Genomic DNA, 72,089 nt, shown 5'->3' with positions numbered 1-72,089 from the left:
CTAGTCATAACTTGGGGTGAGTTCCATAAGGGATGAGGCTAGCCCTAGGTGAATTTGGTGACATGGCTGCCCCTTAGTCCTTAGCTCTAGGCTGAGGAGAGTATGCGGGGGCTCATATCAAGGTACTAAAAAATCTATTTGGTGATCTTCACTCACATGCCTTGTGCCTTTGTTAGACTATGTCATAGATCTGAAACCTCCATCCAAAAAAAGGGACATTGATAACTTGTCCCATTTTAATTTCCAAATTATTAAATAGGATTTTTTTTTTTGCTATAATGTAAACTTTCCCAACATAAAAAAAATATTGAGTTATCCTCTATTTTTTTATTTTTCCACTAGTAGTCCTGGTCAAATTGATCTTGCTCTTCATTCATATCCTGTGTCCTTTCTTTTCAATTTTGTTATGCCAACACCCCTAATGAATTAAAAAAATATATAAATGGTTTTTTTACAAGAAACCTACCAAGTCTGGGGATCTATAGGTGCAATAGTCAGAAATATTAATACAAGTAGGTGAGTTTAAATTTTTAAAATGAGAGGGATATTTTTTGAAAATTGACAACAAGAGACAAAAAGGGGGGCAAAATTTCTTTCATTCTATAAGTTAGATTTAGACACTTTAAGAGTTAGTTGAGTTCCACAAAACAACAGAGGTAAGGAATTCTATCAGAGCCAACATCAACACATGTCGATGAATTTCTAGGTTTTTTTTTGTTAAAGTAATCTTTTGTCTTGTATGAGTAGTGACTACTTTAGGTTTATTGTATGTAGCCACACATTTCTGTAAGTTTAAGTTTGATATTTTTTTCTTCTAGGGTTTACAATTTAATCTCTAGATTTGTATCAATTTGATTCAGTTAATTGAAAGCAAGCAAGCATACTTGCCAACTCCAATCTATTATGTTTTAGATCTTGCCTCCTTTGATAGATTTTGTTGTGCATGTTAGTAAGTATTGGGAAAATGGATGAGAAATCATTAACCCTTTTATGTAGTTTCTAGAATAATGTTCTTTATCCCTATGATACTCAGCTTCTATTTGGGCCGAGTAACTTGCCTTCCATTGACTGAGTGACTCAATCTCCTCTGGCGAGCTCCCCTTTGGTGACCAGGAAACTCAATATCTATAGGTGTCAAGAAACTTGACACTACCTATGACTTGGCACTCTACCTTGCCAAGCAACTTTGCACTACTTGTCACTCGACTGCTTGAGTATTTTTTGGATATTTTGAAGTTTTTATGGTATGAGAACTATAAGGCCCCACATCCTTGTGAGTTTGGGCATAGCTTTTGGGTGTTTGACATTGGTGTGTAAGAGACATGGCTTGAGATGTAGGAAAGACTTGGAAGTGGCCACGATAATTTAATGGAAAAAATTATTACACTTGTGCAAAGAATATGAGAACCATTATGGTCACAAATGACTTGTGGGAGTTTTTGGTAAATGGGTTCAATAATGTAACTAACCTTGCACAATATGTTGCCCTTACCAACCATCAAAAGACTCAGTTGAAGGAGTCAAGAAGCAAGGATCCAAAAGCTTTAAGCTTGATTGAGGTAGCCATGATAGAAATTTTTTTTTCTAAGATAGAAACAACTAATTATTCAAAGGAAGCATGGGATATCCTTGAGATGAATTTCAAAGGGACTAATAAAGTCTTTGTAATGAAGCTATAGATGATTCAAAGGGATTTTACGAATGTTCAAATGAATGATAATGAATCTATTCAAAAATTTAGATCAAGAATCTATGGTTTGATAAACTAGTTAAAATCAAATGGACAAGATTATGATGAGTAGGGAATAGTGGAGAAGATATTCAAGTTTCTTCCTCCAAAGTATGATAATCTTGTGATTATCATTGAAGAGACAAAGGATATCACTACTTTGACAATGGGCAAGTTGATGGGTACTCTTTAAACCTATGAGCACTGGATTAATAGATCAACAAAATTTCCCATGAGCAAGCTTTCAAAGATCAGCCTAATTCAAGAGGTAGGCGGGAGGAAGAAATAGCTTTGGTAGAGGTTTTAGAGGTAGACGTCCTGGAAACTCCAGATAAAGGAATACTAGAGGAGAAATCTCAAGACAAGGAGGCAATCAAGAGTGAGCAAGAAACTCTCAAAATAATTCTAGACTAGGTAAGAAGAACTACAACTCCAACAAGAGTAATGTAGACTGTTATTATTGCCATAAATTTGGGCATTATGCAAGTGAATGTTAAAAAAATCAAGGAGAGCAATCAAGGTAGAAAGCAAACGTGGCTGATGTGAATGTGGGTGAAGTTTATTTAAGTTCAATCTCATAGCCTTCATCATGTGCAACATTGGTGAAGAAGGAAACCCTAAGTTATGGTATGAAGTGGCTACTTCTACTTAATCTAGGTTAGACCCTGATACTCCAACTCAGACACTATAATGAAAGTCTATTTTCATTTATTGATAATAATTTCAAATCTAAAATTAGAATGCGAAACAATGGAACCATTCCTATTGTGGACAAAAAATCTATAATGGTCTGCACCAAGCCAGGTGCGAAGAGAGAAATCTAAAATGTATATTTTTCCTTAAGCATGAAGTACAATTTGATGAGTGTTGGAAAACTCATTCAAAATGGTTACAAGGAACTGATGGAAAATGACAAGTGTTTCATTCATGAGAAAGATGGGAGTAAGAATGTTTTAGCATAAGTAAAAATGATAAGGAACCAAATGTTACCCTTGAGGATAGAGACTTGTCTCTCTTCTCAAATTGTTGCTGGACCTCTCAAGCATGCATGTAGAACACTACATCAACAATAAAATTTAAAGAGTGTGATTGAATACCACTCAAATTTGTGGCATCTTAGGTATGGTCATCTTGGTTTTGCTAGTTTAAATTCATTGCTCAAGAAAAGAATGGTAGATAGTTTGCCAAATATTGTAGATTCATGTGACAAGTGTGAGTCTTGTATTTTGGGTAAGCAACATAGGCTTCCCTTTAATTTTGGCAATTCTAGAAGGCCAAGGGCACCATTAGAGCTAGTGCATTCTAATTTAGTTGGCCCTATGAAAACCACTTCTATTGTGGGGAATACTTATTTTATAACATTCATAGATGATTTCAGCCATAGGACATGGGTGTGTTTTATGAAAAAAGAAGTCTAAAACATTTGATAAATTTGTTGAATTTAAAGCCTAGGCTGAAAAGGAATGTGGAAATTATGTAAATGTCCTAAGGTCAGGTAAAGTGGGTGAGTATACTTCCAATTCTTTTGTAAATATTTGCAAGAAAAATGGAATCAAGAAGGATCTTATAGCTAGTTATACTCCATAGAAAAATGGAGTGGCTAAGAGGAATAATAGGACCATTGTTGAGATGGAAAGGAGTATGATGAAAGAAAAGGGACTCCAAACTAAATATTGTGGAGAGGTTGTAGCAAGAAAAATATATCTAATAAATAGGTGCATAAAAAAGGTAGTCCATGATAAGATTCCCCTTGAGGGATGGGCAAGATATAGATGGACAATTGAGCACTTGAGAGTGTTTGGGTGTGTAGCATATGCACACATGCCAAAGAAGAAAAGGAAAAAATTGGGTGACAAGGGTTTGAAGTGAATCTTCAATGGTTATAGTGAGGAATCAAAGGCCAAAAAATTGTATAATCCAATCACCAAGGAGACCATCATTTCAAGAGATGTGGAATTTCTTGAAAATCAGTCATGAGATGGCTTTGTGGATGAATCTTGAAGAATTTAAAATAAAGTGTCAATTATTGATGAAGAAGATGAAGTTTTAGATCATAAAGATGAAAGAGGGACAAATATAGATAGCTCTAGATAGAGGCAAAAAGGAAAGCAGCCACAAACATGTAGAAAATTAGTTCCTAGTAGTTCTAGATAGCTTTGAAATGGTATGCAAAATAGTAGCAACAATAGTATTAATTTTTTTGATCCCATTATCACCTCCTTATTACCATGAAACACTAAGATTCTAAGGTAGATATACCAAGGTGAAAGGTATGATAAAGACTATGATGAGAGTGTTAATATTTCATTATTCGCTCATAGTGATCCAATCTATTTTGAAGAAGCCATGAAAGAAAAGAAATGGTGTAATGCCATGGAAGAGGAAATATATGCTATAGAGAGAAATGAAATATCAGAGTTAACTATTTTTCCTCCCAAGAAACAAGTAATTGGAGTTAAATGGGTCTATAAGACCAAGTACAATGTTGAAAGAAAAATAGATAGGCATAAGGCATGATTAGTGATCAATGGATACAAAAAACAATATGGTAGAGATTATGCCATGAGCCTTATGCCCAAGTTACAATAATGGAAACTATACATATTTTCATAGTAATTGCAACCCAACATAAATGGAATGTATATCAAATAGATGTAAAGTTTTCCTTATTGAATGGAGTGTTGAAAGAAGAGGTGTATGTGGAGCAACCACCTGGTTATAAAGTTGTAGGTGAAGAATACAAGGTGCATAGGTTGAAGATGGCACTTTATGGGCTCAAGCAAACTCAATGAACATGGTATAGTAGGATTGACCCATGCTTGAGCAATGGCTTTAGGAAACACGATGGTGAGCACACTCTTTACATCATGGTAGCAAATGGTAAGATTTTGATTGTTGTCTCGTATTTATATGACTTATTTTAATTGGAAATCATAATTTCCTAATTGGTTAGTTTAAAGAGGCCATGAAGAGTGAATTTGAGATTACAAAATTAGGTCTCTTGAATTTGAGATACAAGAACTCTTTATACCAAGGAATATCCCCCTTTAAACAAAACTTATCTGAACTAGTAGGGTCACCTTTTATTTGCTAGATGAGATTACTTGTTGCAACATCATTTTTCTACTCTTCTTAGGCTTCTACCACCCAATTTTCTTGTAATATTAAAAGGACACACAATAAGGCTTCATATTTTTCATCCTTCCTAGAAAGTTCATCAGCCACAATTTTTTTTTACTTCCTTTTCTTGTATACAATTTTAAAGTCATATCCCAACATCTTCATCACCTATTTTTGTTGCTCTTCCGAAGATATTATTTGCTCCAAAAAATATTTTAGCCTATCACACTCTTTCTTAACCTTGAAGTGTTGAACCATTAAATAAGGCCTCCATTTTTTAATGACATGAAGGATTGCTAGCATTTCCTTCTCATAAATAGGTTTGGGTTGAGTTTTACCTTTTAATTGATGACTCTCAAAAGAAATTGGTTGACCTTATGGCATGAGAATGATTCCTATGCCATTTTTAGAAGCATCAAATTCAAATATGAATTCCTTGGCAAAGTTCAGAGTGGCAAGCACTAGAGATGTATACATATCCTTCTTCAATTGCTCAAAGGCTATGTTAGTAGATTCATTTCAATGAAAAGAATTATTTCTCAATAGAGTGGTAATGGGTGCTACTATACAACCATAATTGTTCACAAATCTTCTATAGTACCCTATAAATCCCAAGAAACCTTGCAAATTCTTAATGGTTTTTGTAATAGGTCATTCCATGATGGCCTTAATTTTTTAGGGGTCCACCTTTACTCCTTCAGTGAAACTATGTGTCCCAAATAGTCCACCTCCTTAAGACCAAAAGCACACTTAGATGACTTAGCATAGAGTTGATGATCTTAAAATAATTGTAATGCTTGATCTACATTCTACAAATATTCTTCCCAAGTTGTTTTTATAAATTAAAATATCATCAAAAGACACTAACACAAACTTTCTCAAGAACTTCTTAAAAATGAAATTCATAAAACTTTGGAATGTACATGGTGCATTGGTAAGACCAAATGACATCACCAAAAATTCATAATGACTCTCATGAGTTTGAAATGCTATCTTGCAAATATCTTCCTCCTTAATCCCAATTTGGTGATAACTTGATCTAAGATCTAACTTGGTAAAACACATAGCTACATTTAATTCATCTAGAAGATCATTGATGACTAGAATAGGAAACATATTTTTAAAGGTGTACTTGTTGAGAACTCTATAATTATGACACATGTGCCAAGTTTCATCCTTCTTGCACACCATCACAATAGGTGAGGAGTAAGCACTTTGGCTATGCCTAATAATTCTTTCCTCTAGCATTTCCTCAACAATTTTTTCTATCTCACTTTTTTTTATGTGTTCATACCTAAAAGCCCCGATGTTTAGCGGTTGGGTCCCTAGAACTAGTCATATGGCATGGTCATGATCCCTCTTAGGAGGAAGTCCTTTAGGCATATCTCAAAGAATCACTAAGTGATGATCAATTATTGATTATAAATTTGGATGAATAAGAGTGCTAGATTAAGAGACTTCTAATGAACATAGTTGGGCCACAAATCTATCTACTCCTTTTTTAAGAAACTCTTGCATTTGATGAGATCTTCCCATCTGTGGGGATTTTTCCTTTAATCCCCTTAGCTCCAATACATTTCTTTTCGATTAAAATTGCATGAATAGTTCTTGGAAGTTCATCTCAATTATTCCTAATGTAGTAAGTCATTATACTCCAAAAATAATATCTTTTGCACCCATGCATATCACATGCATTGGGGTATCGAGTTGGTAATCTCCCATGGATAATTTGATCCTATGACACTTCCCTAAACAACTAACTATGTCCCTATCTGGAATCAAAACCTAAAACTTTGGTGCTAGATATATAAAACAATTTAGAAGAGTTGCCAACTTTTTGTTGATGAAATTATGAGCACTACCGTAGTCAATGAACATTGCTACTTTCTTCTTCTTTAAGAAACCCACTACCTTGAGAGTTTGTGGTGTAGTGAAACCTAAAAGTGCATGACCAAAAAATGATTGGTTGAGAATCATTTCATTCCACACTTGATTCCCTATCCTCCTTTGTTATGGGCTCACCCTCTTCTTCCTCACTTGGTCCTTCAATATAAAACAATTTCTTTTTACTACATTTATGTACTCGATTGTATTTTCTATCACAGTTGAAACACAATCCTTTTACTCTTTTCTCCTCAATTTTTTGTGGAGTCAACCTAGTAGGTTGAGAAAGATAAGGTGTTGAATAACCTTTTTATCTTGTCACATTAGCCCCTTGCTTTCTAGGAATCAAGAACTTCTCCTCTACCTTGTATGCCAATATAAAAGACTCATTTACTAAGCTAGGACTAAACATGCGTACCTCATGCTAAATGTTATCTTTGAGACCACGCAAGCATAAATCATTCAAGTTCTCCTCTATAATTATATCAACTCTTAAGGATATATTTTGAAATTTTTGAATATAATCCATAATTGATCCTATTTGTTGAAGTAAGAAAGTTGGCTAAAGAAGTTTTCTATCACACTATTGCTATATTGTGCTTGGAGTTCTTCTATAAAAATTGACCATGATACAGTGAGACCCTTTTTCCTCCTATGAGTACAAAGCCAACGATACCAAATGAATTGATTTGGTTCTAGATATAAGGAATATATCATGACCTTTTGTCCATATGGGGTTTGATGTACCTAAAAAAAAAATTGCATTTGATTTATCCATGTTAGAGGATCCTTGACATCGAATTTATGCATATCCACCTTTGAAAAAAAATTCCTAGATCCCATAGGAGTATTAAAATTTGTGTTATTATTAGTTAAATTGAAGGTTTCACCTTTATTTCTTGACAACTCCGTTCTTCTTTCATTCATATAGGTGCCTAACATGCTTCGTATATATGATATATCTCCTCATAGGTCACACATATCCCCCTTAACCTCTTCCTTGAACTTACTTATTTCCTAATTGGTATTACTATCATCCGTTGTTTCCCAATCTTGATTAGAAGATTTCCCTGGTGTGGTAGCATTATTTTTGCCTCTGATTTTAAAAAAAAAATTTACTATAATTTACTAGGGCCAAGATACCCTTAGGAAAAATCCAAAAAATATTGACAAATTTGCTGCCTTAAAAGAGAATTTTCATAATTTTGTAATAACTTGATTATTTTTGCTTCAATTTCTCCAAGCTTTAATATGTAGGCACCTTTTTTGTGTATTCAAAAACCCAATACAAGTTATACATGAATTCGGTAGGATGTGAGAGATATGTAGATCTTAATAAATTGTGTAGAAATAGTAATTCTGCAATAATTTACTCAAATTTGCTCCAATTCCTCTAAATTTTAGACTATAGCTTCTTTAATATAGTCTTCAAAAACCCTTAAAAAATATTTTAATAATTTGCTAAAATCTAAAAGCTATGCTCTTCCCAAAATTTCCCCATTTGTTGAGAAAGATCCTTGCCTCTATGGTGCCAAGATCATACTCTTATACCACTTCTAATGAAATAACTTGAAAAATAGAAGAAATAATATGAAATATTATATAAATACTTGATAATAACTACAAGTAATATGTCACTTCAAGGGGGAAACCTCCAAATATCTCCAATGAGAACACACTTCACAATATGATGTTGAAATAAGACTCACAACCTCCTATATATACCTAATTATGCTTAGGTTGAATAGACACAATCCTACATAACACCTAGGCCAACCTACCTACCTATATAATAATCACAACATGAGTTACCTAAGGGTTAAGATAACCATAAGTTGACTATTCATAACCCTATATGCACCAATATTAAGTTTATGGTTTATTCTCTAGATTTGTATTAGTTTGGTTCAGTTAAAAAAAGCAAGAAAGCATAGTTGCCATCTCCAATCTATTGTGTCTTAGATCTTTCCTCCTTCGATACATTTGATTTTGCATGTTAGTAAGTATTGGATGAATGGAGGAGAAATCATTAACCCTTTTACATGTTTTCTAGAATGTTGTTCTTTCTCCTCAATACACTCATCTTTTGTTTAAGACAAGCAACTTGACTTCCATTGACCAAGTGACTCGGTCTCCTCTGTCAAGCTCCCCTTTGGAAACTAAGCAACTCAAACCCTATAGGTGCCAAGCAACTTAGAAATACTTGTGACTTGACACTCTATGTTGCCAAGCAAGTTAGCACTACCTATCACTCGGCTATTTGAGTAGTTTGTGGATTTTCTATGTTTTTACAAGTTCGGGAAAGTTGTGGCAAGCCATGAAGATCCATACTCTTACTATGGCTTATGTGTTTTAGTTTAATAACAAAGGAATTCACCTTTCTTAACTGTGGAGGTATCTTGTGCAAGAAGTGCCCAATTTTTGTTGAAATGATAATGTGTTCAATATATGTTTCAATCTATTTAACATTCCCTTCTCAATGTGTTAATCTTTTATTTATTTTCAATGAATACAATTGTCAAGGTGTTAGGACATGTAGTATCATTTGATAAAATGGTCCACATTCTTTAGCTATGCATTCATATTTTAAATAGTAAATGTATTAGAATAGTAAATTCTATTAGACATGTCTTTGTGTCTACTAAGTTTGGCTGAGCCTTTTCCTTGGGCTTATCAATGACATAATTGTGATAATATTTCTTCTCTACTTCTCTCTAAATGTTTCCATATTGATTTCTGCCCAATCAATCTTATAGATGCCAAAACCCATAGGGCCCCTATGAATTCCTTCTTACAAACCTAAAAATTGTCCCCTTATTATTCACAAGATCTCTCATATAATTTTTTTATCATTTAAGTCCAAAATTATAACTTGAATTTTGTCTCCTTCATTGACATTTCACAAAAAAATTCAAAAAAAGCTTACCTACTTCGATTATTCAAAATATGTTATCAATTATACTTCACATTTTGTTAGACTTATCAAGATTAATCTGAATAACCAACCATGGTTGTGTTTCTAGTTTTATCTTTATCTATCTAACTCTAAAAGTAAAAACCTGTCCAAAGGCTACATGCACTAATTGTCTCTCAGCATCTCAAAACCCATTAAAACTAAAACTACAAAGAAAAATCATTGAGCCCTCAACTTGACCTACTTTTGCAAGACAAAGAAATTGTAATTACCAAAAATCACATAATTTATTATCCAAATGAAAAGCATATGATCATGGTTTCCTACATAACTTGGACAAAGATATTTTCTTCATCCTTTTGTGGATTTTATGTTGGAAGAAAGTGATGGAAAAATTTTGAGGCCTACACATAAGGTCATTCTGGTATGCTATAAATTATAAATGTTAAGAGAGTCCAAATCTTTACTTTCTGAAATACTATATTGCATATTGGCTCTATGGTAGAGAACAAAGTCCAAACTTTTCAAGACTATGCTAAGGGCAAGAATGTTCAAGTTTGTTAGCAAAAAAGTGAGAATATCAAACATGAAAGCCATAAAGAGGTGTCCATTTATTTATTTATTTTTAATAAAGAGAGAGAAAATCAAAGAAGCTTGGAATGTTATGGCATTGCACTTTACTATGTTTCTATAAGTGTGATTTGTGTCTTTGGATGGCCAGATAAGGGTGGTTATTGAAAAGTCTATGTGTCAAGTGATATCTAATAACTAATCCTTTAGGATCATCAGTTTATTTATTAATTAGGAAGTAGTTTTCTAGCAGTTTAATTAAGTAACTATTTATAGTTTTACTCAACTTCCAAAATAATTTTTGTTTTTATATATTCACTTCTTTTTTACAATAAGTTAGTATATTCTTTGGACTTGTTGCAGTGGTAGGAGAAATAGAATTTAGATTCAATAGTAATTCCAATGCATTTTTTAATTTCAATTGTTGGAATAGTTATGTCTGGTAAAGAGAATTACCATAAATGGTTTCGGAAACATAAAAAATACTCACTTTTAATGATTTATGGGATGATATTTGTGAAATCAAAGATGAAAATGAAGAGCCAAGGAAGCCTATGAGCAAAAAGGAAGTTGTCATCTAGAAGGGTAAGGAAGAAAAGGCTTATGGGAAAAAATTTGGAAAGAAAGCATCTGTTTCAAATGTTGAGACATTGTGTGCTACACAACAACAATAGGGGCAAACGTCCAAAGGTAAGTCCACAAGACATACTAGCATGGAGATTATCAATAGAATAAGAGGCAATTTATATGATATATAGATATGGAAAAATGGGTCATAGTGCCAATCTTAATTGAACTCAATGGGAGAAGATTTGTGACAAGATGGAAAAACCACTAGATTCAAGATGTAACCCTCCTCAATCTGCACATTATAATGTTGAGATTGAAGAAGTCTTTAATACTTCCAATTCTTATGTGAATGATACTTGGTTGTTAGATACTATACCCACATGTCATATGACATTTAGAAGAGATTTTTTTTAGACATTCAATAATCAAGTGGATGGGGTAGTATATTTTGCTAACAAATTGATGTAGGAGGATCTTGCATGGTAAAAAATTTTTATAAAAAAAAAAAAAAAAAAAAAATCTATTTTTGAGGTGCATAGGAGGCATAATAGAAAAATAAAATTAAAAAATGGTTGTCATTCCATTTATCAAGGTGTGTAGGTGGAGTTCTAGAAGGTTGTGGATATTGTGTAGGTGGAATCCTAGAAGGTTATGGATATTTTGTAGGTAGAATTCTAGAAGGGTGTGGATAAATCATTCATTGGGTGGTATGTGCCTAATTAAGCAAGGCATGCGAGCATTTCTAATCAAGCTTTGGAAGGTCAAGCTTCAAGGGTCAAAGCTAGAAGGTGTGAAGGGTTAAAGGTGTGAAAGCTTCAAGGTGTGATCTCTTCCTAGTAAAAGCTTGAAGAGAAGGAGGAAGAAAAGGAGTGAGTTTTCCTAACTCTATGGACAGAGTGCAAAATGTGAGGTAGTTTACAACAGGATTGTGGTGGAGTTGTGAGTGTGTAGACAGAGTGCCGAATGTAAGGTAGTTTACACTTGGATCTTGGATAGAGTTTGTCAGAGGAGCTAGTGGCTATGGTTTAGAAACAAGGAGGTTTCTTGGTGGCTTGCGAGCACAAGTTGAGATTTTGGAGGTTCTACCAAAGTGTGGATTTGGACTAGCTTGGGTTTGGATTGGATCTTGAAAGATCTTGCAACACTATTATTGTAATTACTATTGGATTTTCAAGTATAATAAAATTGCTTGGGAATAATTTTTTCTTCATATTTTTGCATCCTTGGTTGTGAGCTGGTAAGGATGGTGCTGCCCTTTATTAGAAATATGAGTTAAAACCTTTAGGCATTGGATCTATTAGAATTAAATTACTAGGTCTTATTGATTACATATTTTCTAATGTTCTTTATCTTCCACAATTGAAGAGAAATTTAATATACCTTATGCATATTAAATAGCAAGGTCATTCAATACATATGTTTGATGACATTATTGAGATTAGAAGAGTTATTGAACATGTGATTGTAATGAAAAGAGTGTCCACGATGAAAATATTTTACATTTGAAAGGTACTTCATCAAGTTCTCATAATTCTACAAAATTTTCATAGAAAATTGGTAATTTTTCTTCCTACTTGGTATGGCATGAAAGATTTGGTCACATTAACTATTATAGTCTCAAAAAGGTTACTCCTAGGTTGTAGGAGCTGATTATGGTGAAATTTTTCTCCTATTGCAAAAATGACATCCATTCAATTTTTATGTTCTATTGCAACAACTTATGATCTAGAAGTTTAGAAGATGGATGCGAACACAACTTTCCTTCATGGTGATTTGGAAGAATAAATTTCTATGAGACAACCAAAGAACCATGTGGTAAAAGGGAAAAGTCATTTGTTCTATAAGTCAAAGAAATCCTTATATGAAACATGGATTCATTCAAAATCACTACTCATGAAACCTGCAATGAGTTTGACTCAAAAACCACAAAAATAAATCCTGATAGCAATATCACAATTTGACTTGCTATGGAAATTATCTCCTACTTATCAATTGATGAGCTTAAGAGGATTTGTAATAAATAGTTCATAAGGCACAACACTTGGTGAAGGTTTTGTAAATGGGGTTGCAAGATTTGGGTTTAACCATGGAGGAAACTCTGTAGTTAAGCACGCTCAAGTTGGAGTAGTATTGGGAAGAGTGACCTCCCAGGAAATCTTGTTGCTTCACCCCTACGAGCATCATTGAGATCCAATGAGTGCTAAGTGTTCCATTTATTCTCATGAGAGATGGATTCATGTTCAATAACTCCTCATGAAACATGGGTCAATGAGTTTGACAAAATCACACATTTAAATCTTGATAACAATATCACAATTTGACTTTCTGTGGAAATTATCTCCTACTTATCAAATCCTTGTATGTTTTAAACCAAAGTCCTAAGATGTGGTACCAAAATTTTGATACATATGTGTTGATTTTGGGATTTGTGTGGCCTAAATCTGATCACTATAAAAATTTCAAGTATGATGTTGTTCATTTCTGGGATATTTCCTTGTATGCAGATGATATCTTGTTTATTGGAAAAGGAAAATGCTTGATTGTAGAGTTAAAATATCAGATCTCAACAAAGTTTGGAATGAAAGATCTTTCTGTAGCAAGGCACATTCTGGGAATTGGGATTATAAGAGACAAATAAAATAGAAAGCTTCGGCTCAACTATAGTAAGTATGTTGGTACTATTTTTGAGAAGATTCAGCATGTAGGATTCGAGACCATTGAGTGTTCTTATTACTATGGGAAAAAATATTTCTATCTCACAGTGTCCTACATCATCATTGGAGATGAATGATATTAGTATAGTACCTTACGAGATTTTTTTTTGGAGTTTTGATGTATGAAAGCATATTGGGGTGCAATAAAAAGAGTTTTCAGATACTTTTGGGGTACATCATAGTAATCTATATGTTTCCATGGAAAAAGAAATGAGTATTTATTAGATATTCAAAGTTATTAGGATTCAAACTAGGATGTTGATGATGATAGACAAAGATCCACCATTGTATATGTATTTACATTATTTGGTGGTGCAATTAGTTGGATGAGAAAGCATCGAGTTGTGGTCATTTTTTCTACTACAGAGGCAAAGTATATGGAAGATAATCATGCCTACAAGAAATCAATCTAGCTAAAGAGATTGTGTTCAGATATAGAGTTCAAATAGGGTGTATTCTAAATTTATAGTGACAGTTAGAAGGCAATCTTCCTAGCAAAGAACCCAACATTTCATACCAAGACAAAGGACATTGATATATAATATCATTTTTGAGAGATATAGTTGAGGATGGAAAGGTGAAGCTAGAGAAGGTAGAAAATTTGGCAAATTTTGTTGATGCATAAACTAAGCTCATAATCATAGAAAAGTTCAAATGGTGTTTAGAGTCTATGGGCAAGCAAATAAGTCCATGATACTTTGGATCCCCTGACTCTTGCAATCTGTTCAACAAGTGGGAGCATGTTGAGAAATGTTTCTCAACCTTGAAATCTTTTTCTAGAAAATTCTAAAATTTATTTGTGGTAGTTTTCCACATGTTTATGAAATGGAAATAGGTGTATGAGTTGTTAGAAATGTAACTTGTCCATAGTAGAATATAGGAGTGCCATTTTTAGAGCATTGCAGAATCATTATATGAATTTTATATGGGTCTAAACTAGGGGAAAATTATGGATTACTATTTTAACCTGGTTGTTTTTTTATCTTGAAAATGTAAACATAAAAAATGGGCAAATATGTGGTGTGGACATAAAAAATGGGCAAATATGTGGTGTGGTGGTTAAGCCCATGGTTTTGTAAAACCACAAGTGGTTTCCAAGTTGTAAAATCACTATAAAAGGAGGGCTTGGGGAGGATTTAATAGACCATTGAGTTTTGTTTTCAATGCTAGGTGCTAGAAGGTGTCTCCCAAGTTTGAGTTGTAGTGATGCACTCCTATAGGAACTTGCATTGCAAGTGTATTGTAGTAATCTTGATTTGATAATACATTGTGTAGGTTTTAGAGGCTAGGGTTATTCTCCTATAAGGGTTTCCCCATGGTAATCATTGTGTTATATGTTCATTGTTATTTTGATTATGCTATTGTTCTTGAGATCTCTATGATACCAAGTTGAAATTTTTGTTGTCATCCTCTCAAGATTAGCATAGCAAGCATTTCTACACACATTTGCTTCCTTACATTATGATGCAGGAGCATCTTGCATGGAAAAAAAAAAAAAAAAATTGTGGAGGAGAGAGAAAGTGACAAAAATTAGAGGAGAAATAATAAAAAAATAAAAAAAGGGAAAAAGGAGAAAAGAAAGGAAAAGGTGATTTCTATTTTTGAGGTGCATAGGTGGCATAATAGAAAAAAATAAAAAAATAAATGGTTGTCATTCCATTTATCGAGGTGAGTGGATAGAATTCTAGAAAGTTATGAATATTGTAGAAAGTTTTGGAAGTTGTAGAAGGTTGTGGAGGAACTCTAGAAGGTTGTGGATAAGTCATGCATGGGGTGGTAAGTGCCTATTTAAGCAAGGCATATGAGCATTTCTAAATCAAGCTCAAGGGGAAGCTTGAGGAGTAGAAGCTCAAGGGGGAAGCTTGAGGAGTAGAAGCTCAAGGAGAAGCTCGAGAAGTGGAAGTTTGGAAAGCTTGGAAGGCTTCAAGGTGTGAAAGAGAAGGAGAAAGTGAAGAGTGAGTTTTCTTGAGTCTGTAGACAGAGCGCCGAATGTGAGGCAGTTTACAACAGGATTATGGTGGAGTTGTGAGTGTAGACAGAGCGCCGAATGTGAGGCAGTTTACACTTGGATCTTGGATTAAGTTTGTGAGAAGAGCTAGTGGTTGCGGTTTAGAAACAAGGAGGTTGCCTGGTGGCTTGCGAGCACAAGTTGAGATCTCAGAGGTTTCTACTAGAGTGTGGATCTGGGCTAGCTTGGGTTTGGATTGGATTTTGAGAGATCTTGTTGCATTCTTTGTCATGAGTTGGTAAGGGTGGTGTGGCCCTTTGTCAGTGGTATCAGAGCATACCTTCATCAGTGGTATTAGAGTTGGCCCTCTATCAAGTGGTATCAGAGCGGGAGTTCTTGAGTGTACAAGCAGATCGCCGAAGTGTGAGGCAGTTTGTACCAGGACTTTGGTTGGACAAAGTTTATCAGAGCTAGTAGATTGCAAATCCATTGTCCTAGACTTGTGATGTGGTTCCTAATTGTTCGTGCGAGGTGGCAGGTTGCGATCTGACTTGCAAACAATTTGGTTGTCACAAGGAGCGTGGGAAGGATTTTTTGTAGAGGGTTTACGAAGATCTTGGGAGATGGCTCCAAGAGGATTGGACCCTAAGATGATTGCGAAAATCCATGATATAGTGGAGAGGAATTTTTCTAAGATGTTTGCTCGGTTGGATGCTAAAGCTAAGAAGGTCAAGGTGGAAGAGGTTGGTTTTTCTGATCAGTCTGTGGAGTCTGATGCAGAACCTGTAGAGCAAATAGAGGTTGTTGCTGAGGATATTCCTAACCTTGCTAATGTTGGGGTGGAGGTTGGTTTTCATGATCAAATGGTAGAGACTGACATGGAGATTATGGAGCAGTCGGTCGTGGATGATCTAGTTGATGTTGGTGGTGACTTGTATGTTGCAGAACACTTGGAGGTGGATGATCCAGTTGTTGGAGGTAAGTTATGTATTGCAGAGCATCTTGTTGTGAGCAATGAGGTTTCTGGTGTTGAGAGTTTGGCATGTATTGATGGTGATCTACAAGTTGGTGTTGATATGGAGTTTGTTGTTGCTGATGTGAGGTTTGTTGCTATGGGTGTGAATTCACTAGTTGCTGATGTGAATGAGGGTTTGTTGATGAAGAATTATGTTCAATTTGTTTCTGGGAGTGAGCACGATGATTGGATGGTTGAGATTCTGGTGTTTGATAGAGTGATGCAGATGTGGAAGATTTGTATGGTGGTTTTCTTGTCTCTGTTGAGGTGGAAACCTTTGGTGAAGATGAAGATGGTGGTAGATATTTCTTTTGGCATCAAAGTGTGGGACACACTTTTCTATTTACTGGGCGAGTCTGATGCAGGAGCATCTTGCATGGAAAAAAAAAAAAAAAATTGTGGAGAGAGAAAGTGACGAAAATTAGAGGAGAAATAATAAAAAAATAAAAAAAGGGAAAAAGGAGAAAAGAAAGGAAAAGGTGATTTCTATTTTTGAGGTGCATAGGTGGCATAATAGAAAAAAATAAAAAAATAAATGGTTGTCATTCCATTTATCGAGGTGAGTGGATAGAATTCTAGAAAGTTATGAATATTGTAGAAAGTTTTGGAAGTTGTAGAAGGTTGTGGAGGAACTCTAGAAGGTTGTGGATAAGTCATGCATGGGGTGGTAAGTGCCTATTTAAGCAAGGCATATGAGCATTTCTAAATCAAGCTCAAGGGGAAGCTTGAGGAGTAGAAGCTCAAGGGGGAAGCTTGAGGAGTAGAAGCTCAAGGAGAAGCTCGAGAAGTGGAAGTTTGGAAAGCTTGGAAGGCTTCAAGGTGTGAAAGAGAAGGAGAAAGTGAAGAGTGAGTTTTCTTGAGTCTGTAGACAGAGTGCCGAATGTGAGGCAGTTTACAGCAGGATTATGGTGGAGTTGTGAGTGTAGACAGAGTGCTGAATGTGAGGCAGTTTACACTTGGATCTTGGACTAAGTTTGTGAGAAGAGCTAGTGGTTGCGGTTTAGAAACAAGGAGGTTGCTTGGTGGCTTGCGAGCACAAGTTGAGATCTCAGAGGTTTCTACTAGAGTGTGGATCTGGGCTAGCTTGGGTTTGGATTGGATTTTGAGAGATCTTGTTGCATTCTTTGTCATGAGTTGGTAAGGGTGGTGTGGCCCTTTGTCAGTGGTATCAGAGCATACCTTCATCAGTGGTATTAGAGTCGGCCCTCTATCAAGTGGTATCAGAGCGGGAGTTCTTGAGTGTACAAGCAGATCGCCGAAGTGTGAGGCAGTTTGTACCAGGACTTTTGTTGGGCAAAGTTTATCAGAGCTGGTAGATTGCAAATCCATTGTCCTAGACTTGTGATGTGGTTCCTAATTGTTCGTGCGAGGTGGCAGGTTGCGATCTGACTTGCAAACAATTTGGTTGTCACAAGGAGCGTGGGAAGGATTTGTTGTAGAGGGTTTACGAAGATCTTGGGAGATGGCTCCAAGAGGATTGGACCCTAAGATGATTGCGAAAATCCATGATATAGTGGAGAGGAATTTTTCTAAGATGTTTGCTCGGTTGGATGCTAAAGCTAAGAAGGTCAAGGTGGAAGAGGTTGGTTTTTCTGATCAGTCTGTGGAGTCTGATGCAGAACCTGTAGAGCAAATAGAGGTTGTTGCTGAGGATATTCCTAACCTTGCTAATGTTGGGGTGGAGGTTGGTTTTCATGATCAAATGGTAGAGACTGACATGGAGATTATGGAGCAGTCGGTCGTGGATGATCTAGTTGATGTTGGTGGTGACTTGTATGTTGCAGAACACTTGGAGGTGGATGATCCAGTTGTTGGAGGTAAGTTATGTATTGCAGAGCATCTTGTTGTGAGCAATGAGGTTTCTGGTGTTGAGAGTTTGGCATGTATTGATGGTGATCTACAAGTTGGTGTTGATATGGAGTTTGTTGTTGCTGATGTGAGGTTTGTTGCTATGGGTGTGAATTCACTAGTTGCTGATGTGAATGAGGGTTTGTTGATGAAGAATTATGTTCAATTTGTTTCTGGGAGTGAGCACGATGATTGGATGGTTGAGATTCTGGTGTTTGATAGAGTGATGCAGATGTGGAAGATTTGTATGGTGGTTTTCTTGTCTCTGTTGAGGTGGAAACCTTTGGTGAAGATGAAGATGGTGGTAGATATTTCTTTTGGCATCAAAGTGTGGGACACACTTTTCTATTTACTGGGCGAGTCTGATGCAGGAGCATCTTGCATGGAAAAAAAAAAAAAAATTGTGGAGAGAGAAAGTGACGAAAATTAGAGGAGAAATAATAAAAAAATAAAAAAAGGGAAAAAGGAGAAAAGAAAGGAAAAGGTGATTTCTATTTTTGAGGTGCATAGGTGGCATAATAGAAAAAAATAAAAAAATAAATGGTTGTCATTCCATTTATCGAGGTGAGTGGATAGAATTCTAGAAAGTTATGAATATTGTAGAAAGTTTTGGAAGTTGTAGAAGGTTGTGGAGGAACTCTAGAAGGTTGTGGATAAGTCATGCATGGGGTGGTAAGTGCCTATTTAAGCAAGGCATATGAGCATTTCTAAATCAAGCTCAAGGGGAAGCTTGAGGAGTAGAAGCTCAAGGGGGAAGCTTGAGGAGTAGAAGCTCAAGGAGAAGCTCGAGAAGTGGAAGTTTGGAAAGCTTGGAAGGCTTCAACGTGTGAAAGAGAAGGAGAAAGTGAAGAGTGAGTTTTCTTGAGTCTGTAGATAGAGTGCCGAATGTGAGGCAGTTTACAGCAGGATTATGGTGGAGTTGTGAGTGTAGACAGAGTGCTGAATGTGAGGCAGTTTACACTTGGATCTTGGACTAAGTTTGTGAGAAGAGCTAGTGGTTGCGGTTTAGAAACAAGGAGGTTGCTTGGTGGCTTGCGAGCACAAGTTGAGATCTCAGAGGTTTCTACTAGAGTGTGGATCTGGGCTAGCTTGGGTTTGGATTGGATTTTGAGAGATCTTGTTGCATTCTTTGTCATGAGTTGGTAAGGGTGGTGTGGCCCTTTGTCAGTGGTATCAGAGCATACCTTCATCAGTGGTATTAGAGTCGGCCCTCTATCAAGTGGTATCAGAGCGGGAGTTCTTGAGTGTACAAGCAGATCGCCGAAGTGTGAGGCAGTTTGTACTAGGACTTTTGTTGGGCAAAGTTTATCAGAGCTGGTAGATTGCAAATCCATTGTCCTAGACTTGTGATGTGGTTCCTAATTGTTCGTGCGAGGTGGCAGGTTGCGATCTGACTTGCAAACAATTTGGTTGTCACAAGGAGCGTGGGAAGGATTTGTTGTAGAGGGTTTACGAAGATCTTGGGAGATGGCTCCAAGAGGATTGGACCCTAAGATGATTGCGAAAATCCATGATATAGTGGAGAGGAATTTTTCTAAGATGTTTGCTCGGTTGGATGCTAAAGCTAAGAAGGTCAAGGTGGAAGAGGTTGGTTTTTCTGATCAGTCTGTGGAGTCTGATGCAGAACCTGTAGAGCAAATAGAGGTTGTTGCTGAGGATATTCCTAACCTTGCTAATGTTGGGGTGGAGGTTGGTTTTCATGATCAAATGGTAGAGACTGACATGGAGATTATGGAGCAGTCGGTCGTGGATGATCTAGTTGATGTTGGTGGTGACTTGTATGTTGCAGAATACTTGGAGGTGGATGATCCAGTTGTTGGAGGTAAGTTATGTATTACAGAGCATCTTGTTGTGAGCAATGAGGTTTCTGGTGTTGAGAGTTTGGCATGTATTGATGGTGATCTACAAGTTGGTGTTGATATGGAGTTTGTTGTTGCTGATGTGAGGTTTGTTGCTATGGGTGTGAATTCACTAGTTGCTGATGTGAATGAGGGTTTGTTGATGAAGAATTATGTTCAATTTGTTTCTGGGAGTGAGCACGATGATTGGATGGTTGAGATTCTGGTGTTTGATAGAGTGATGCAGATGTGGAAGATTTGTATGGTGGTTTTCTTGTCTCTGTTGAGGTGGAAACCTTTGGTGAAGATGAAGATGGTGGTAGATATTTCTTTTGGCATCAAAGTGTGGGACACACTTTTCTATTTACTGGGCGAGTCTGATGCAGGAGCATCTTGCATGGAAAAAAAAAAAAAATTTTGTGGAGAGAGAAAGTGACAAAAATTAGAGGAGAAATAATAAAAAAATAAAAAAAGGGAAAAAGGAGAAAAGAAAGGAAAAGGTGATTTCTATTTTTGAGGTGCATAGGTGGCATAATAGAAAAAAATAAAAAAATAAATGGTTGTCATTCCATTTATCGAGGTGAGTGGATAGAATTCTAGAAAGTTATGAATATTGTAGAAAGTTTTGGAAGTTGTAGAAGGTTGTGGAGGAACTCTAGAAGGTTGTGGATAAGTCATGCATGGGGTGGTAAGTGCCTATTTAAGCAAGGCATATGAGCATTTCTAAATCAAGCTCAAGGGGAAGCTTGAGGAGTAGAAGCTCAAGGGGGAAGCTTGAGGAGTAGAAGCTCAAGGAGAAGCTCGAGAAGTGGAAGTTTGGAAAGCTTGGAAGGCTTCAAGGTGTGAAAGAGAAGGAGAAAGTGAAGAGTGAGTTTTCCTGAGTCTGTAGACAGAGTGCCGAATGTGAGGCAGTTTACAGCAGGATTATGGTGGAGTTGTGAGTGTAGACAGAGCGCTGAATGTGAGGCAGTTTACACTTGGATCTTGGATTAAGTTTGTGAGAAGAGCTAGTGGTTGCGGTTTAGAAACAAGGAGGTTGCTTGGTGGCTTGCGAGCACAAGTTGAGATCTCAGAGGTTTCTACTAGAGTGTGGATCTGGGCTAGCTTGGGTTTGGATTGGATTTTGAGAGATCTTGTTGCATTCTTTGTCATGAGTTGGTAAGGGTGGTGTGGCCCTTTGTCAGTGGTATCAGAGCATACCTTCATCAGTGGTATTAGAGTCGGCCCTCTATCACATTATCAAACTTTACTATTATACTTTTTCCTTGATAAAATTTTCAATAGTCCATGATGGTTTCAAATACATAGAAAGAAAATTTAATATGTTCTTTGAATATCCTTCTATCCAAGGACCCTTTTCCTAAAGGCCATCGACCAACTATAACCCTTGTGGAAGACCCATAGTTTTTGCTAGATGATTCATCTAAATGCCAAGAGGAACCAGTGTAGCTTTAATAAAATTTCCCTAATCATCCCTAATAATAGCACCACATTCATTGAGACTTGGCTTTCCCTTTACAACTTTGTCAAAATTTATTTTTATCCAACCCATAGTACGGCAATGCACTCTAACATTTTTCCTTTTGCTTTCGACCACTACTTTCAAGTCCTTCATTCTACTAGAATTACAACTAGCATCAAAGTAGACTTTGTCCTTTTACATACTATTGTAATTTTCAATGATACTCTTATTTAGACATTCTATGACAAAATTAGTAGGTTGAGAAGAGTCCCTAAACAATCTTTTGTCCCGTTCCTTCCATAGGTTCTAGACAATATGAGGAAAAGATAGTATAGAAAGACTTTTCTCTATATTTCTATTAAACTCCTTCCACACTATGCAAATGATACCATATGTTACTATGCAAGTATATACCATATTTTAATGCATAGGTAAATGCATTGATTATACTTAAGATGGATTAAAAGAGGTGGTCAATAATACTTTCATATATTCTCCATCAAAAAATGGGAAAAACTTGGCAATTAGTTAATATCCCTAAGGTTGGAAAATGCTTTTTCTGAACAACTTCTTAGAAATCAAATGAGACATAGATTATCTCATAAACTCTAGACCTTTACCAATGGATGCATCTAAATCTAGATAATGATGTATAATTATGAATAAATTATTGAGAAATTGAAACAAATTGAAAGAAGATCAAAATTAGATGCTCTAAGATATACAACATAAAATTATTGATGATAAATATTATTTAAAATTATAATTAAAAGGAATGAAAAGAGTGATATATCTTAAACAAATAATGTATCCAAAATAATAGAATGTGACAATTAAGTTATAATTTTCTAATTCCTTATCACATAATGGGGAAAGAACAACATCACCAAATCACATCAAGTTCTATAAACTACATTATGAATAATGCTAAGTTCCATACACATGAAATGTAAAGTTAAATTTTATATGAGACAAGTTTAGAATTCCAAACTCAAACTCATTTTAAAATATCTGTGTCCATTGAATTCATGAAAGGATAACACTAATCAACTTTGTAAAGATAAAAGCCAAGTAAGGTTATGCAAAATTTATAATATTGGGATATCCAAAGCTTAATAGGAAAATTTGATTTAATTTAAGATTGATAATTTATAGGTAAAAAGGGGATGGACCATTATAAATTATTTTTAAATAATTTTCTAAATTTATTTTTTCAATTAGTGTGTAATATTTAAGGATAGTCATAAAGAGAGATAAACATAGTGAATTAGATGTAAAACCTAATCTTAGTAGAAAGAATAATATTTTTGCCTTCCAGAAAAGAAAATCAATACACCACTTCCAATGTGGAAAAAGTTAAATATTAGAAACTGAATATTAAATGAATCAGATTTTAGATATAAAATTATCATCTACAAGTCAGTAGAAAATAGGAAAAAAAAAATCAGCACTTACACCTTTGAAGGGGGTGCTAGGGTTAAGCTAATAGTTTTGAATATTAAATATTCTTGTTATGTTGTTGATGTGGAAATTTTGATCATATTCTCTCTCTCTCTCTCTCTCTCTCTCTCTCCAAAATTTCAGTTTTTCAAATTGATTTGAAGAGCATAGGAATTAGAGTTCAATATGAAAACAAATACCAAAAATGAATAGTATGTTGATTGTCAATTCTAAGTCTATCCCATCTTTATCATTCTATATTTTTGTCTCCACCCTCTCCTATTGTTATTTATATTCATTCATAATTATCCCCAACTTTTATGTGTGTATATCTATTTGCACCTCTATCTTTATTTATCCATATTTCATCTTCAATATATCTCTTTTTCTCTATCATTATTTTTCTATGTTTTGAGGTGAACAAGAATAAACCTCTATATCACATTAAGTATAGGGAGAATTTATATTGAGTTCCCTATTAGGCCATAATTTGAAGCTTAGCCCCAAGTAGAAAAATTACAAAATGGAAACCATTCAAAATGACTGAAATGAGTAATTTCATTATAGAGATCACATTTATCAAAATTGAAAACTAATGATACATTGCATATTAGTTCTTTAAAACATTTATTGGTTAGATGTAGAACCACTTTTAGTCATCCACGTCATCATTGACTCAAATTGGCATTTGAACTCTTATCCTTATTGGGATGTTCATTGTGACTTTTTGCCATGTGAGCATCAATAATTGGGTGTTCATCAATAGCACTATATAGGGTTAATAGTTGAAGACATCAAATGAGATAATGCCCCTTCAACAAAATATGAAGATATGTAAAGACATGGACAAAGAAAGAAAAAAATATTATTGATTAGATCATTCAAATTGTTACTTCATAAAAGTTAATTTTAATTATAAAGGGTGTTTTATTTATTTATTTAAATCAATTGTTAAAATAAGTTTCTTTAAGAAGTACTCTAAATAATACAGTTTATTAATTTTACTTTAGATTATCTTGCCTCACAATATCTTATTTGACTGAATAAAAGTTTATAATTCTCAACAAATATGTTTAACAACACTTGTACAATACACTGAGCAATATCTTTCCTAGCATAGAAATTTACATCAACGGCTAGGAACACACTATTACATGTGTTAAAGAAGCTCCTTTATAATTATACTATATGTAATAATTATATGTAAGAATCTTTAATCAATGGAAGTTGGGGTTTCTAAGACTTCTATAAGACAGTGAGCATAGATGTTGTAATGTATTGATAGCCTTCCAACTATTTGAAATAATTAAGGATCTAATTTGTTAAATAATACTGTTATTATTTTTAACAAATCAAATTCATATTTATAATGAACACATATATAATGTTTATGGTATCTAATTAATTATGTAATAGTAAAATGTATTTATATTTTAATCTTAATTTCTATTACTATATTAAAAACTCTAAAATTATAAATTGATATCCCATTTAATTATTTTAGTAGATACACTTGTCACTTGTACATGATTTATTTTTAATATTTATTCCAAACTTAATTATAAGAGTTTTCCTTTATTTAAGACTTTGTCAATCTACTTCTTAAATGGAATTTCTTAATATTATAGTAGATTTTAATACAAACAAAATGATTTTATTCTAGTATTATACTCACATTTTACAATAATAGAAAAATATAACAAAAGTAAATCTATAATATAGAGAAAGAACATTGTAGGGGGCAACACTTAGCTTTTTTCATCTTATTTACAATTGTAAAATTAATTTTGTCATATCTAAAAGACAATTTAATTGAGTAGATAGAGGAGATTAAGTCTTGGAGGTGGCTATCCTCTGTGATGGATAACAACAAATTTTTTGAAACTTTTTTGTTGTGTTTTTGTGAATTTGAAAAAGAATCATATTTGATTTTTGTTATCTTTTATTCATATTGAATATTAATAATACTAGTAGAAAATTCTGGTTGTGAAAGACATTTCTGTATGGCCCATTCTTTTATTGATCATAACATTACTTTTTAGTAGATAGACCTATTTTGGGGGATCCATTGACTAAGATAAGCTTTTCCGTACCTTTTCTAGAATGGTATTTTATGCTTCTTTTCGCTGACTTGCTAACTTTACCTATTTCTGCAAGATCTATTACAAAAGAAGGCCATGTATGCTTCTCAAAGACCTTGTAAGCTTGCCAAAGCAGGGGACTTATTTTTTGAAGACAAATGGATCAAAAAATGAACCATGTATTTTATTAGAATTTCTGCTGCCGCCCATGATAATACAAATGAATAATGGAGTATGAGTGTCTTTCATAATCCGATCAATTTCTATGCGACACAGAGTTTGGCCACGAAAAAATCGTGATCATGAAAACTACACTGATTAATCAACGATCTGTTCGCAGGATATGAATTAATGAAGAAATTTTTCTTTTATCCACCCCGCTTTTGCAAACCTGACGAGCTGCAGATTTCGAGGAAAAGAGAGCATGAAAATGCTCACAATGATCACCGTAAAATCACATAATTTGCTATCGCGTGATATTATTTTCCTCCACTGTTTTTGCTTTTCCAGCGTGGCAGTCTAAAACTCAACGCCAATGAAAGATGGGGAATCGGGAATTCTCTTTTAAAAATCAAAGAAACTTTAAAACTTGTCTATTTATTTTTCTTACATATTTTCCCTGCATTGCAAATCTTTTTAGCGGCATATCCGGCCACTTAAGAATACCGAAATGATGTATTAAAGCCTCGCTTTATCTTTTGTGGCAGCTAGGGTCTTTTATGTGTCCCCGACGATTAGAACCCGATGATAATACCTCCACAATTTCTACTATATAATTATCAACCATTTTATTGCCGTTGATGCCGGCAAATGTATTCACTTTTTCCTTGATGAAGATTGGACGAGCACATGCAGCGAGGCAAAACAAAATGTTGAGCAGGAGTAGTACTGTCATAATATTCAAAAGTGTTGTTGATCTCGCCATTGTAATTAGCAGAATGAATGTTGAAGCTGAATAGAGAGATGTGAAGAAAGGGAAACTGAGAGAATATCTAGCTGCGTGATAGAGAGCAAAGATGAGGAATGGCTATGAAGAAGGAAAGCATATTCTATTTATAGAAAAAGCGTATTGTGTTTGAATTGGTCAAGATTGAAATTGGCATTCAAAGTAAAACAAAGGCGCGTTGAATTGCAGCATTGACTTTGTAGAGTTTTTCCTTTTTGTTTTTTTCCTTCCTCCTTCCTGTTGATAGGTGTTGCCATTTATATTCATTCTTCATGAGAGGCAGGATGTTACATATTTTACGTAGGGATATTCTAAAGTGTATGAACGCGTCGACTGTGATATTCGAAGTAAAAGTATGGTGCATAGTAGAGGAAGGAAAGCGCTTTCATGGTCTTCAATTAAAGCTGTTTATTAAGTTAACAATAATGGATCAAACATAAAATTAAACTCGCATCTGTACTATTTTTTAGATTTGACTTTTTCAAATTTGAGTTGATTTTATTAACTAATTATCATTTTGAAAAAGTATAAAGTGGGTTTTCCCGGATGTTTCATTTGATTATGTTCAAAAATCAAATAATGTTTTCAAAGAATATGAAAGTGAAAATTTGTGATTATGAGGCAAAGAAAAATTAGCTGCATTTATATAAGAAGGATCAATCTAAAAATGTTTGAAGAAATCTTGAAACTATAACTAGATATAATGAGCTTAAGGACAAAAACCAAAGAAATCTTTTTGAAAGAATCTTGATGACTTTATAATGAAGATCAAAGATTTGGAAAGTAATTAACTACAAGACTGGAGCAAAGGAGTTAGATTAAAATCTTTTGTTTTTAGATGAAGATTTATGTGTTGGTCATCATGTACACATGATGAAATTTAGCTAGGTATAATTAATACAAAAGAATAAAAAGGTAAAGTGATGGTCCTATTTCAATAAGTATTGTTTTTTATTAAATTTAGATGGTCTAGAATCAATGTTCTCATATAATATAATCAAAATGATTAAATAATAATACACTCATTTGTTTTGTATTTCTAAAATAGTCCAAATAGTATAAATGATGAGATCACAAGATATTTTTACAAGAATGAAAGGAGTAGCAATGCCGGAGCAAAGAGGAAGGTGCTTAGATAGTGGGGATGGTGGTATCAAACCAAGAGGTGTAAATCTAGGTTTAGGGTTTTGCCATCCAACAAAGTGGCAAGATGTTTTGGGCAATGGCAAGGACTATCAGACTTCAACCTTGGATAGGGTTCCTTCCCAATGGTAGAATAAAGGCACGCTGCCTGCAAATGACTTAGATCTCCCTAACATTTATTCTATTTTTTTCTAGAACACCAATAGTTTAGTCAGCACGGGACCATGATTTTACCCAGATCTTTTCTCCAACCCCAGTGGTTCAGCCAATCAAATCTGGCCAAGTTCCTCTTCTATTCAAAAATGCTCTTTTAGAAATATAAATTCTGGAGGGATGTAGATTGTCAAAGATAAATCAATTTTTAGGGGGAAGGCAATTGTTCAACTAGCCAAATCTTTCTTCCTTAACCCAAATTTTCATGATCAACGGTTGGGGTTGAAATCTCAAGCTCCAAGTAATGTAACTTCCAAGCTTTGGACAAAACCATCCACTTTTGAGAAAGTTAAGAGGTTTCAATCCAAAAGATATCATCCATCCACGACACACAGAAAACTTAATTACAAGCTTATTAATAAGCAACCCATATTTGATATCTGTGAAGGAGCTCCTTTTGATTCTTCAAATCGCTTGCAAGATAGTTTGAATCAAAACAAGATGGGTACAAACTCTAAGATTTTTTTGAATGTCAACACATGAGCCCCCTTGATTCCAAAAAAGGTTTGGCGAAAGAAAGTTCCGAGTAATGTTGATCAATGTCAGAGTAATGTCAATCAAGTTCCACAAAATCCTAAACATGATCTTAATCGATTGCATGTCAGTTTCCCTTGTCACATGTTACAACATTCAATTGATATGCTTCATCAATCAGCTCTCATCGGTAAGTTTTCTTCTTCTTCCTTGTTGTTTTTAGATATTAAGAAATGGGCATTTGATTCTTGGTCTGGTCTAAAGGATATTTTCTACATTGATCCAAAATCCAAATGTTTTATTGCCATTTTTACCACCAAAATAGAGAGAGATGTTGTTCATAAGCAAAAAGGTTGGTTTTGTCATGGAGTTGGATTATATACTATGTTTTGGGTTCCAAATTTTAATCCTCGTGATATATCTATTCAATTTTTTCCTCATTGGATTTCTTTTCCCCACTTGCCACTGGAATATCGTGACCCAGAGATCATTGAAATTATAGCTAATAAGTTGGGTATTTTCTTAAAACATGACTTTATTCCTTTTGAATGCCCACATTTGGAAGCTAGAGTTTGTTTGCTGATTGATACATGCAAATATTTTGCCTCTTCTATATCTCTCATATCTAAATGGGGAAATTGGTCATAGTAAATTAAGATCCAGGATGCAAGTGTAGTTAATAAATTTCAAGATAACCTTGGTCATTTCAACAATATGTGCCAAACAGGGCATGTGGATGTCTTAGCAGTATGTTCAAATCATTGCTCTGATCCAAACAACTGTTCTCGAAAAGTTTACAATCAAGATGTTCAATGTATGTCAAAATTTCTACCTAAGGATCATCAATTAATGCCAAGTGAACACAATTATTTGCACAATGGGATAGGTATCTAAATCCCATTTGCATTCAACCATATGAATATGACTAACTTTCAACAAATGTTTTGGATAATGGTTTTCTTCCAGTAGGCTTTTTATAGATCTAAGTTATTTTTGTTGGATGCTCCGGCTGATGATTTGGATTCTCCTATTGATGTGACCCCAAGGTTATCCATTTTTCCTAAATTTCATCATTTATTGGTTCCAAATTCATTGCAATTGTTTACCTTCCAAAATAAGAGTTTCTCCTTATTAACATGGCCTATTCGGCACTTATCTATTCAACCTTCTCCTGTAATATTGAGCTTTATTTGTGATCAAATTATTACTGAAATTGCCAATTCAATCATTTTTTATATTGCAAGAGAAGAAGGTATTCATGATGAGGAATATATCTCGCCTGTGATTTATAAATTACTGAGAAAATCTCAATTCTGGAATAAAGTGGTTCCGAGTCAGATCCCTAATAGCAAAAGAAAGTTTGTCCAAGTATCTCAGTTTAATGGTGTTGCAGGTGAATTAGTATCTCTAGAAGACTCTATGAAGCTAGAAATGATTATCTATCAACAAGTACAAAAATCTACTGATTTGATTTCTCAAGATCCCTATTATCAACATGAGCAAGTGCAACCCTTGTAGGATGATGCTACTATTATTGAAGGTCAAGAAAATTTCAAGATTCAGCGCTTATCAATTTTACAGACTCCATCCAAAGTGGTTTCCAATATAAAAACTCCTATGTCTAGAGGCAGGCCAAAGGGTTCTAAGACTAAGACTGAGATTTTTGTTGGTATCCAAACAACATTAGATAGTAGTTTTATTGTTTCTAAAAGATCGACAAGGAGAACACGATGTTCTTCTTGTCCACAATGAAAATCAACTCATGAAATGTCAGGGGTATCAATGCCTCTGACAAAAGGCATAGAATTAAACAAGTGGTTGATTCTATGCAAGTAGATATTATTTTGCTTTAGGAAACCAAGTTATCTCAAGATAATTTTGACAAAACAGTAGCAAAATGGCAAAAATGGAAATCTTTTCATGTTCATGGAATAGGAGCTTTTGGGGGTCTTTCTACACTTTGGAATCCTCTCATAGTTAATGCACAACTCATCCAGCAAGATAATAATTGGCAGATGCTGCATATATCTTCATTTGATGTATCATTTATTTTGATTAATGTCTATGGACCGTCTTCATCTCAGGATAAAGCATGTTTGTGGGAAACTATCACTCATTCTATTCAGATTCAAGAACTATAACAAGTAGTTCTAGGAGGTGATTTTAACGATTTATTATCTTAGGTAGAGAGAAAAGGAGATATCATTCGTCCTCCAAAAACTCTACAAGATTTTAATTATTTTGTGGATAATAAAAATCTGATGGATATTCACCCAAGGAATGAATCTTTTACGTGGACAAATAAAAGGGTTGGATTTGCACATATTGCTGCTCATCTTGATAGATTTCTTTTATCACTTGATTGGAAATTGAGTTGCTCAGATATTTCTTTAGATATTCTCTAATCACTAGGATCTAATCATTTCCCTATATCGTTATCTCTCAATTACAAAGACAAAAGAAGTGAAAATCAATTCCATTCATCCTTCAAATTTGAAAATATGTGGCTTCGTCATCTAACATTTTTGAAGAATGTTCAACATTGGTGGAATGAGGCTTCTCATGTGGATGGATTTAAAATGCATCAATTTTCTATGAAGTTGAAATATGTCAAGTCTCAAATCATAATTTGGAATCAGCATTTATTTAAAAATGTGTTTTCTCAAAAATCAGCAGTCAAACAACAACTAGAAGATGTATATAATCATATCATTCAAAATGTTATGAATGAAGATACATATGTTTCTTAAAAGAATCTTCAACGAGATTGGGATGAGTTATGTGCAAGAGAGGAAACTTATTGGAGACAAAAGTCTAGAGAGCTATGGCTTCAAGATGGAGATAGAAATACAAAAAAATTTCATGCTTCAGCTAAAAAAAAGAGAGCAATTCAATATTTCAAACTAAAGATGCTATTTCAGGTGATCTTATTACTAATGAAAATCTTATTCAGAATGAAGGGGTGATTTTTTTTAAGTATCTCCTTGCACGTAATAGCATGCCCTCTCCTTCTAACTCACAAATGAATGAACTTCTTGATTCAATTCCAAATATGATTTCATCTCAAGATAATGACATGTTGATGGCACCTTTCACTATTGAAGAAATTCGCAAGGTCATTTTTTCTTTTCCTCCAAATAAAACCCCAGGCTCGGATGATTTCACTGTTATTTTTTATTAAAGTTTTTGGGATATCATTGGATGGGATTTATTGGTATGTGTTGAAGAATCAAGAAGGTGCAAAACCATGATTAAATATTTTAATATGATAAATATCTCAATTATTCCAAAGATCAAGGATCCTCAAACATTTGCAAATTTTAGGCCAATTTCACTATGTAATCTATCATACGAGATTATAACTAAAGCCATATATCTTCGAATGCAACATATTATCCCTCGCATTATTTCTCCTAAACAATGTAGATTTGTTCCAGGAAGGAAAACTATGGAAGGGGCTATAGTGGCGCATGAGGTTCTACATTCTATAAATTCAAATGATTCCTCAAATTTTGTAATAAAACTTGATATGATGAAAGCTTATGACAGGGTTTGTTGGAAAATTTTGCTGCAAGTGCTTTCCAAAATGGTTTTTTCAAAGAATTGGTGCAAATGGATTAAGGCATGTATTTCGGGTGCTTGGTTTTTAGTATTAATAAATGGTAAACTGGTGGACTTCTTCTCTTCTACTCAAGGGATTAGGCAAGGAGACCCCCTATCCCAAATTCTTTTCATCATTATGGTTGAAGCCTTTAGCAAGACCATTTCACATCAACATAAGCTCGATAATTGGCATGGTGCACTTATTTCAGGTACAAATATTGCTATAACACATTCTCTATTTGCAGATGATACACTTTTATTTGGATTGTCAAATGTTCAGGAAGCTAGGCATATTCTTCATGTTTTGAATCTATATTCAGCAGTTTTAGGTCAAGCCGTTAATGCTCAGAAATCATAAATCTATTTTTTTCACACAAAAAAAGTGATTTTTGATAAAATTAAACAAATATTGGGTTTCTCAGAAGATTTATTACCTTCTATCTATTTGGGCATCCCTTTCTTTATGGGTTCAAAGAAATTTTCATACTAGGACTCTGTCATTCAACGTATTCAGAGTAGAATCACTGATTGGAAAGTTAGATGGTTATCCTTGGCCGGGAAAGTCTTGTTGATTAAATTAGTATTAGCTGCAATTCCAAATTACTTTTTTGTTGTTCTTAAAGCTCCCCCCAAAATTCTAGTTCAAATTTAGAAAATGATTAAGGGCTTCTTACGGACAAGTAATATGGATGATTCTCATAAGATCCCACTTATTTCATTAGAGGACATGTCACAGATTCCAGCAGCAGGAGGGGCACGTGTGCATGACCTTACTAAAAGAAATGAAGCATTTGGTGAGAAATTGGTTTGGCAAATGTACACTAAACCTCAATCCACTTAGTGCAAAATTATGCAAAAAAAAGTATCTAGATAATGATGATCCTTCTAGAATTCTCTCTATTTTGGATCCTCCTAAAGGTTCAGTTATATGGGATTTCATGACAGCTTCTCGAAATATTGTTGTTAATTATGTTTCTTGGGAAGTTAATGATGGTACTAAAGTCAACTTTTGGAGAGATTCTTGGAATAGTCAAATTCCACCTTCCAATAATTTGATTTCTCTGAATATTATTGAAATGTTAGAACTACACTGGGGTACTCAACTTTATTAGTATGTGGCATATGTTTGTGAACTTTCAGGGAAAGTGTTTTGGAAGGATCCAACAGTTTTACCACTTTTATCTCAGGAAATTAGACGATTCAAAGATATTTTATCTTCTAGGCAAGTCTGCTTTTCTGGATCTCAAGATAAGATTTTATGGACTCTAGCTAAGGATGGCAATTATTCAGTAAAAGAGAGTTATAAAATTTTGTAGCAAAATGTTTCAAATAAAGTTACCTGTAGGGCATTTTCATTTTGTTGGAATCATATTGTACTTCCAAAGGCAGGTTGTTTCACTTGGATTGCACTAAAACATAGGATTTTGACCAGTGATAGATTGGCTAGATTGCACATTGCCTCCTCTTTTAACTATGCTTTTTGTGATGAGTGTGAAGAATCAGTGGATCATCTTTTTGTCTCATGCACATTTTCTTATCAATGTTGGAGTTTTGTCTTGAATAAGCTGCACTATAGTACTCCTCTCAAAAATAATTTGTGGGATCTTTTTCAAGCTTGGCCAGTCCTTTATCCCAAATCATTATTTGCAAACCTTTGGAAATGTATCCTGACATTGGTTGTTTGGGCTATTTGGTGGGAACGTAATGAACGCATTTTTAGAAAAGAGAGTCATTCCTTAGAAATTTTTTTGGAGGGAATTGAAAGATCTATCTCAGAGGTGACAAATTCAAGTTTGCAAAAGACAAAATTTAATCCTATTATTACTTCTTGGGACTCTCAAATTATTCAAGGATGGAAACATTTATTCATTCCAAATGGTTGGAAAATTGGTAATTCTTCCACTTCTTCATTATCTCGTAAGCAAACAGGACGGAGGCCACCGGATGAGGGATATTGGAAATTGAATTTTGATGGTGCATCAAGAGGTAATCCTGGCCCTTCTGGTTTTGGTGCATGTATCAAAAATTCAGATGGAGATGTTGTGGCAATCATAGTATCCCATTTGCCTATTAATACAAATAACATGGCAGAGGCACAAGCTCTGTTAGCTGGTCTTATTTTAGCAAAACAAGGTAATTTTCAGTTGCTACATATTGAAGGGGACTCCTCTATCATTATTAATGCCTGTATTCATAGGACTATCTTCTCTTGGAAGTTAAAATATATTCTTATTCAAATTTGGAGGCTCCTAGATGAGTGCTTGGATGTTTGTATTTCACACACCTATAGGGAAGGAAACCATGTTATGGATTTTCTTTCGAATTTGGGTTGTGATGGGTTGTTGATTTCATCACTTCACCCTTTATCCATAATTGAGAAACATGCTGCCCTCAAAAATTTAATTTAGAAAGATAAGTTTGCTGGATTGTGCTCATGTATACCAGTTTGAAGGAAGGTGATATTCAGTTCTAGATATACTGATGGGTGGTACTTGATTCACCCTTTGAAATTATTTGTTCAAAATATTTAGAACTATGTATACATTAGGGACGATGCTGGGTTTTCTTCACTGATTCTTTTCCAGTTGACCTCGTTGAATCAGATTAATAAAATATTACAGTGGTTTGCCACTTTTGCCTAAGAAAAAATAAGATATTTTTACAAGTTTTAATGTCACTTAGAAAATATTTTTTTATAATACCATTAATTTTGATTCCTCTATGAAATGAACTAATTAGAAAATTTCACACATCCTTGACCTTACCAATAAAATTGTGATACAAATATTTAACACTTTTGATTCAAATAAGATATACAATTATTTCGAACTATGACCATTGACCTTACTGGTAAGATACGTACACGGTAACACATTCACAGTATAACAGCATAATAATTTTGACTTAAATCATGTTTCAAAACAAGCGTTTCAACAAGATATAATACACGCAATTTTGCCTATTCCAAATTTTGAATGCGTCAACCTGTGAATTACAATGTTCAACTATTCTGGTCGTTGTTTATCCGTGCTTCACACTATAAATATATTGTATTATGCATTCCAGTTTCATTCGATCTTCGCATAATACATTGGATTCCACTGAGCTTTTCTTCGTGCCCAGTTATTCAACGAACAACCTCATTTTCCAAGGACGCTCTCTAGCAATGAAAATGGCGTGCTCAAAGATTATGAGAATTATGATAGTGCTTCTTGTTATAACTCTTTTATTTGCCGTGCAAGTTTCTGCTCGATATAGCCTTAAGACGGATGTAAAAGTAAATACTAGTGCAGATGACAACTACAACAAAGCAAGCTTTAATAATTTGTTTCAAGTTGTGGAGAGGTTACCATCATGTATCAATTGCACAAGCCATATTACAGATCCCAAGTGCTGCAAATAATCATATGTAATGTAACACAAATATACGATGTCCCAAACACCTTATTCATTTTATTCTTTAAATGAACACTTATCGTAAATAATCTGTGAAGATTAAAGAGAAACTAAATGAATTTTCTTTCATTATTCCCTGCTATGTTTCGTTGGTCAATTTTCCAACGTTAGAACCTATGTGATAAAATTAAGTTGGAGTCTGTATTCATCTTCAAAAACAATCAACTTTCAATAAGTTGCGACTGTGAATTAAAAAAAACAAATTGTGAGTGAATTAATTTGATGAAGAATGATCGAGTAACATCTAATATTTTGATCTGCAGAAGACGAAATTCGTTTACCTCCTCTTATAGTTTATTCAAATGCGTGAATAAATCAATTTTTGTAGAAGCGTAACGCCTACGTGGCATTAAGATGCACATTCCATTTTATTTATTAATTAACTAATATTTAATTTATAATCCATTTTTTATTTATGATTGATTTGAAAATTAAATCAAAAGTACACCACTATTTATCGTCATCTATCATTTTCTAAATCTAGAAAAAATGTTTTTCAAACATAACAAGTGCCAGCTAGTAACTAGTACTATAATTTGTTTTATTTATATTCTTTTCTGAATTTTTCTTTAAATTATACTAAACGTAATAAAAACATCATTATGATTATTGTAAATGTTTTCATTTATCAATTATAAATAAAAATCTTGAGAATAGCTTCATTTGATTTGAAATACAAACAATATGGACAAAATCTAGACTAAGCTTTATACAGTTAAGTTTGAATTTTCAATAAGAAATATTATAGAAGTGATTTCTCTAAATTGTTTCCAATTAAAATCTATAATTTCTTCTAGAATTATATATATATATATATATATATATATATATATAATTTCTTCTAATTTATGTAAATTATTTGTTATCAAGTGTACAATTTCTTTTAAATTTTAAAAATAGAATGTGGGAAAAAAAATGGACAAACATTCTAACACCAAGAAATTATTGGAGACATACTTTTGATTTCACAAAATAAAATTGTAAAGTAGTTACATCAACTATGGCTGAATACTGAAGCAAAATTGTAAATAGGAAGTATCATGCATACAATTTTTTTTGATAAATAGTCCCTTTCTTATATTTAAAAAAAATACAATAAAGTTAAATATTCACAAAAAAAGGGGTCGAGGGATAGAGGATCACCTTGCGAGTCCATATGGCCACTGGCCGAAAATCAACTATTCATCAAAAGAGTATAGAAAACAATAGAAAACAAAGAAATCCTCAAGTTGTCAGCACAACACCAACTGAGGAAGGAGGATCCTTATCATGAAAACCCCACCCAAAAGTGGGGAGAGTAGATGGCTCAGGGGGAGCCCAACCATCATCAGCAAAAATAGCATTATCTTTGTCTTTCTCTCCCTTAAGCTTGGGAGGAGAAATGGCTAAATCCAACCAGGGAAACACCCTCTTGGGGTCTAGGTGAGTAGAGAGCCAACCAATAGTAGGAGCAATTGGAGGATCCATTAGGGACCACCTCAAACTAGACCTTTGGGGAGGTGACGTAGAGCGGTGCCAATTAGTAGAGCCTCGAGAAATGCAACGCCGACCAAAAGCACCACCATTGGGAGAGTGGTTCTATTGAGAGCGAGGCATGTGTGATTGAAGAGTAGAATTACTACGTCCTCAACAATGACTGCAAGGAGGGTTACAATCATTGGAGGCCAAATCTGATAGAACACAAGCAACCGTGTAGGGGGCATTTCCCCAATGAGCCAAAAGCTCCTGTAAGTGTGCCACCTCTAGAGCCACTTTATCCATCTATACTTGAATCTACAACATGACATTGTTATAAATACATGCTTTAGAGTACATAGCCACATTAATGTCAAGTGTTTTGTGAGCATAAATGATTGCATTGCGATCTTTCCAAATGGTAAATAAGATCTCCAATCTGAAAGCATGCCATATTTGGGCGTATTTGAAGGGAATCAAGGTATTATCACCCAAAAGACTTATATGCCATGAAAAAGGTTCTATGGGGAAGGGGAAAAAGAGACCATGGATTTATCACCAATAACATTGAGCCTATCTATAGAACTAAAAAATGTGCAAAAAGGACTCTGGTTGACCATGAAAAGGGTAACAGGGATCAGGAACTCCCACATGCTGCAGCCAAGAGCCCAAAGGAAAGCCTTAGAAAAGAATACACTAGGCAAAGCAATTTTGGGTTAAGTAATGGCATGCCACACAGTGGAGAACGTATGAATCCAAGTGCAATGTGAAGATTGCCAATGCCAACATTGGCTAAGAACATCAAACATGGGTAAGTGAGGAACTAGCCATCGATAACCTAGCCTAGGTTTATAGCTGGTTACCAGAGTGTCTGGATACCACTTCCAATCTTTCCACCAAGGGCGAGAAGACTGAATTCGCACTTTGTGTAACAAATGTGAAGGCACTGTAGAAACCAAAAGATCAAAAGTCTATCAATCTTGATGAGTGAGCTGAAATTGCACTCACATGTCTTCTGATGACCGCAAGCTCATAGTAACTCTAGAGAAAAGATATTTAGGGGTCCTTATGCCATGTTTAAAAAAATGCAAACCACAAGACCTATGCACCTTAGCCAAGGGAACACCTTATATAGAAAATGAAGTTGACCACTAGAGATTATGCTAGTTCAAGGAAAGCCCATCTCTGAATCCATTGCCAACCTAGCGAAGCCAGGGCTTAACTACTTCCCAAGCTTTTCAAATACTCTTGGAAGAAAAAGTACCCTGAATTTGAATAGGTTCAAGGGCAATCAGAAGGGTTTGAAACCCAATCCCCTTCTAGGCTCACCAGTGAACTAGAAAGCCTGAAGATATACAATGCCTTAACAAAATCTTCCAGGCTTCATTGCTAGAAAGAGCTCGAATCACCCATTTGGCACATAAAGCAGTACCTTGCTTTTAGGTGGATAGCAAGCCAAGGCCACCAGGCTCCTTGGGTAGACAATAGAAATCCCATGCAAATCTATGAAATCCTTGGTGAGAAGCATCTGATGCCCAAAGGAAGTCACATAAAAGGAGTTCAAGTTCGAGATATGAGACCTTGGACGGAGCCCAATAGGAAGAATAATAAACATGGGTGGCAACTAGCACTTTGGAACAAATTTAGAATTTTCATTCAAGTGAGAGAGGTTTAATGATCCAAAGATAGCTTCTTCTCTATTATGGCAAGAACCACATTCCAGAGCTCAATAGCTAAGGCTTGGAATGCAAAGGGGATACCTAGAAAATGAAAAACTTCTCCATGTTGAACCCATTTCCATTGGTACTACTCAATCCAAGCACAACAAGGAAGGTAAGATTGTCTGTAACAAAGGATTTTGTGCCATTTAATGGTAGACCCTAAAGCAAGACAAAATGTGTCAAGACATTGCAAAATGGAGGCAACATTCTCTTCATCCTCAGTGAGAGTGAGGAAAGAGTCATCTACAAAATGACCATTCACAAGCTGATCAGGGGAAACCAGAAGGGAAATACCATAGACCCTTCTTTGGGAGATAGCCTTTGATAGAAAATATCCAAAACCTTCTACTACCAAGACATATAATAAGGCTACCAGCGGGTAGCCTTGGTGAATTGAACAATAAAGCCCAAATGGTTGAGACCGATGGCCATTATTGGAGATGCAAGCAAAGGTATCTCCAAAGAGCATTTGGACTAACTAAAAAAAGGTAGGGCCAAACCCAAGAGCCAAAAGCATGGCCAAGATGAAAGGCCACTCAATCCTATCATAAGCTTTAGCAAAATCATTTTTGAGAAAAATGGCCTATTGCTAAAGCTTATGATAGGATTAAGTGGCCTTTCATCTTGGCCATGCTTTAGGATTGAGTGGCCTTTCCTTTTTGAGAAAGATGGCCTATTTCTTGGGATGATAAGCCCATTCCATCCCTTCCCACACAACAATTATATTATCCAAGATATAATAGGACTTGATAAAACCTGTTTGTTTAGGGTGAATGATATGAGGAAGAAGATGATGAATTTTGAGTGAGAGAGCATTGGCAATGATCTTATAGGAAATATTTAACAATGTGATGGGCCTCCAATTGCATATGTATTCAGGGTCACCTGCTTTAGGTATGAATTTAATATTCTCTTTGTTAATAAGATTACCCAGAGAATGGGAATTGTATGCCTTGATATAAACCTTATGTAGTTTTGGACCAATCCCATTCCAAAATGCTTTGTGAAATTCACAAGGTAAGCCATCACAACCAGGGGCCTTATCATCTACCATGGAGAAGACAACTTCCTTGAGGTCCTTTAGAGTGAGATTCTGCTCATAGAATGCATATTGCTCTAAAGTGAGCTTTCTAGGCATGACAGCCAAACAAGCTTGCAAGGCTTGGTCCTTGGCTGTTGAGGGGCCCTGAGCTATGAATTTTTTTTTATAGTGGTGAACAAAGGCTTGAAGAATATCATGAAGCTTACAAAGGGTATGTTGGCCCTCTTCAATGTGCTTGATCCCGACCATAGTGTGGCATGTCCTTAATGCATTAAAAAATTCCTTGGAAGCTTAATCACCAACCTCCAACCAGTGAAAGTAGGCTTTGAGTTGAGTTCCTCGAGCAAAATAATTGTCTGCAAGTTGTTTCTAATGGAAAAGGTTGGAAAGTCACACCTAGAGATCCATATCAAATGGATTCATGGCAAGAGCTTTAGTGGCCATACAAAGATCTTTGATAGTAGCATCATAGGATCTCTTGTGGTATGTAGCCAATTGCCTCCCATAAATGCAAAGAAACCTCGCAATATAGGTGATGACATTATTCCATACTAGATCCACCTAGAGGATGAGTGGGGCCTAGGTTCAATGTTCCAATTTTGTAAAATATGGGTTGCGATGGGCAGATGGGACAACATAGAAGTAGTAAGGTAAAATTGAGTTTTAAAATTATGAGGAGGGTCAGAATGCTAGGTAATGGAGAAGTGGATGGAAAAATGGTTTGAAAGATTCATGTCGAGGAGTGGAGTGACAAGTAGTAGACTCGTGTGAGAAAAAGAAAAAAAGGACTAAACAAAAATCATAGCACGGTCCAACCTTTTAAGGACCTTGTCAGCTCCCTCTAAAAAGTTGGGTCATGTGTACTGGACGTCATCATTCCCGCGGTGATGAACATTGGGATCAAAAAGACCCAACTTATTCTGCATGTAGACCAGGCTTCTCGCTCACCAGCTGACTATGAAAAGGCAGATGGCCCACTTTATCAATAGCCAACTCAACCATATTCAAATCCCTACAAAATAACAAGGTGGCATGTGGTAAAGAATTAGCTAGCTACCTCCACAAGTGTGAGTGCTCAATCACATCATTAGAAGCATAGATATTGACAATGCTAAAAGAATGATTTTGAAATGACAACAAAATCCAAACTACTCTTTGCATTGGATTAGAACCATTAGAAATAAAGAAAGGAGAAATCCAAGGAGAGAGGAGAGACTACATCACCTCAGCCAGCTTCATGCTGGGAAGCAAAACTAACTCCATCTAGCCATATGACACATCAAGCTAAGTTGAGAAGCAACCTAGAGATTTTAACATCTTGCAAACATAGAACATTAATATTGAAAAGCCTACACTTGGTATCATGAAAAAAATAATTTCTAGGGAGGTCTGTTAGCCCTCACATATTCCATGAGAGAAAATTCAACATAAACCAGCTTGCATATTCTCCTCATCCTCAAGCAAGGAAAAATTGTTATGCAAGAAGTAGAGGGATCAAATGAAGAGTCACCCAAAGTGATGGCTCTTTGCTTATCCCCTTCAGGATTGTGTGAGCGATGGGGAGATAGAGAAGAAATTATAGAAGCTTCTTGAGGTGTTGAACCTAGGCGACTCATACCTCTAGCTTAGCTATCCCCTGTGATGCAGGGTTTGAAATGGGTGGTGACAACACACCTAGAGGAGCCTCTACTGCTAAGGCACAAGAGGAGCCACACTGGAACTAGGTCAGCTAGGTTCTTGAGAAACATGGTTTGGCTTAGCAGTGCCCTTGTCTTTTTCAACAACCATTGTCCACTCATTTTTTTTAATAGCTAGAGATGGCTTTGGTTCTTGCACTAGAGAGTGATTATGCTAAAGAAGAGGACAATCCTTGATCTTGTGACTTGCAAATTGATAGTGAAAAGAAGTATTCAAGAGATTCAAGTAAAGAACCTTTTGAAAAAAGGTGGTAGCACCAATTTGAATTTCCATAGTCTCCTTAAGGTCCCTAGAAAAGTCAACCTTGACATAGACCCTTCGCTGAGGATGGGCATTAAAAAATTTGTCTGATTCCATGCAAATGACTTTGTCCACAGTTTGGGCAATTTCAGTGATAAACAACCAGCAAGGGATGGGTAACTCAAGGAACTCTACCCAAATTGGAACACTAAGTTTGCGATCATCCAAGATGCAAAAGTCTCGAGACCATCTTTGGAAAGAAAGTAGAGAAAAGTGAACTTTCCATGGCCCATGGCTAAAAATACTCTTAGCTTGGGAGGGGTTACCAAAACAAAACAAGAAAAAACCTTTGGTGAGGTTTTGAATTCCTTCAAGACAAATTCCCTAGGGAGAGTAGGCTTTGGATACCCATTCATGTAGCATGCTTTTAGATGGAGTGCGACTCACAAAATACCTAATAAGGGTTTGGGATTCTAGGCATTGGAAAGTAGATTCAAAAGTGAAAATATTTAGAACCACGTCAAGAGAGGAATTACCTTGTGAAATATATTTTGGACAAATTTGCGTGGGCATTTGCTTGGCAGGGCCATTATCGCATGCAATAGCAACTCCAACACTAGTAGTAATAGATGGGTTGGAGAGGGCCTAGCCCATTATAAGGTAAAATAAAATTTTGCACCAAATGTGGAATGACAGGTAGTAATGCAGAAAGGGCTCAAATGTAGATCATACAAACCCCAGCAAAGCTCATCCACATACACAAATTTTTAATCATGAGCAATCTAGAAAAAAAGTGTGTATAAGTCCCCAAAGTATTATCTGATCATTTGAGAGAAAATCACTTCAAAGTTTTAGAAAAATAAAAAAATTGTATATAAAATTTAATGTAGTAAGATATAATCTAAAAGTGTTAAAATTAATTGTCTAGATTAATCAAAAATATTTATTTTATTGAATATTTTACAAAATTCTATCAACATTTACCTACTTACGATTGAATATGAAGTTGTTTGAGGGTTAAAAAGTTAAAGATAGATAGTTTCAATATATTAAATTAAGCATATATAAAAAGGAGGGAATGAACTTAAAATAAAGTTTAGTATTTTTTGAATTATATATTTAGTATTAAAATATTTAATTGATTCTTTTTAAACTGATGTTAAATTTTAGATAACATTAAAATTTCATTGTCGAGATATGCTAGATTCATTTGAAAAATAAATAGTCTTAATGAAGGATTGGTCTACTTCTTGTTAGATGTCTTATAATAGACGATTAATCACAATGAAGTCAATTTCTACTATAGAAAATAAAAAGTAAATTTCTATTCAATTGAGCATAGTTCCCATCCCCTCACACTTTAAACTTGTTGTAATGACATTTATTTAGAAGAATTGTCAAATTTTTATATTAGAATAATTTTTAATATATTATATATGATAAACACTTTTAGTTTTAACAGATATATCTTTATATCATCTTCAATTATATATTTGTTTCGTGAGCAACCAAGTATAATATAAAATAATTCTAACATCAAATATCTCAATTATAGTATACACAATTATCTAAAATATCAGTTCTTATTAGTACTTTCTATAGGCATTTTAATTTAAATAATATTCTATAATTAATATTTTATATAGTAGACATGTACGTTTCTTACATTTATAAATCAATGAAATTAATTAAGAGCTATTTGATTGGCAAAAAGCATTGGTGTCTTATACACAAGTTTTTGGGAAGCACTATGTCCCTCCAAATTTTTAGCCGACATTTATGCATAGTGCTACTTTCCATTATTGATCATATACTAGCTTGTTTACACTCTATAATATATATAGGGAAGCTAAGACTTATCAAGGATATAATTTTTAATAATACATATATTTTTATCAATTATTAAATTAAAGTCTCGAATATATTTGTTGATAATTCTCATGTCCAATAATTCACTTTTTGTTCATTATTTAAATTAGTTTTAGAAAAAGATTTATCATATAGTTTGGTGGTAAAGTGGTGATTGTATTTTTGTGCTACCCAAGGTTCAAATCTCATTTGGGTCATTGCTTTGGATATAGATAAAAGTAAGTTTTACATGAACCCAAAACCCAATAGTAATAAATTACAAAATATAGTCATTTAGGTCAAAAATTAAAGCTATGCTAGATAAAAGATAAAATAGTAAAATCTCTAGTATCCTAAACCAAATAAACAACTCAAAACAAAAAACTAGAAACAAACTAGATACATGAAACACAAATAACAAATAGAGTACTAAGATAAGCCAAGTCCTTAAGAAGTTTAGCCACTTGGATCTTTGCTACCTTGGGTTCCTTCTCTATGTTGTTCAGTGTCATAGACACTTTATTCCTATTCATCTTGCCATGTTATCTTTCACTTGGTCCACCTCTAACTCCCTTATGTTGTCCTCTCTCCTCACAATTAAGGTTGAGCTCAATGCCCTTTGTATCCTTTTAACCTTTTCCAATAATAAGCTTCAGCACCATCCCTTGGATTTTTTTATCGGTATCCTTAATGACTTGATTCAACTCTTGCATTTAGCCTAGGATGCCATCTTCTAACACTTTTTCAGCCTCAACCACATTATGAAAACCTCTCTCTAGCTTTTGCAATGCCTCTTTGATAACATTGATTTCACTAATTACCCAACTATCAAAAGAAATCAAGGCTTTGGCTTTCACATTTTCCCTATCAATAATGTTTTAGGAACCCTCGTTGGGAGTGGATAAAAGGTCTTCCTTATCCATCACATTCTTCTTCTTTGTATCCTTTTCATAATTTACAACTAATTACCTAATAATGTTCCTTATAGGAGAATCCATGGTTTCAATTTTTTTCCCCTTTTAATCTTCCCTAGTCATATTCTTCTTGTCCTTAATTTAGGAAGTTTTCAGAAAGCCTATCCTCTTGAGAGACTATAGTTGTGGCTTCTTCCTCTTCTCCTATCTCCATCCCTAAATCTTTACTATCGACTTCTCTTTTCTTCTTACTAGAGGAATGCTTTCTTCCACTCCCTTACCCAAATTCATGTTTAGTTTTAGGGCTCAAAGTAGGGGTTCTAGATTTGCAGTACTTAGTGAAAAGAAGGATCGGGTCTTAATGAAGAATAGGGAGAAAAAATTTCTTCCTATGCCTAGCCACACTCCTATTCAAGGAGTCCAGAATAAAGTACAAAAAAAAAAAATTATTTCCCCATACCAAAAATGTTTTAAGAACACAAAATTAAAATAATGTACATGCTTCTTCCTACCATCTAGACTAAAATAAGCACTAAGATAGCTCAATGGACAACATCATAAGGGATTAATTTTCTTGTTTGAGAAAGAGCTACCAACCCTTTACTAGAGCCTTCTTCTCAACTATTTCCTTAGAATTATTTTTCAATGCCTCTTCTCTACTTTTTCGTTTCTTGATAGACTTTAGACCATCATTTGGTAAACCTAAGATTTTGGAGATGAAACTCGATGTTGAGGAGAAATGAAGCCCCAAACATGGTGACGATGTAGTCCTTCCAACCCTTAAATAAATCCATTTGCACCACGGGTTCAAAACCGTGGAGCCATTCTTGATAAATACATTTGGGTCATTGTTAAATTTTAAATAAATATATTTCATCTCATCTTAATTATTTTTTCTTTTAAGATAATTTTTATTTAAAATTAACATTATTGAAATGTGATGTATTATGAGCACAATCTTATTTAAAATTTTATAACTAATTTACTTGTCTTAAAAATATATTTATTTATATTGTACTATGACATATAATTTTATTTAGTAAATTTTAATAATTTAAGGAATAAATATTTTATCTCAAAAAAGAATTTGAGAATTTAGACACCAATTTTTTTTCATATGATGATTAGGTTTAGTAATGATATTTATATTATCTTAGTCATATAATTTAGTTTAGTTTCTTGTATGTGTTTGGTTTCATTTAGTAATATTGTAATTTTATTTCATTTTTTAACAAATTCCATCATTTATCTATCAAATGAAGGTTGAGTTTAGTATCTAGTGTTTCACTTTATTTATGATTGATCTTCATTGTGGTTTTCTATTAGGGAAAATATTTTTGGTGTTTCTAACTATCAACAAATTCAACCTAACATATTCTTATGGTTAGAGTTTAGATTGTTTCAATTCTTGAATAGTTAATGGTAAATCTGTTCTTCATACAAGAAATAAATTGGTTTAGTATTAGATCCGATATAGCTAAAATTCATTCTTCTTAATGTAATCGAGTTTAGCCAAAATTTCCTTTACTGCTTCTTCCCCTATTTACCCACTCTCTCTCCTTGCCCCTTCCCCATTTCTTCCTTTCACCCTCCACAATACACTATTTCTTCCCCCTAATTAAAATATCTCTCTCTCTCTCTCTCTCTCTCTCTCTCGCTCTCTCACACACACACACACACACACACACACACACACACTAACATGCACATGCACACACATGCATGCTCTCTCTCTCTCTCTCTCTCTCTCTCTCTCTCTCTCTCTCTCTCTCACTCTTCCTATCATATATCTTTCCCTTGATTATCCTTTTACATGTTGGTGAACATATTTGTCTTTAAAAAAAGAAATGAATCAAAAGTTCTACAACCAAATTCACAAGACAAATGTAATTCCCCAATAGTTGAGGAATCGATCAACTTCTTTAATTCCTCTTTGAATTTTAGTAAGGTTTAGCTTCCTTATTAGATATTCAATCAAAATCACCCTCTAAATGATAGGTACTTTTAACTAGAAAGTATTGAGGATTCCCATATATTCTTAGATAGTGAGATAATCTGATGAACATTAATTAAATAAATAAGAACACATACAACGAAGAGAGTGCACAATTTATCTATCAATTATTTCTTGAAGAACATAAAAAGTATTATCCAACATCAAAGGAATTTCAACAATTCAATATTGATTTAAAACTAAATCAATAACGATAAAATTCAAAACATAACATCTTTGAACATTCAAGAATTTTCCTTTCTAAAAGAACAATACTATTTAGATACAATACTGACAACTTAAAAATATTTGAATAGCTATAAAACTTAGATAACAATGGTCACAGTATGCTAGCCATCAAAAAATATGAACCCTAAATGCTACTGAGTTTCAGATTTAGGAATTTTACTCATATTTGAAAACAAAGAAACAACCATAAATATGCTTTGCTCAATAGGTAGAAGGGTTACCTGAAGAGTGATGGTCATTTCAGATATTGAAGAAGCTTGCTCTCTCTAATTTTCCTCTGACTGATTACATCAGACAAGAAAAAAAACAATTCCTTCTTTTTTAAGGTAAAACCTTCTTTATATGCATCTCAAAAATAGGAAATGATGATTAATTATGTGGAGGACAAAATTAATCTTGACATGCCACAAAGGTCAGGTGACAGGATAAATTACTGACTGACATTAAACTGAGAAACAAGTACTTCAAAAGATTTCTACCCTCTACATGTACCAAATCTTTATTTTTGCATTCCCATATCAAGATTCTAGAATGATCATTTATGATGACCTTACTTCAACCATTAATTACTTGTACTTACCCTTAAATCATCACATCACCCATGATAACTTCATACTTGATGAGACATCTAGCTATTGCATGTCCTCTACGCATGTGTATACATAACATGTTGATTGGGGCCGCCAAAAAATATTGTCTTTGGGAACTAAATGAAGTGTTGAACTTGTGAACTAGTTCAATTGGTAAAAAGGGTTCAAGGCATCTTCATCCTATCTGAACATGGGACAAGGAGTATGAAAGGTTCAAGGGGTACAAAGAAGTTTACATTTTATGCCAAGTAACTTTAAGAAATTTTGAAAGATGGTTTTGATGTAATCACTCTTGATCAGGGCTTTCTAAGGGAAAGACCTGGTCAACAATTAGCTTGAGGGAAGGATGAATCAAAGGCATGACAATGGAGAATGATAAAAAAGTTATCATACCTCATTATACATTTGACTCTTGATAGAACCAATGGTTCAAGACCCAATGCTAAAATCTAAAAGGAATTCTTCATAGGACTAGTGCCTCCTGACATCTCTTTTCATATGAGAAGGAATGTGGATACTACCCAAAGATTGGCCATTGAATTAGAAGATGAATTTATAATCATAGGAAAATGAAGAAGGGATTTTCAACCTTCAAATCCTAAGGCCTCTACAAGTGCAAATCTTGTAGTCCAAAGGTTATTTAATGATGTTATCACCCTGAAGAGACCAAAAGACTAACCTGGTATCTATCCAAACCGATAGGGTAAAAGCACAAACCTATGTCACCTTTTATAAAGGAGAAGTGATATCAAAATTTAAAGTTTTCAACTTTAACGAAATAAAAGTGGCATTTGTGCTTAGAATTTGAAGATGATGTAAACTAATGAAATGTGTAAAATTGGATGAAGTTTATGTCTATAATTTTTTTTTTAAAATTGAGTGAAATTTTTATTTATTTTTGAATTTTTAAAGTGTATTTTTGAATTTTTTAAAAATACTAAAAATATAGAGTTTTTTTCCTGTCAAAAAAATATATACAAATTTTTGTATTTTGGTTTGATTTTGGAATATGTTAGAGTTAACATGTATACCTAGTGCACCGAAAAAGAAAAATTGAAATTCGGCTAATATTTTTGAAGTTATAACTAGTCAAAGTCAAAGTTATTAGAAATAGATAGTTTTTTTCTCCCGTCAAACTTTTTCCATCAAATCTACATATTTTTTTAAAACAAATTACATATTCTTGAAGAAGACTCTCTCCTCTAGTGCACCATAAAAAAAATTAATTTTTTAACATGATTTACTATTTTTTTCTTATTTTTGAATAGACATCTTCCTGAATCTTAAGATACCTACTTGTAATATTTCCAAATTATAACATATTATTCATAATCAAAACTTTAAAAAAATTATACAGTCATAATCGTGACATTGAGAACTACAAAAGTATATCTTTAGTTTTAAAAAATACTTCAATTTAGTAGGTCAAATTGGCCTTCAAAGCGAGATGTTTACAGAAGTTTTGATTTTTGCTTGTTTGGCTACCACATATACTGTTTTGGCCGTAACCATTTCAGCCGAAATAGTTTAGGCCGAAACTCCTATCGACAAGAGAAACTGCTAGCAGTTAATGTGACTTTTTGATATTAAAAAAATATCTTTTTCCCTTTTTTTAAAAATTAAATATACAGGGACAGCGAAAATTGGAAGAAGATTTGCAAAAAATAATTAATTTTGAAGCAATTTTCAACAACTGTTTTGCGGATTTAATCAATATTGCAAAGGATCGAATATTTTGAAGGTGCTTTTTTTCTTTTCTAATTATTTTTATTTTTATGTATTATATATTGAACCATTAGTTGATATTTAGTGAAATCTAATTTTATTTTTTTCTATAGATTGAAATATTCAATGGGTAGTAAAAGGAAAAGATCAAGGAAATATGATAGAAAAAGAGATGACAAAATGAAAGGCCATACAAAACATGCTCAAAACCAACCTACTAAAATTCTTGAACATGATGAGATTCATGAAGAAAATGAAAGTAATGAAGAGAAAGAAATTGGCAGTTCTATTGATAGAGACAAATTAGAAAGCATAAAAAAATTGATGGATTTGGATGAAGAACTACTTTTTAACCAAATTCCATCTAAAGATATGATAAATGATAACACTATCAAAAAGCATTGTCAGAACATGTGGGATGAATATTTCAAGGATAAAAGTATATTTGGACAAGCACAATTATTTGTCAAGTTATTTAGGAGAAGAGATATGAGACCTGTTTTAGAGTTGTTGGGTGTTGATAACAGGAAAAGCCATGCTCATAATATTAATAAAACAATAGTTGAAAATTTTCAAAATGCTAATAACAAAATTGACAACATAACTTGAGGAGGTGATTTGAGTAATGCACGTAGAGCATTGATGACTACTATATCTAGTAGAAAATTGACACATAGAAAATAGGTACATGCAATTTCTAATGTACTACATATATCTAGAAGAACTGTCCAGAGATACATCAAGAGGAGAAATATGCTAGATGATAACATTGAGAATAACTAGCTGAATATTTGTAGAGTTCCTCGAAAAGACAAGATTTTTGAAGAAGTAAAAAGACAAGTTATTGAATTTTGGACCACACATTCTCGTGTTTCTTCCAATAGACGTGATACTATACAAATTAAAGATCAAGAAACAGGGGCCAAAATTGAACATCCAAAACATTTCATAGATATAACTCAAAGTGAACTTTTTGAAGCATTCAAACAAGAATTTTCAAATGTCAAAACATGTTAGAGAATGTTTGAGAGTTTATGTCCTTCCTTTGTATGCATAAATAATATGCGAGAAAATTGTTGTTGTAGAAATCATGTTGAATTTTGTCTACACTTGCAATCATTTAAAAAAGTTATGGCAATACTTGATCCTAATTTGGTCATCCCTAGTAGTACAACACAATTTGTGAGGTCCATATTATGTGATAAATTAGAAGATTTAGATGAATTCAAAGTGCAATGCATCAAAAATCAGTGTGAAGATTGTACAGATTTACACAAATTTTCTAAAATTATGCAAGTTGAGAATATTAATGAATCCACACCAGTTTCATGGATGAGATATGAATATGAGACATACCAAAATAATAGAGGGGATGAATCTAGAAAAATTGTATTGAAGCAGAGTGAATTGCATTATGATGAGTTCATGGCCAAGTTCTGTCCATTGATATATCCACATATCCAACATTGTCATGGTGCATGATGGCAAGCTAAATAGTTTCGTGATTCCAAAAATTGTTTTCCACCTGGTTGTATACTTTCAATTGTAGATTTTTCTGAGAATTATACATTTGCACCTCCTACAGAGCTCCAAAGCCAATATTATCATTCTAAACAAGTTGCAATATTTGTGCAAGTGACCTATAGACATGCACAATTTGAGGTGCATCAGATAGAAAGATTGGATGAAAATGAACACATCATCATCAAAGAGGTTCATTTCTATATTAGTGATGATGAATTTCATGATAGGAGTTATGTGGCTCATTGTTTTGCAATGTTCTCTGAAGATCTCAGAAATCGTAGAATAAATGTTTCAGAGCACTGGATTTGGTCTGATGGATGTGCAGGTTAGTATACATGAAATAGTTACACATTTATTTAACTTTATTTTAACTTGTATTTATTTTGACATGTCTATTTCTATTTAATATATGTACTTGGATAATTGTAGATACTTATCATGTTTCACGTTCACAGGACAATTCAAATCTGTAAAAGCATTTAATTGGTTAGCAATGCAACATGCTAGAACCAATGTTAAGTTTTTATGGAATTTCTTTGAAAGTGGACACGGAAAAGGGGAGCATGATGGAGCAAGAGCATGTATAAAATGTGTGCTTCGACAATATGAACTTGCAGGTAAATATATGCATTTTTTAAATGTACATGTTTAATACTCTAATAACATATATTTTAAATTTTATATATACAGGCATATTTTATGTACATACAGGGAATAGGATAGAGAGCGCAAATCAAATTGTTGAATGGTGCAAAGTTCAGTTTGCTACTTGAGATACTGAATAAAATATGCGTTACTTTTGGGAGGTGAAAGGTGAACTAAGTTATATTTATTTTTAATGTCTTTTTCAAATCAAGTTGAGTTTTTAATTAAATATTTATTTTGAAATATGACAATTAGTTTTTGTATTTGTAACAGATATAGATCAATCTAATCCTTACAATTGTCAAACGATTCTTGGAATTAGAAGTTTACATCAAGTGATGACTACAGGAAACCATAAACCTCCAGTACTTAAAGTAAGAGAGAAAACATGTTTTTGTGATGACTGCATTAAGGACAATGTAGTGAGTGCATGTGAAAATATTGAGAATGGACATGTTTCACATTGGGATTTGAAGGAGATAGTTAGAAAGCTTCCTTTTGAAGATGTTGACATTGAAATTGACATTCATGATCCTGTATATTCAGCTGATTATGAGTGCATTTCTGATTTAGTTGTCATAGGTTTGTGGGCATATATACATATATATAAATTAATATACATGTATATTTGTTTTAAAATTAATTTATATTTATCTTTTTATATACATGCAGGAGATATTTTTGCAGTTCAAGCCTTACCAGATAATGTAGAAAATGTGGACTATTATCTTTTAAGATGCACAAAAGCAAAACACAAGTTGCTAGAAGGAACTATAGATGCTGATGAACAGTCATATCCAATTGGATCAGTTGTTATTGAAGGAACATATTATCAACAAACAAGGGTAATTGGTAGTGGTATTGAATTTATTGAATACAAGCCTGGAGAAAAGGTTTTACACTACAGTAACCATGTTATAGCAACCAAATTACAATTTGAAGTAGTACAAAGAAAAGGACTTTGTGGAAATCAAAAGTGGAAATTGCCTGTTGAAGAACATGAAAAACTTCTAGAGATAATAAAAAGTAGAGAGGATCCTAAAAATACATTGTTTGTGGAGCTCTAGTTTACCTATGTACTTATTGTGGAGCTCTAGTTGAGTTATGCCTGTATAGCTCTTATACTTTCATATTTAATATTGATAGGATATTTTTTTTATAAATTTTTGTACATTGGATCATTTATCTTGCATATGCAAAATTAGACATGTATTGTTATTTTTATTTAAATTCTACATGGATATCTCATTTAAGACCAAGTCTCTTAGGACCTCCCCTTAAGACAACCTTTTTAGTATTTGTATGTGCATATAATCTTTATATGTTCTTATATGATACATTCTTTATGTTTGTATATAATCGTTATGTTCTTACATGTATATGTTATATGAACTATGTTACATATTACATGTACATTATATTGTATTAATTAAATACTGTTAATTATAGTTAATTAAGAATGTATATGCCATTAAATACAGTTAATTAAGCCATTAAATAGAGGTAATTATTAAGACATTAAATATAATTAGATTAAGTATAATTAATTTAAATGTTAAATATAGTTAATTATAGTTAATTAAGGCATGTCATTAAATATAGTTAATACATGATCTACATTAAATATAATTAGACTAAATATAGTTAATTATACAGTTAATTAAGACATGTCATTAAATATATGTTATATTGTTATGTACATCGACCATTAAAATTATATATTTAATTACACTTAGATTAAGGCATTAAGATGAATAACTATACATATACATGTAAACTTGAATATTGAAAATATGAATAACATATAGAAACATGTGCATAACACATACATAAGTTACATAAAAGATGAAGACATCAAAAGATCAATAAAATAGACATCTAAATTAAAAGATCAATAACATACATGTGCATATATCTGGAGAATATAATGTACCCATATCAAATGTATAAAAATAGATCATGTAGATCAAATGTCTGGAAATAACATATATAAAACATTAAAATCTCCATGTAAACATGTATCTAGAAATAACATATAAAACATCAAAGTGTCCATATAAACCATGTATTTGAAAATAACATATAAGACATCAAAGTGTCTAGATATAAAATGTATGCATATGGAAATAACATATAAAACATCAAACTGTCCATATAAATATGTATCTAGACATAACATGAGTGTAATAAAATAAAAGGCCACATATGATCTAATCAGCTACATCCCCCCTCCTGATCCTAGGCCTTGTCCTCAAAAGGGTCTATCAGCTGCATTTGAACCCTGTGTCAAATGATAACAAGTGAACCATTTAATTATATGTACAAACAAATTATATCAAGATATACATGTATATAAATTATCTATATATATATATATATATATATATATATATATATATATATATATATATATATATATATATATATATATATATATATATATATATATATATATATATATTGTAACATACCTGAGACTCACAACGTGTAGGATCTGTCGGTGTTTGCAGATCAGCAAAACGTAACATACTATCACTCAAAACCTATAACACACACGAACACACACATATACATTAATTTAAACATATAGACATAGTATTTACTATAATAAAAATGAATCTAAACATATCTAGATATATTTACCGTAGCATTATGTAATGCTCTGCCGATCTGACTGATATCTGAATCATGTAATGAAAAAATAGTATCAGCATCAAAGTCAATAGTGTGGCCCTGATCTGAAAGCATGGAAGTAAATAGACCAGGCTGTATGGTGCCACTGAGATCCTGAGTAGGGCGGGTGCTGTATGGTCCTGAGTAGCTGGGGCTAGTGTTGTAGCCTAGGCCTGTGTAGCAGTAGGAGTAATAGAAGGTGCAGGAATGTCCTCCTGCCTTTGTGAATCCTCTGGGACTACTGTACATGAAAAAATATGTCTAATCTAAGAGCTCATGTCACGAAGTGGAATCCCTAAGAGTGTAGATAATGCTCGATATGCATCTAAAAGATCAGATGCTAAATATGATGCCAAACGATGCAATGCATCCACCTCTAAGACTATAGAAATATCTATAGGAGAAGGTATGGCTGCAACTCCATAATCATCATCAACAAGTGTGCTAGATGATGCAGCTGTGGGAGCGGTACCTCAAGATCGTAGCATATATTAGCTACATCAATCAAAAGAAATCTCATGTAACTGTGTGGCAACGGTGGCGATGCTCGAAAAAATTTGTGTCCTGATTGTGTCATCAGGAACACTCTCACCTGCAGTAGCCATCTGTGGACCTCTCAGCATAACCAAAAGGTTTGGACCCACCATTGTCCATTTGTTAACGGGCGCAGGAGTGTCCGTGGGTCTAAATCTGTCAGAAAGTCTCCCCTAACCCTGCCCAACATGCCCTGGATAATCTGTATAGTCAACATCATAGTGTAAATGAAATTCTACAAACAATTATTTGCAAAAATATAGGGGGAACTCATCCTTCTGTGGCCATCTATGATGAGTAGCCAACCAACGAGGATACATCAATGGTGCGACGAGTGGATCAATACACTTCATCATAGAGTAGCCTCTAACTCTACGACGATCTGCATAAGATGGAAACATGGTTTTCACCATGCTGGTGTAAACCTCAGTGTCAATCTATGTGTACTTCACAGTGCCAGTGACACTGTGAGATAAAGAAGAATAAAATGTCTCAATGCTCATATCATCAAAAGGGTTGTATGATTCAACTGTCTGAATCATATGAAATAACTCCTCTTGCATTGCTATGACCTTCTCCCTATTAGGGAGGGTGGTAGAAGAGGAAAGCGAGGTATCCAAAACCTGCATAGCATGAGATAATCTCACCAGTGTATCTCTAAATAGTAGCTATCTATCATGGGTGGAGGAGGTCGATCTATGTGCTATACCAGACTCAACACTCTGACCCCCACCATGAACATTGGCATCCCCTGAGGATGCAGGAGCACGATCCCCAGAATCGGATGCCATAATGTATATATGAAAATAAATATGAGAATATGAATGTGAAGCTACAATCTGAGTGATAAATATCTAGAGATCTGCACATGCATATATATACAAATATAAACATACAAGTCTACTTAAATTAAAATAATTAAAAGTTAAATTTATTTTGAAACACATGTACATATAAATACACAACATTAAATGTATGGTGCTAAATGAAAAATCTTGTAACATACATATGTATTTTAAAACAAATTATCTTAGAGACCATATCTAATGTACATTGTAACGTGCTCATGCAAATGTGAAAAATAAATATTCATACATGTACATGTATATGCAATAAAAATAAAATAAAATTTCTTGATTAAATGATAACTAAGTGTACACATGTACATACATGCAATAAAAAAATATAATTCTTGACTAAAATCTAAATTTTGATGTAAATGCTTTGATGATTATGGGGAGTGTAGATGAGAGTTAGGACATAGGGATAGAAAAGTTTGTTACTAGATAAGTAAATGAGTTTAGTTAGAAAATGTTAGTTTACAATTTAGAACTCATGACTTAATTTAGTAGTTTGAATTAGAGTTAAGAATGTTAATAAAGTAAATGGGATATAGTTTTATTAAGGATGATACTAAGGTCAGTCTATTATGTGCTAGTAAACATATGAATACTTATTACAACCTATAACAGATGTAATGACCTAGTAGGAGTCCCTAGGTCCCCTTAACATATATATGGATAAAAATACCTAGAAATGTATCATGAGGTCATTATGTGTCATTTGATAATGTAAGAATCATCATTACCTAATAAGACCTATTATATCCTAATAATACATATTAAGAGTTATTAGAACCTAAAAAAAGTAGTATGACCTATTACGACTCCTATGTCCCCTTAAGACACACATGTATGGATAACGTATTGAAAAATGCAGTTGACATAAGTGATCTTAATGCGTTGTTTGGTAATGTAAGACTCATTATTACCTGACAATACCTATTATGTGCTAGTAAACATATGAATACCTATTACAACCTATAACAGATGTAATGACCTAGTAGGAGTCCCTAGGTCCCCTTAACATATATATGGATAAAAATACCTAGAAATGTATTATGAGGTCGTTATGTGTCATTTGGTATTGTAAGAATCATCATTACCTAATACGACCTATTATATCCTTATAATACATATTAAGATTTATTAGAACCTATAAAAAATAGTATGACCTATTACGACTCCTATGTCCCCTTAAGACACACATGTATGGATAACGTATTGAAAAATGTAGTTGACATAAGTGATCAAGTAATGTGTTGTTTGGTAATGTAAGACTCATTATTACCTGACAATAGCTATTATGTGCTAGTAAACATATGAATACATATTACAACCTATAACAGACGTAACGACCTAGTAGGAGTCCCGAAGTCCCCTTAACATATATATGGATAAAAATACCTAGAAATGTATCATGAGGTCGTTATGTGTCATTTGGTAATGTAAGAATCATTATTGCCTAACAATAACTAGTTGTTAAAATGAACATCATCAATATCTAAGTGTGGTTCATTCGGTTAGTAGAGGGCCTATGTTATGGTTAGAATGTGGTATGGGTTATGATTGTAGTTAATATAAGGTTATGTTAGAAGGTGTATTTAATGTAAAAATTAATTTCACCATAAGATATTATTGTTTCACCTCTAGATCCATCAGGTTATGTTAGAAACTGAATAATGTCCCCTAATGTTTTCTACATTTTTTACTAATATTTTTTCTACATGTTTACCTCATAATCTAATATTTTTCTATATTTTAACCTAATTTTTTTCCTAATGTTTTTCTAAATTTTAACCTAATGTTTTTCCTAATGTTTTTCTATATTTTAACCTAATGTTTTTCTATATTTTAACCTAATGTTTTTCTACACTTTTAACTAATATTTTTCTATATTTTAACCTAATGTTTTTCTACATCAAAAAAAACTATTTTAAGTACGATTAACATCTATTAATCAAAAAATACGTTTAAAAACTATTAAAAAATGGTGAGGAAAAAACCACCAACCAGTTACGGCCAAAACCCTTAACCCGCTCTCCAAACATCCAGGAACCGCAACAGTAACAATGATAGCTGCTAGAGGTTTGCGCCGGTTTTTATTCTGGCTTGGGGTTTCAGCCAAAACCCTTTCGACCGAATGGGTTTCAGCCGAAACGTACATGACACATAGGCACGTAAAACCTCCACATGTGTATGGTCAGAGTCGTTACGACCGAAACCGTTACAGCCCAAAGTGTTTCAGCTGAAACAGTACAAGATATCACAAACGGTGACAGAGCTTTGTGCTTTTACCCAATATTAGAATCAACATGCACATAATACCTTTCATGCATAGCAAGGAAGAGATGCTTATTAGCTACCTGGCCTATAAAATAAATTGGAGATTGAAGATCCTATTGGTAAAGAGATAATGTGTTCTTTTCATCTTATCAAAGATAAAAATGGTGAAATATGTATAGATTTGTTGAGGCAATTGTAGATGTAAGAGAGCAAAGGTCAACATGGAATTGTTACTAAAGTAGAATTAGATCCACCTAAAATAAGTATGTCACACACATTCTTTCTAGAATACAAATCTGATTCAAATAGAAGTGGAGATGTTTTGTTAACTAAAAATGATCCTTCATGTTCTATAGTAAAAAGAGGTCAAAGGGCATCAAAATTTACTCCTTGGATAGGCTCAAGTTCACAAGGTATGAAAATGAAAGATTCATCTTAGACTATCAAAGATCCTCCCATCGGTATTGAAAAACTTTCCCCTAGAAAAAGTATTGTAAATTCAAGTTCTTCTACTTCCTTTGATCTAGTTTAGTTTTGTAAATCTTCTAGTATTGCTATATTTACTATTGATTAGTTAAAATCAAATCCTAAGGAATTATATAGACTAGTGGAGTTTGTCAAAGGTGAACCATGTAATAATTCACAACTCATTGGAGAAACCTCTAATTCTACTTAGACATGTGTCCAATCAATGAACACACCCTATAATAGACTATAGATCTTGAGAGTCGAATGATTCTTAAGACAGACAATCAAGATAGAATACCCAATCCATTTTATTTTTCTCTATTGCTTAATGGAAGGAAACTTAGTAATTACATCATTGACTTTGGTGCATCTAATAATATAATGCCTTCTTCTGTTGCCAAGGCTCTAGGTCTAACTCTTACCAAGAATTATGGGAAATGGTATTCTATGGATGGTAAAAAGGCACGTCTGATAGGCTAGGTGAAGGATGCACAAGCAATCTTAGCGACATACCTAGATAAAAGATTAAAACTAACTATCTTCGTGCCTGAGATGCCAACGAGCTATGGAATGTTACTCAGTCAAACATTTTGCACAGACATGGGTGGTGAAATAAAGATGGATTGGTCTAAAGATCTCATTCCTGTTGTTAGCAAAAAAGTTCATTTGTGTTAGAATCTGAAAAGATTAATAACCTAGAAAACTAGTGCAAAGAGTAAATATCTAAACTATGAATGCAAATGATACAAAATCAAAATAGCATCATAGAGTTAGTCTCCAAGAGAGTAATGCAAATGCTGGAAGCAAAATAGCAATAAGAGGATGCAAAAATAAGAGATGCCAATACAAGCTAGGTAGCATGCTTATATAGGCTAGGAAGAGAGAGGAGGTGGCAACACCAACCAATGAGGAGCAACCATCTATCGAACTAAAGATAGCAAAGTATCTTCCCAAGATAGCTAATGGATGCTCACATGTAGGAAGGTGACACCTCACAACCATTCACCTAATAAGACATGCTTTATTAACCTAAGCAAGATTATTAAAAGTGTAGGAAAAACTTAGCAAAATAGGAAAAATAAAAAACTACACTAACACCCCCCCATAAGCGAAGCTTAGGTGGATGTAGAAATGGGTCCCGACAAGTTAAGCCTGATGAGGTACCCATGTACATAAAATTCCCCCAAAAGAGAGAGAAAAGAGACTCCCCAAAGAAAATTAGGACTCCAAGTGAGAGGAAGAGGCCCCCCCAAAAGATGAAGCATCTTGCACCTCTAGCAAAGCTTGCAAATTTTGTCTGGTAGATCCACTTACATCGAACAAATTTTCTTCCCTTAGGAAAAGGGACAAGATCCCAAGTGTGTTTCCTCATCAAGGAACTATACTCTTCCTGCATAGTTGTATCCCACTCAGAAATACCAGAAGCCTCATGAAAGGACTGTGGATTTGAGGTAGTAGCAATGAAGATATGTAGAGCATCCTGGAATTGTGAACGAGTCTGCTTGGTGTCTGATGGATCCCCAACCCAATCACATGCAAACTGCAAGGTCTGTCTAGCCCAAAGTGGACCAAAAGATGGAGAATCTAGAGGAGAATCATCAGCCTGTAAATGATGACTAGGAGAGGAAGGAGGTGAGTCCTCTGAATCACTCTCTGCATCAAAAGTGGAGGTAGAAGACTGCTCAAGTGAATCTGACCCATCAGAAGATCTATCATGTATTCCAAGTGACTCCAATGTCAAAGTAGAAGGCAACCTTGTGACCATGCTCTGCTGGTTAAGCTGATGCAAGTATTGGAAGTTAAGATGGCCAAACCGCTCATGCCATAATCTGCTCACATCATTAAAGTGAGTGAGTGAAACAGTCAAAGGAGGATCAGGAAAAAAGTGAGAAAACATATAGAGTCGTGAGTGATGATCTGCTCTCCCAACTGCAACTGTAGAATCATTGTGCAACTCACATATCTCCACTGAATCAGGAGTGAACTCAACCCGCTTGCCTAAACCTGTGTGAGTGATCTGGTATATTGATAGGAGATTAGTTGACATTGAGGGTACACAAGGAACATCATGGAATGTCCCATCCCCCACATCAACAGACCCTCTCCCACACACCTCAATAGGAGTGTTATCACCAATCAATATAAAAGGCATAGTACATGGCTCTAAGGATGCAATTTCTTCCTTAGATGAAGCCATGTGGTGTAAAGTACCTGAATCAAGAACCCAAGTGGATGGTGAGGAAGCAACTGCAAAAAAAGCCTTGCCCTTTCCTTTCCCCTTGCTATTTTCTTTTTCTTTGTTGGACCCTTCAGTAGAACTTTGTTTGATAGACTCAAGAACACTGATATTATTCTTCTCAAGAATGTATGTCAAGTGATCAAGTTGTTTCTGCAAACATTTATGTTCATCATGACCAAGTCTTTTACAATAGGCACATTTGACCTTTTCTTTCTTAGGCTTATCGCCCTTGGAAGATGGTGTATCACTAGTTGCTTTTGAAGAAATCGACATTTGATCCTTCTTCTCCTTGCTATTCTTTTGTTTCTTGTCCTTACTATTGTTGTTACTACTTTGTCCTTGTTGTTCTTTTGTGCCTTGGTTGGTAGCCAAGGCATGTGACTTAGAGGACTTAAGAATGCCCATCTGGTTTAGCTTGTCCTGTTCTCGAGTGAGATTGATAGCAAAATCATCTAAAGATGGCATGGTGAATTGAGTACCAAGTGCACCCTTAGTAGCATAGAAGGTAGAGACAAACACAGAATATTCTGAACTTAGCTTAGAGAGAATACTAAGAATCAGTTGTTCATCTTTCTTTTCAATTCCACATTATTTTAACTGCAGCCTTAGTGATTTCAATTTGGTGAAGAAATCTTGGATTGTGTTGAAATTGCCTGGACTCAAACTTATTAATTCATTTTCCAACATATGACCCCTCATTGAATCTTGTGTACCAAATAGTGTTTCTAGCTTTGTCTATACTTCATTTGGTGTATCCAAAGACTCAATGTGAAATAGAAAGTCAGGAGAAACAGACAAACACAATGTTCCAAATGCCTCATCACATTTGTTAAACCACTTAGGCTTATCTTCATCTTTAGCAAGTTCAGTTTCAAGTCCCATAGTTATCCTATTTAATCCAGCTTTTCTTAAGTGAATTGTCTTACCTGATTTCCACTCAAAATAATTGTATGGAGTTAGGATGGGCATACTTTTTTGATCCATGATGAAGAGATGCAGAGAAGAAATGCTAGAAAGAAGAGAACCCAGCCACAACAATGGCCCCCCCTCTTTACTCAATCAAAGAACCCCCCCAAAGAAATATTATTTGGCACTTTATTTTAGTGCGTTTACAACTACCACTAGAAAGAAATACTTAGTGGTCTTGATTTCAATGCATTCCAAACCCTCATAAAGATCATATGCTAGAAGTGAAACTTGGGCACAATACTCAAGGAAACAATAGCACCACTACGATCTACTCGAAAAATCATGCACTTTCAAAAAAAGAATCGCCTCGATACGAGGTCATATGAGAAAGTTATGATCCTCCAAAGTTTCCAAAACGAGAATTGTGCATAGTCACGACTAAAAATCTACAATTTCTGAAGAATTCATGAATGAAAATCAAAAAAAAACTTCACTAGTGGATAGAGCACAAAAAAATAGCCAAGGTCATAATAAGAATCATCAAAATCGGAGTCCGTATGAGCAAGAACGAGACATTTGAAAATTGCGTTCAAATCTGCTACTGCCAACGGAGAGGGGTATGGCTGTAGCTTTGCATGCTCAATTATAAAAAATATAAATCTTGCAAAAAAAATCTAAAAGATACCCAGATGGTTTTTTAGGGCTGTGAACAAAACCCAGAAATCATTTTTCTTGCTGATGTATAGAAGATGTTGCTGTAGTGTAAATCAGACGCCTTTAACAGAAAAAAACGGCTCCAAAAATCAAAAAACGACCCCAGCAACCAAAATATGACATGAAAATGTTGGATCAGCTTCTTAAGTCCATCAATGGCATTCTGGAACCTGCAAAACTGATTGAAAACTCCAAATATGCAAGTTGGTTGTCAGATTTGACATTGAAACCCCAGAGAAGAACTGTTTTTGTCAAAACTTTTCTGATTCTCAGGATCATCCAAAGATGCAAGAGAAGAGCATACTTCATTTTTCAAAAAACTATAATAAAGTTTATTTGCCCCCCCCCCCCGAATCTCTCAAATAAGGAAACTAAAATCTACTCTTGCACATAGAAAAGCTCTGATACCATGTTAGAATCTAAAAAGATTAATAACCCAGAAAACTAGTGCAAAGAGTAAATATCTAAACTATGAATGCAAATGATACAAAATCAAAATAGCATCATAGAGTTAGTCTCCAAGAGAGTAATGCAAATGCTGGAAGCAAAATAACATTAAGAGGATGCAAAAATAAGAGATGCCAATACAAGCTAGGTAGCATGCTTATATAGGCTAGGAAGAGAGAGGAGGTGGCAACACCAACCAATGAGGAGCAACCATCTATCAGACTAAAGATAGCAAAGTATCTTCCCAAGAAAGCTAATGGATGCTCACATGTAGGAAGGTGACACCTCACAACCATTCACCTAATAAGACATGCTTTATTAACCTAAGCGAGATTATTAAAAGTGTAGGAAAAACCTAGCAAAATAGGAAAAATAAAAAACTACACTAACAATTTGACACCTAAGGAGAAGAATAAATACATATTATTTCATTTAGATGACCTAAAATCTCACATTTTTTTATCAGGAATGTCAAATTGGTAATTACTTTATTCAATCTAAAGAAGAGGTAGATCATTTGGAGGAGGAAATGTAGAATATGGAGTTTTATGGAAGTTTCTCTAGTTCTGGATCAGCAACAGGTGTTGTCCTAATTTCCCCTAAAGGAAACATGTCAACACATTCTTTCAAGTTGGATTTTCCTAATACTAATAATACTTCCAAGTATGAAGCTCTCCTTTTGGGACTGCATGAATCAAAGCTAAAAGGAATAAAATCACACATGGTGAAAGGAGATGTTGAGCTAATTGTAAAATAAGTTAGAGGTCTTTATGTTGTAAAAAATGAGCGTCTGAAGAAATATCAAAATTTCGTGTGGAACAGTATTGAGTTTTGTAATGCATTTAATATCAAAGAAATCCCTAAAAGTGAGAATTCTAAAGCAGACTCTCTTGTAGTGTCAGCTTCATTACTCCTTCCACACTCAGAATTTGATCATAAATAATACATAATTGAGATGGTTTACCATCCTAGTTTGCTAGATAATGTAAATCTTTGGCAACTCTTTGACAATGATAAATAGATTGAACAATTCATAACTTGTGCCAAATGGTTTGTTGATTCCCATTTTGAAGGTTCTACAAAAATACTAGATGAAGGCCAGTTAGATCCTTTTAGTAAATAAGAGATAGTTCTTGAGGTAATAGAATTCCTCATGGATTGGTTTCTCATGAAAATTTGTTTTCATGGAAGAGCGAGGGTTTTATACTAAAGAAGGGACTAGACCCTGAAGTGATCAGAGAATATGATAAGATTAATGTTGGAGATAGTGATGATTAGAAATGGATCTCCATTGGTGAAATTTATTCCTTGGAAGATAAAGACAAACTTAGATCATTATTAACTGATTTAAAGATGTTTCTACCTGGAGTTGTAATGATTTATAAAACTTTAGGAGTGGAGAGTACATAAATTCTATCCCATTGAAGCTAGAAGTTGTTCCCTTTAGACAAAAGTTGAGAAGTTACAACCCTAAAGTCTCAAAGCTATTTTTAAAGAGGTAGAAAATATGCTCAAACCACAAATCATTTACCTTATTCACCATTCTACGTAGGTTTGTTCCAATAAAAAAGAAAAATGGAGAAATAAGGATCTGTGTAGACTTTCATAACTTGAATCAAGATAGTCTCAAAGATAACTATGCACTCCCCATAATGGAATATTTGTTACAAAAAGTGACAGGAGAAAAAATTATGTCAATGCTTGATGGTTTTTTGGGTCACAACCAAATCAGTGTGGCAAAAGCTGATCAACACAAAATAGCTTTCATAACTCCCTAGGGTATATTTGTTTACAATAAAATGCTTTTTGGCATCATCAACATTGGCACCACATTCCAACGTACCATGTGCTCCAGAGGTGTAGGGAACATGGGATATCTTTGAATCATAAATGTCAATTTTCTTTATTGAAGAAGGGAAATTGCTAGGACACATTGTGTCAAATAAGGGAACTTAGATAGATCCTAAAAGGGTGAAATCTATCCAACAAATGAGTCTTCCAGTGAATAGAAGTGGAGTCAAATCTTTCTTTGCCAAGTCAATTTTATATGGGCTTTCATGCTAGATTTTGCTAAACTCACCAAAGATATAATAAAAGTGATGAGTGAGAGAAATTTTCAAGTGGAATGGAGAAGGTAAGTAAGTATTTGAAGAGATTAAGAAGTCTATTGCTCTGGTTCCCACTTCTGTGACTCCAAATTTTTTTTAAAATTCATCATTTATTGTTATGCATCTAAGCATACATTGTTAGGTATCTTAATGTAGAAAGATAGTCAAGGTAAAGAATCCCCTATTGCATTCATGAGTGTGCCTTTGAAAAAACATGAATTAAAATATCCACTCATTGAAAAGCAAGCCTTTTCAGTAGTAAAGGTTGTTAAGTAGTTTAGGTATTACATTCTACATTCTCATTATGTTTTTATGTTCTGGAAACTATTGTGAAAAGTATTTTAGCTCAAATAGATGTAGGACTAAATAATAGGGTTACCTAGGTGGTTAAACTACATGAATATGACATTGATATAAAGCCAACAAACTTGGTAAGAGGGAAAGGTTTGTATAAGTTGATTACTGAAAACATTATTACTATATAGATGGGCAAGAAGAATTGCCACAAGTTTTGTTCGTAAGTCTCACAGACTCATGGTTTTCCAAAGTAGCATATTACATAACATATGGAGATTTGCCCAATTGAATGCTTCCCAAGGTGAGAATATATTTGAGGTTAAAAGCCGCAAAATATGTAATTGCTCAAGGCATGTTATACAAAAGAGGGATAGATGGAGCTTATCTGAGATGTGTTGATGAAGCTCAACATAAGAAAGTACTCAAGATGTTCCATGAAGAAGTGTGTAGAGGTCATTTTTCTTCTTCTATCATAGCCTTTAAAACTTTGACAAACTACTTCTGCTGGCCTAATGTGTTGCAAGATGCTTATTTGTATGTCAAGGATTGTGAAAAATGTAAACTATTCACAAGAAAATCTTAGTTAACAATACTACCTCTTAGACCAGTGGTTATTGATGAACATTTCAAATAATGGGGCATTGATTTCATTGAACCTATAAATCCAATGACTAGTCTAGGGCATATGTTTATCCTAGCAACAACTGACTATTTCACTTAGTGGGTTGAAGCTATTCTGAACAAGAAAGAAAATATTCTAGTGACTTGTGCCTTTCTTATGGATCATATTCTAGTAAGATTTAGAGTGCCTACCAAGATAGTTGTTGATAATGCTTCTTATTTCTCTTCTAAAGATAACACTATGTTCTGCTTTGAGAATGGAATCACCTTAGTGCATGCTTCATATTATTTCCTAGAAGACAATGGCTAGGCCAAGTCATGTAATAAGAATTTGGTCTTCATCATGAAGAAATTGGTAAGTGGTAATGGTAGAGATTGGCATAAGAAATTATATGAAGAACTTTGGGTGGATAGGACTTCTCCTAAGAGGGCTATAGCTATGTCTCCATTTGAACTAGCATATGGAATTAATGCACAAGTCTCTTTGCCATTGAATCTTTCTACTACAAAATTACAAATAGTAGTAGAGGTTTACTATTTTCAGTCATCCTTGAAGAAAAGAATTATGTACTTGACAAGACTAGAGGAAGAAAGGAACAAAATGGTAGATAGAATCATAGAACATTAGATGAAGGTGAAAAGGATTTTTTATCAGAATGCAAGACCAAGGAAATTTATGCCTTGTGATGAAGCTATTTTATTGGATAAGCAAAATGAGAAGAAGGGAAGTCATGGAAAATTTGAATAATTATGAAAAGGTCCTTTCAAGGTAATTGAACTAATTGTCCCCAATGCCATTAAAATTTCATACCTAAATGGTTAGATTCTACCATATACCTACAATGGGAAAGATTTGAAATTATTCAAACACTGAAGGTCCTTATTTTTGTATATATTTAGCCTAGGTTCCTACTTTGTTTTTTCGTTTACTTTCTTTTGTTCCGTGCTTTAGGTCTGCCAACCAAACTTTCTAAGTTTTCTATTTTTGAAGTGAAAACCAGCCCCCAAATAGAGCCGATGTTATTTCATGATTTTTTAGAGTCACCATATCTATTCTTTATCTTTGGTTCAGTCATGTTTTCAAGCATTTTCATTTGAACCATTGGTTCTATCAAGATTCAAATATATAATGAGGTATGATAACATTGTCATCATTCTCCAACCTCATGAGTTCAATTCATCCTCCCCTCAAGCTAATTGTTGACCAAGTCTTTCCCTTTGAAAGCTCTCATCAGTAGTGATTATCCCAATTGAACCAATTTACAAGTTCAATGCTTCATTCAGTTCTCAAAGACAATGAATCTTTGTGGCCCAATCAACATGTTGTGTATACACATGTGCGAAGGACATGCAAAAACTGGATGTCTCATCAAGTATGACATGATCATGGGTGGTTTCATGATTGAAGGGTAAGTGCAAGTAATTAATGGTTGAAGTAAGATCATCATAAATGATCACACCCAAACCTTGATTTGGGAATATAGAAATAAAGATTTGACACATGTAAAGGGAAATAATCATTTGAAGTACTTATTTCTCAGTTTAATGTCAGTCACTAATTTTTCTTGTCACCTTTTCTTTGTGGCATGCCAAAATTAATTCTATCCTCCACATAATTAATGATCATTTCCTATTTTCAAGATGCATATAAAGAATTTGTTACCTTTAAAAAGAATACATTAAGTTACTCTTCTTGTTTGAAGTAATCAGTTATAGGAGAATCAGAGAGAGAAAGCCTTCTTCCATATCTATACTGGTCATCACTCTTCAAGTAACCCTTCCACTTTTTGGTTATTTTTCTCCCACCTATTGAGTGAAGCATAGTTATGGTTATTTCTTTGTTTTCAAATACGAGTAAAATTTCTAAATCATGAAGTCTACACTACACCTATTTGGGAATACTCATAGTTTGCAATGTGAATCACCTATAGTATTTGACACAAACCTATTAGGGGTTGATTTGTGGGGTATTGAAGAGAGATTGTGTGAAAGACTTGTGAAACCTTTTTCCATTAAAGTGTTCGATACTAATCTCCTCATGGTCTCCACTTTCCCACTAGCCTACCCTTGTCTAGAATTGATTCAAGGGTGCATTCATATGTATAATATTTCTAAGGGGAATATATTGAAGAAATATGGAAGCATTTTAATAAGTGTCAATAAGAAAACCATATCCAGATTATTCCACATAGAAGAGAAACAATTTTATGACCTAAATCCTGCCTTGTCTACTGCTAGCTTTTTGGAAAAAGAAACTGTCTATAGGAACACCATAGCAAAGAGTTGGATAGAGTCTTTCTACAAAGGGGGTTCTAGGTTACCCAAAACCTTGAAGAAAAGCCAAATGAGCACTCAAGTCAAGGACATAATGGTTCTAATGCATAGAATTTTTGGGTCTTCCGATGTCTCTATTTGGGAAGAATGGATATATTTTTATATTCAAATTGTGTTAATGGGCTAATAATTTCTAGACTAGGTAGAATTAATAGCTATCTCTCTTAGAGATCAGCTGAAGAGTGCTCTAAATTTGAAAAAGAACTTTTTCATGTCATCTTATTTGATGTATATGCTAGCTAGGACTCAGGACGTACAACATTTAGCACATGAACCTTGGACTTAGAACATTACCAGATATAATTATTGCACCATGTTGCATAAGGATAAAGCTTTGAAATATTTCAGAAAGGTTCATGATGTCTTTTTTGGAAAGTTGTGTTTTGAATTAAAAATCCCCTTGCACCATAGATTGTCCCTTGAATCTCAAAAGCTCATTCAATCTTTGGGTAGCCTGTACATCCAAGTCCTAAAATTTACTTATAATCTAAGCATAGGAGGTTTTGATGAAGAACCTATACATCTTCCCAAGTTTTCTCTTGATTTCTTCATCCTTGGGAATTAATTTCTGTAATAAACAATTTCTTAGCTGAAGAAGCTTGTTATATTATTTTCCCACATAAGCTAGGAAAATTGAGACACAAAGGCATGGAAGATGCAACATGTATAAACTCTAACTTGGTTATACTTGATTTTTTCTTGTATTAGGCTAGACCAAATTTTGATAGCAAGAGAATTATTCATAGCCTCTTTGACTCTCATGCAAAGATTGTACATGTCCCTAATGTTGTAGATTTTTGGGAGGATTGTATAAATGAGTTAGAAGTGAAAAGAAGAGGGTTATCTAGGTTTACTATAACACAATTGAAACTAGGTGTAGATATCACAAAAATAAAAGAGAACTGAATAGATATCCTAGCTCCCCAAGAAATTGAACCAGTAAATTATAACATAGTTACTATAGATTGGATCTCTAAAGAAGAGGGTAATATTCTTGAAAGAATAGAAAATGTAATTGAAATGACAAAGCCTTTGTTGAGAATGAAAAAGGGCACATGTGTTAGTGACCAGATTGACCTTGTTTCAAATGTTGGTCTTACAATTGTAGGTAATATAAGGTCATCAAGGATTTTTGAGAAGAAGATCCATAATCCTACTCTTGTTCGAAAAGCTCATTCTAACAAGAAAACCAAAATGTCAGTGCCGGTAAAAGTTCACTAGGTAATCTGGGTAGATGGAGACCTATTTAAAGACCTAGGAAGTGACCTTATTAACAAAAACTAGATTGTTTAGATGACCATGGGTTTGTCTCCTCTAAGGATACAAGTCATAACTACCCCTGAAAAATGTACCCAATCACATCAAGATGCTACCACTCTTAGCTAGCTCATAACTTCAATAAATAGGAAGAGGAATTTGGTTCCTGTTTCTTTCCCTATTGATGACATTGTGAGCAAATATATCAACAAGGCCCAAAAACCTAAGAGTGCTAAAAGCACAACCACAATAACTTTTGATAGTGCAATAGGGAGAAGTATAGCTGAAATAGCCACCTACAATCAAAAAGAGGGAACTGATAAATTGGATCTAAGTAGTTTTGAAATCACACGCATAGATTTAGGGGTGATGAACCATGAAACAAAAGAACACTAGGTAGGTACATCTATTGAAAAAATTGTGCTACAGTCGTAGAAAGATGGGATTCAAAAAAAGAAACTAAAAGCTGAGAATAATGCAATAGTTGAATATACAAATTCACTCAAAGGTTAGAGTTTGGTTCCTAGTAACCAATCATGGCTTACCTATGACTCCAATGCTCTTGAAAACCAACAATTGCTAGAGGATTTAAAGAAAGCAAAGATGATGATGTTGGTCATGTTCAGTTGGATTAGCCTAGTAAAAAATTAGGTTGCTAAACTCATGCAAAATTTGCATGAGATTGTTTCTCTCCCCAGGACTACACTTGATGAATCTCACATTCAGTCAGTAGTTTGGAAAAGTGAAATCAAGAAATTCTCAGCCATTGTAACCCAATTAGTAGAGGTAGAAGATTTTGGGCCAAAAAATTTTCTAAAGGAAAACTTGTTACAACACATGGATACAGGATTGATTCAAGTTTTAAGAAAGAAGATAACCCAGAGGCTATCCAATTACACTTATTTAATTTCTAGGATGTAGTTATGTGAAAAGGAATTCAAGACATTGCTTGAAAATGCAAGCAAGGATTTTCAATTCATCGACCCAACCATTTCCACTCATCTTAAGGAAGGAGGTTTTGATGTGGAGACCATGATGAAATGATATGAAGAATGCATGAATTTTGTGAAAGATAAAATTGATCTCACATCATTTGATTTCTCCATGGTGGCCAAAAACAAGGTAATGTTAGGCATGTGGACTCTGTGACTCCCTAGTTACTTGGATACCATGAATAAGATGAGGTTGGATAAAAATATCTAAAAAAATTGAGTGCAAAGCATCAAGAGCCTAAATACAACTGCCATGACCAAATTCATGAATGTGTTCAGGATGTGGAAGCTGTCATGTGGATAGGGTGATGCTAAAGATGAGGAGGAAGAAAAACCACTTGACCAATTGGCAAATGATTTGTGTTATCTTTTATATGCTTTCAAGACATTTAGTTTCTACATTTAGAAAGTTAATTTTTGGGTCTACATACCCTTATGTTGGTTTTCATAGCTACTTTTATCTATCTGATAATCAAGCTTTTAGGGGGATTCTCAAATAGCTTTCTATTTAAGTCTGCAACTTAGTAGCATTTAGGGTTGGCAGTTTTTGATGGCTATCATACTGTGATCATTTTTATCTAAGTTTTATAGCTATGGAAATGTTTTTAGGTTGTTAATATTGTATTTGAATAGTATTGTTCTTTTGGAAAGGAAAATGTTTGAATGTTTGAAGATGTTATTCTTTGAATTTTATCATTATTGATTTAGTATTGAATCATTGAAATTCCTTTGATGCTAGATAATTCTTTTTATGTTAGGTGAGTATTAGTTTTGAATGTTCATCATGAAGTAATTGATTGTATGTGTTCTTATTTATTTAATTAACTTTCATCAGATTATCGCTCTATCTAAGAATAGATGGGAAGCCTTAATACTTTCTGGTTAAAAGGTGCTCTCATTTAGAAGGTGATTTTGATTGAATATGGTTAAAAGTACAAAGTTGTGTCACCTTTTAGGCTAACTTGTCAGAATGACTAAATTTGAGTATTTATAAATTAAAAACATTTTTTCTCAAACATATGATCTAGATAAATTCATTCTAGCTAAGTTATATATGGTCTCATACTTTTCCAATTGGAAATGTCTATGAAATGCATGTTTTATACTAGTTTATATCCAATTACTAAAAAAAAAATTTATTTCAGAAAAGTAGAATTTCAATAACTCTTACTATTTTTTATGATATTTGTTTAATAACATATAAACACCATTTTACAGAGCTTGGAGTCAAGAATATTCTCATATAGATATGATAGTGTTTTAAATAGATATAGTATGTTATATTAAGAAAATTCTACAACTACGTATTTTAACACTCGAAAATATGTCAATTTTGAGAAAGAAAAAATATTAAATCATATCAAAAAAATTAAAAATTAAATGAATTTTAACATTCTAGAGGAGAGAGTCCTCTTCTAGAATATATATTTTTTCTCTTACTAGAATAGATTTGTTTTGAAAAATGTGGTGGGAAATGAAAACTATCGATTTCAGGTGAGTTGAAGTTTGAATCACTTTAAAAGAGAAAATATAGGTCAAAAGTTTATTTTTATTTTTTATTGTTCTAGCTATATATGTTATCTATAATATTATCTAAGATCAAAGGGAAATAAGTTTATTTATATATAGTTTTGTGGTGGGAACTAGACTCCTAATTTTTAGCATTTTTTAGAAGCTAAAAATTTAACTATTAAAATTAGAAAAATATATCAATTCTTATTCCATACAATTATTTAAAATTATAATCCTGAACTTCAATCATTTCTACACATTTTATTAGTTTACTTAATTTTCAATTTCAAAATAATAATACCAATTTTATGTCATTGAAGGTCAACATGTATATGTTTGCTAGCCTTTTCCTTTACAAAAAGGGTGACATAGGTTTGTGCTTTTATCCCTATCTAATAAGGAAGCTGAATCTTACTAAAATTAAGAAAGAAATTAAAGAAGTTGAGATTCCTCAATTGTTGGAAAATTTCATTTGTCTTGGGAATTTGGGTGGAGAAGTTTTCATTCATTTCTTTTTTTAAAAGACAAATCTATTCACCAACATGACATTCTCTCCCCTTTGCTCCAACACACACCAACTTTTTTGCAATCTCCATGATATCCATGCCTCCACAATTAATTGGAATACTCTTTAATAAATCATATTTTATGTTGTTGCACTGCAATTCAATTTAGCAATAGATAGTAGAAGGGGTTGAGAGAAAAATTTGTTTTCAGTATAAACATGCATGCATACCCAAGAAGTATTATCAATTGATGTAACTTCATCTAGATAGAATTCAAAGAAATGTAACTATTTTAATTTTTCTTTCATATCTTCTATTTTAACTTGTGCAAGACAACTAGCCCATTCTCATCAACTATTTAGTGATGAGTGATTGTTCAGATAATTTTGAACTTTAAAACAATGCAATAAACCAATAATTGAAGGGAAACATGTCATAGGACACCCTCTACTCTAAATATAAAAGATGACACTTAACTGAACAACTTTTCCCATATTTTCCAGTTCCATTTCTTTCCCAAGGAAATCTTCAGCAAAACCTTTTACTACATAATGCTTCTCCCATAATTGCTCATTTAACTTGTATATTTTGACATTTCTGATATGTAGACAAGTGTCCTTTAGTTTTCAAGTTATCATGAATTTTTTGACTCCATCTATAAAAAAATTTCATAAAATATACCAACATGCTTTTTTATGACCTATCAAGTTTAAGCTGCAACCTCTTTTCTTTCTTTTTTAT

This window comes from Cupressus sempervirens, chromosome 3, assembly GCF_028749045.1.
Source record: "Cupressus sempervirens isolate cs-2001-9-10 chromosome 3, ASM2874904v1, whole genome shotgun sequence".
Taxonomy (NCBI): domain Eukaryota; kingdom Viridiplantae; phylum Streptophyta; class Pinopsida; order Cupressales; family Cupressaceae; genus Cupressus; species Cupressus sempervirens.
This window is presented reverse-complemented; position numbering follows the sequence as displayed.